The sequence below is a fragment of the Myotis yumanensis genome, unplaced genomic scaffold (genome assembly GCF_028538775.1).
Source record: "Myotis yumanensis isolate MYYU_CA2020_CCGP unplaced genomic scaffold, mMyoYum1.0.hap1 SCAF_12, whole genome shotgun sequence".
Lineage (NCBI taxonomy): Eukaryota > Metazoa > Chordata > Mammalia > Chiroptera > Vespertilionidae > Myotis > Myotis yumanensis.
Genome location: NW_027223763.1, coordinates 53,098,281 through 53,170,369, shown reverse-complemented (window position 1 = coordinate 53,170,369; position 72,089 = coordinate 53,098,281).

Sequence of the window (72,089 nt, the reverse complement as noted above, 5' to 3'; positions counted from 1 at the left end):
AGTTCCCTTAGGAAAATTAGTACCAAAATATATGTCTTAAATCTTTCACCCAATGGATCTTGTTTGTTCTGTGCAATGTAGTTAGTCATTTACATAAATCTGGGTCACAACTAAACAATCAATTTTATTTACCAAATCAGATGAAGGTGATAATGAAAGAACACACAAGAAGCCTTATTACAAATTTTTAAGTGACATTTAGAGGTGGCACAAATGAATGGCTCTGATTGCGCTAGAAATGACTCATTTCTTAATAAGCCAAAGTTATATTATTAGAAATAAGTTGTTTATATGGCAAGCCTTATTAAATATTTTAGTTAGAAGGAAGAGTCTCATGTCATTGAAAAGATACTTTATGCTTAGTTATAGTTAGACTAGTGATGTTGCTATGTTGTTTTAATATTAAACTAAGTATACATTAAAAAGGCCATGAAGTAATCACAGGCCAACAAATTAAAAATATTTATCAGTAACAAATAAGTTGGAGAAATTCTTCTAAATATCTATTCACCACTTAGAAATATTGCAGAAGCAAACTAAGAAAAAAAATGCAGCTCTGGCCCTAGCCGGTTTGGCTCAGTGGATGGAGCGTCAAAAGGTTCCAGGTTCAATCCTAGTCAAGAGCACATGCCCAGGTTGTGGGCATGATCCCCAGTGGGGGACTTGCAGGAGGCAGCCGATCCATGATTCTCTCTCATCATTGATGTTTCTATCTCTCTCTCCCTCTTCCTTCCTCTCTGAAATCAACAAAAATATATTTTTAAAAAATGCAGCTCTGGCAAAAAAGTGTTAATAAACGTAGAGATTTAGGAGAAGTGAAAATTGTTTTGTTTCCAAGCAAGATAATGTATTCCATCCCCTGGCCTGTGTTCTCAGTGGTTAGAGTGTTAGCCCTCCCACTGAAGGGTCAGGGGTTCGATTTCTGATCAAGGGCATGTACCTGGGTTGCAGGTTTGATTCACGGTCCCAGTTGCAGCCAGTACAGGAGGCAACAAATCCATGTGTCTCTCTCACATTTGTTTCTCTCTCTTTCTCTCCCTCTCTCCCTCCCACCCTCCATTTCACTCTCTCTAAAAAGCAATGGAAAAAATATCCTCAGTAGAGGATTTGTTTTAAAGATAATTAATTCCACTATTTACCAAATACCAATTGAACACCTGAAATGGAGTAAATGTTCTGTCCCTTTTTATTTTATACCCTGTCAAAATCCTAATGGTAGTTTTTTCAGAAATAGAAAAAAAAATACAAAATATTTATGGAACCACAAAAGATGCTGAAGAACTAAATTAATCATTAACAATAAGAACAAAATTGGAGGTATCACATTTCCTGATTTCTAATTATATTGCAAAGTTGTATAACATAAAAACAAAAACATGAACCAATGGAACAGATAGAAGAGCCCCCAAATAAACCCATATCTGTATAATTGTGTCTTAGGACAATTTGGGGGGAATAAAGTTTGTGTGTGTGTATTTTTTGGTTTTTCATTTTTAAGTTTGCACTTGAGAAATATTTTACTTCATTCCAGAGAGTTGGTCCATTATTCAAAAATATTTATTGAGCATATGCTATTTCCAGGCACTGTGATAAATACTCCAATTTTTTAAAATGATGCTTTGCTTTTGCCTTCATAGTGTTTAAATTCTAGTGTAGGAAAAGTGAAATGAGATTAGGTACATAATGTAGACAGGGTCAAGAAAACTATGTCTAAACTAATTCACAAAAGAAAATTTAGTTTTAACCAGAACAGAAACAAAAAAAAAAGGTGGAGAATGTATCCCAGGTGAGGAAAAGAAAATGTTCAATAGGAGATAAGAGAGAACATATTACATTAAGAAACAGAAATGATTCATTAGGTCTAAGCCTTTTGGTTTAAGAAGCGAATCATTTAAGGGTAGTAAAAAATTTGGGGGGTAAGGAAACAGTTATGGATATCTGTTGTTTTCTCTGCCTACATACATTCATTCTTCTTTTATTAACATGATCTTAATTTTCTTTGCATAAATACCCCTTCAGAAATCTCAGTTCATATGGTTCTATTGGACTTTATCTCTCAGTACAACTCCAAAAGTAAGCATAAGACCTAAACCTGACCAATGAAGCCCAATGAAACATCATTCTGGGTTGTTCATTTGCGTGTGTGTCTGTGTGTGTGTGTGTCTGTGTGTGTGTGTGTGTGTGTGTGTGTGTGTGTGTGTGTGTTTGCATTATTAGAACTTATTTGCACTTGGAATTTCTGGAAGAATTGAATGCAGCCTGTGATTTCTAGGGAACATATTTTCCCAGGAATGGAAAACTTAGCTGAAAATAGAACAAACAGAAACACATGGCCAAAAGGAGAAAGACTGAGTCCTGATGACACTATTTGAGCTCTTTTACCTACTCATGTCGAAAATCATACCTTAATTGAACTTTTAAGTTATTCGAGCCAAAATTGCTATGATTCACTTTGTATATATATTTATTTATGTTTTTTTTAATTAAGCCATTTTGACTTTATGTTATCACTGTTATCTAAGAGTCCAGACTAATAAACATCTCAACCAATATTATTTTTTAAAATATATTTTATTGATATTTTACAGAGAGGAAGGGAGAGGGATAGAGAGTTAGAAACATCAATGAGAGAGAAACATCGATCCAGCTGCCTCCTGCACACCCCCCACCAGGGACGTGCCGGCAACCAAGGTACATGCCCTTGACCGGAATCGTACCTGGGACCCTTCAGTCCGCAGGCCGACGCTCCATCCACTGAGCCAAACCGGTTAGGGCTCAACCAATATTATTTATACAATTTTTAAATTTTGATTTAATGGGAATATAGTTGCACGGTTTATATGCGTAAATACCATAAATTGCTTTCTTAGTGATCAAAATAAGAAAAAAAAAGGTGGGATTTCATGAGCCAAATCACTTATGTAGAAAAAGATAACTAAATATTTTCTACCTGTTGTTTATTTCTAGAGTTATATCTGACTGACTTCAGTTTTAGTCTACACTCAGAGGGCTAGCATCATAAATGGTACAAGGACATATAGATAGAGAGGCAATTTCCCCCCATTTCCTACCTTTATATTCTGTAAGAGAGTAATATATAAATGTATGAAGCCAGGCCTACTAAAGAGTCTTGTGTTGAAATAGGAGTTGACCGGCACCATAATTACAATGAGCATCACTAGTGTTTTCATTTACCTCCTAGATCAGGACCTTGGTCAGCCCTCTGTCCCCTGAATTGTACTTTAGCAGAGAAACAGTAGTAACCTGAAAATTAAGGAATTGGAAAGTATTGAAAGGTTTTAATGAGCATGTTGAGGTGTTGGAACTTAATTTGAATACAGGTTTGAGATAATCATAGACTGTGATATGGTAATAACAATGAAGATGAGCAAGTGTTTGGTGTAAGTGAAAAACACCTTGAAGGAAACGGTGTGATTGATTTAGTCTGTGAATTAAATGAGATCCATGTAAAATTCCACTGCAACTGGAGGCCCCGAAATTCACTATCAAGATCTTTGAGACTAAGTAATAACAGAAGCTCAATTTCTACATGAATCACATGTAAGATCTAAACTACTCTGTTTGAAGTCTTTTAAACATCCTACATTATTAGGATGAGACATGCAGAACTGGAATGTGGGGGCTTAGATATTTTTAATCATCTATTATTTCCTATTTTATTTTTCCTCTGTGGTCAGAATTTATGTACAGCAAATATGGACCGAATGAATAGTATGAAGTGCCTAAACATCTATGGGAAGATATGTAAGATGGTCTAGCATTAAGACAGACAATAACAATGTCAACAAATAGAACTTAGGGCACCATTGTTAAGTAATCTCTGAAATAAGTGCAAAATATCTCTGCAGTTGTGTGAAACAATGCCATTATTTTTTTTTTTTTAAAAAAAAGGCCCTAACCGGTTTGGCTCAGTGGATGGAGTGTTGGCCTGCAGACTGAATGGTCCCAGGTTCTATTCCAGCCAAGGGCATGTACCTTGGTTGCGGGCACATCCCCAGTAGGGGGTGTGCAGGAGGCAGCTGATTGATATTTCTCTCTCATCGATGTTTCTCTCTATCCCTCTCCCTTCCACTCTGTAAAAAATCAATAAAATATATTTTTTTTAAAAGAAGAGAAAATAGACATTGTAATGAGAATATGCACAGCACCAAGTTCCATTATATTTGGTCTTTTATAAATATTCTTTAGAACAAGTGCTAGACTACAAGATATTTGAAATTCCTAAAGTTGTAAGCAATATTTTTTTCTGGGGTAAAGCTCCATAGTTTTCATAGATTTTCAAAAGAGTCTGTCACCCAAAAATCACTGAAAACAAGTTCTATAGAAATTATTTTTTAGCTGTGAATGTCTTATGATTGTATCCAAATCTGTTATGTGCCTTGGGATAATGTGAGATTGAATTGGGGTATGCAAAACAAAACAGCTCTCTAGGTAGACTGTGTAGCATAGGTCAAGCTTGGCTTTGATTATTTGTTTTGTTCATTGTTGAAGACACTCTAGACGACAAAAGGGATTTACCTGTTTCTTTTTAAGCTGCATTTTACTTGCTGTTGATTATGTGATAAATGTTTATCTTTGGGGTTTTTTTACTTTATTTTTTTGACTTGAAGCACAAGAAATACAAAAACAAACACTGAGAAGATGCCCTTCTTAAGTGTTCTATTTTCAGCCTGCATGACCAAGCTGAACTCCTACCTGTCTGTGCCTGAATATGGCTTTGATGTTGTCAGAGGACCCTGGATATCACTTTTACTTCTAGAGTCCCTTATGTGTTATTATTGCTTTTTTATTGTTGTTGATTTTTTTATCCTCTATAAAAGTGGCAGTTCTCTCTCTCTCTCTCTCTCTCTCTCTTTCTCCTCCCTCCCCCCCCCCCCCAACACTCTTTCTCACAGGAATATTCTGGATGGGACAAGGGGGTGGGAAGAGGTTGGGTGAAAAAGGTGAAGGGAACAAGAGCTACAGATTGGTAGTACAAAATTGTCATGGGGATGTAAAGTACAACATAGGGAATATAGACAATAATATTCTAACTATGTATGCTGCCAGGTGGGTACTTGAATTATCAAAGGGATTACTTCATAAGTTATATACTTGTCTAACCACTGTGCGGTACAACTGAAATTAATCTTATCTAATAACAGAGAAATATGTAAATTGACTGTCACTTTGCAGTGCCCACAGCCAATCAGAAGTATGTAAATTAACCCAACAAAGATGGCGGCAGCCCTACCCCCCCGACCACTCCAGGTCTCTGGGCAGCACGCCTCCTCAGGGCCTCCTTGCCGCATGCCACACCTGTCAACTATCCTTGAAGCCTCCCTGTGGCCCAGCCCCCGGCCTCAGAGGCAAACCTCTGGTGCCTGAGCTCGTAGCTCCCGGTATCTGGCATCTCCCTCTACCCCACCCCTGCCCCGCTGCTCTGGAAAACAAAACTGTAGCATTGGAGCAGCCCCAAGGGTGCAGATGCGCACACAGGAGCTCGCTTGATGCACAGTTAGTGTGCCCCAGGAGGCCTGAGCCAGCCAAGGGGCAATGGTGGTAGCCATGGCACCAGCGGCAAGCAGCTCAGCTTTGTTTTGAATAGATGAAAGTGGCTGCCTACACAGTAACTCTAATTATCAAATCTCCTTCCTCCCTATCTCACCAAATAAAGAGGGGAGGGGCAGTGGGTGTGGAGGGAGGGCAGGCAGGCAGGAGGTAGAGGGCGGAGAAGGAAGAGGATGAGGAAGGGGGTCAGTTGCATCCCACTTTCACAATAGGAAAATGAAACGCGCTAGCGCACCCAACACCCAACCTCTCCAGTCCTCCCCACCTGCCTCGCTCCCCCCACCTCTTCCCCTCCATGCCTCCCCAGGAGCACCAGCCATGCACAGAGGAACTCTCCGGAGAAGGAGTGCGAGGAGGAAGTGGCGCCAGAGCACACAGGGCTTGCCACCGCCTCTGCTGCACAAACTGCTGGAGCGAGCCTTCCACGTGCTGGCAGCCAGGAGAAGGAAGGCCTATTCTTGCACAAATCTTCGTGCATTGGGCTTCTAGTATAAAATAATATTGAATGTGAACTGTAATTAAAAAATTAAAATTTAGAATGCAATATATAGATATATTATAAAGAGGTAATATGCAAATTGACCATAACTCCAACACACAAGATGGCCGCCCCATTTGGACACAAGATGGCCGGGAGGGGAGGGCAGTTTTGGGCGATCAGGCCTGCAAGGGAGAGCAGTTGGGGTCGATCAGGCCTGCAGTGGAGAGCAGTTAGGAGTGACCGGGCCGGCAGAGGAGGGCAGTTGGGGGGGACCCAGGCCTGCAGGGGAGGATAGTTGCGGGGGACTCAGGCCTGCAGGGGAGGAGAGTTGGGGAGGACCCATGCTTGCAGGGGAAAGAAGTTGGGGGGGACCCAGGCCTGCAAGGGAGGGCAGTTGGGGGCGACCAAGTTGGCAAGGGAGGGCAGTTAGGGGTGACCGGGCCAGCAGGGGAGGGCAGTTACGGTTGACCAGGCTGGCAGGGAAGGGCAGTTAGGGGCAATCGGGCTGGCAGGGGAGCAGGTAGGCGTTGATGAGGCTGGCAGGGGAGTGGTTAGGGGGTGATCAGGCTGGCAGGCAGAAGCGGTCAGGAGCAATCAAGCAGGCAGGCAGGCAAGCGGTTGGGAGCCACCAGTCCTGGATTGTGAGAGGGATGTCTGACTGCTGGGATCGGGCCTAAACAGGCAGTCGGACATCCCTCAGGGGGTCCCAGATTGGAGAGGGTGCAGCCTGGGTTAAGGGACACACCCCATGCACGAATTTTGTGCACTGGGCCTCTAGTAGAATTATACACTTGAAACTTATATAATTTTATTAACCAATGTCACCTAATAAATTTACTTTAAAATATATTAACATATATAAATTTAAAAAATCTGCTGACTTCTGTGAAGATGAAAACCTAAGGATGTATTATCCTCCTGCTTACTCCAATAGTCTCATTAAAATTAACATATTTTTTGAAATATATTTTATTGATTTTTTTACAGTGAGGAAGGGAGAGGGATAGAGAGTTAAAAACATCGATGAGAGATAAACGTTGATCAGCTGCCTCCTGCACACCTCCCACTGGGGATGTGCCCACAACGAAGGTACATGCCCTTGACCGGAATCGAACCTGGGACCCCTCAGTCCCCAGGCCAATGCTCTATCCACTGATCCAAACCGGTTAGGGCTATCAACATATTTTTAAAATTAAATTGAAAAAATACAGCATTAGAAACTAGGAAATTGTAATATCCATCACCAATTTGTTCCCTTAATACCTAAAATATGAAGGAATTGTTCATAGGAAAGTAGGTAAAAGAGGAATCTTAATTCACCTTTGTCAGGAGAAAGGTAGACTTTGGGCCCTAGGCAAACAGAAATATATCAGTTTCTACATCCACCATAAGAATCAAGACTTCCATTTACTCCCAGTTTGGATTTGGTCATGTTAGAGCAGAGCAGGGTTACTCTGTGAGTCCTCATCACAGCCTAGAAAAGATTGATACTGTTGTGAGTCCCAGGGTAAACTGAATGAGGAAAATAGTCTCTTGGTAAAAAGCTAAAGATGCTCGCCATGGCTGTTTCTAAGTTTTATCCCATTTTTGTTTCCATACTTCACCCATTACTTGATATCAGATATAAAAATAACAAAATAGATCTAAATTGTTTTATTTTAACACTGTCTTAGTTTCATAGAATCAGAGGAAATTTTTATAATATCTGGAAGAAGCTAGCTTATTTTCTCTATTGGATCCAGTTTCTCTGTAAGCATAATTTACAGAGAAATGTTATCAGCTATAGAAATATATTGCATTTCAAAGAAAACCATCTAAAACATGGGTTGGCATACTTTCTCTATAAAAACTCTTTGTCAGTCAAAAGTTTTCTGCTACAGTTACTCAACTCTGCCTCTGTCACACAGAGAAAACTATAAATGATATGTAAACAAGTGGGTATGACTGTGTTCAAATAAACTTTATTTATAAAAATAGGATAGCAGATTGTAATAAAGATGAAATCATAAAAGACAAATTTAAAATTATAGTGCTCTTGGTGAACAGCCTTTTGTTTATTGACAAATATTGAATAGATATAATTTTTGAATAGATAAAATGAGAACAACAAATGCTGGTAAGGATGAGAAATTAGATTACTCATATTTTTGATGGGAATATAAAATGCTATCACCACCCTAGAAATGTTTTAATAAAGTATTATAAAACTAACATACAATCCAGCAACAGTACTCAGAGCATTTATCCCAAAGTGCTGAAATCTTCATGACAAAACCTGAATGAAAATCTCTATAACAGCATCTATAATAATAAAAATGTAATATGCGAATCAACCGAATGGCCAAACAGTGGAATGACCGTCCAGATGACCATGTTATGACACGCACTGGCACCAGGCCAGCCAAGGCAGGTGTGATGTGATTAGTTGGGGGAGGCCCGCCATTGTTCCACAATCACCCCACAGAGGGGGGCCCAGGCCACCCTCTGCAGGGCAATCAATCAAGGGGCTCTGCAATAAATCACCCCCGCAGAGGGAGGCCCACGCTACCCAGTGGCGGCACTGTGGTGACTGGGCGGGGCCTCTCTATGCAGGGGCAACCAATCACAAAGCCCCGGCCAGGTGGGCAGGGCCAACCTCTTTTGGGGCAATCAATCGTGGAGCCCCACAATCGATCACCCCAAAGAGGGAGGCCTAGGCTACATAATGAGTGATTCCATTTATGCTATAAGTGGCAAAGTTATAGAACTAGTTTAAACCTTAGTATTTGTAAGGTGTTAGAGGAAATGGAGGTGAGTAAGTATATAAGGACAAATGAAGGGAGTTTAGGTTGAACGAATTGTTCTATATTTTAACTGTATCAGTGTCAGCATCTAATTTGATATTATGGTATAATTTTGCAAGATGCAGTCATTGGTGAAAATTAGGTAAAGAGAACATAAAAATTTTCTCTATAATGTCTTACAACTATATACGAATTTGCAATTCTCACACAGTTAAATGTTTAATTAAAAAATAAAAGCAAAATACAGACATCCCTGGAGACAGAGACAAAGAGAGAGAGAGAGAGAGAGAGAGAGAGAGAGAGAAATTGCTTCTATCAAAACTACTTCACAAAATATATTAAAGGGTCTACTTTAGGCTGAAAGTGATTCAAGAAAGTAATTCAACTGCACATGAAAAAATAAAATCACTGGTAAAGGTAATTACAAGGTGATTTGAAAAGACATTATAATTGCATATTTCTTCTCCTTTTTTCTCAACTGATTTAAAAAGTAATTGTATAAAACAATGTGTATATAATTATAGAACAGCACAAAGGAGGTGGGTGGGAACAAAGCTGTATTAGACTAAGGAAATGACACCAGGTAATTAACTCAAATCCACAGAAACATATGAAGAAAACCAGACATGTTAAATAAGAAAGTTAGTATAACCAAATCTGCAAACATTTATTTTACATTTTTTTTCTCTCAGCTTCTTTAAAACATATAACATTACACAAAGTTATAATGATAGCAGTATATTGTTGGGATTATAACATATATAGATGTATTATATGTAACAAAATTAGCACAAAAAGAAAAAGGGGGAAGCTATCTACGCTAATAAAAGAGAAAGATGCAAATTGACCATACCTTCCTGATGCCCAGGAAGGAGTGAGTATGCAAATTAACTCAACAAAGATGGTGGGTTAATTTGCATACACAGGCGCAAGTGGATGGGGGCAGGGCAGGATGCTTGCATCGTCGCCATGGCAATGACGCAGGAGTTCCACACCACTCCAGCTGCTTGGGGCCTCTGGACAGTGTGGGAAGGCAGAAAGGTGGCTCCAGGCTGGAGCAAAGGCAGAAAGGCAGTTCTGGCCAGAGTGAAGGCGATGCTGTCAGCCAGGGGAAGTAAGGCCCATTCTTGCACAAATATTTATGCATCAGGCTTCTAATATATATATATATTATATATATAAAAGCCTAAGCAACTGTTATGACCAGTCGACTGGTCAGCCGGTCGCTATGACATGCACTGACCACCAGGAGTCAGATGCCCTGGTGGTCAGTGCGCTCCCACTGTGGGAGAGCACCACTCAGCCAGAAGCCAGGCTCACAGCTGGCAAGAGCAGCTGTGGCGGTGGGAGCCTCTCCCACCTCTGTGGCAGTGCTACTGAGTGGCAGTGATGGCAGCAGCGGCAGCAGCAGGCATAGTGAGGCCAGGATGAGCAGCAGTGGAGATGCGCCCAGCCCTGGCTGGGGCTCCTCCGCAGCCGCCTGCCACTTCAGCACTGCTACATCCCCCCAAGGGAACCCAGATTGCGAAAGGGTGCAGGCCAGGCTGAGGGACCCCACCCGTGCACAAATCCATGCACCATGCCTCTAGTAGACCTGTAAAAGGGTAATATCTGTATAGCTCACTGGAATTAATTTAGTATAAATTTGATAATTTAAAATAAATATTGTATGTTCTAAGCAATCATTAATAAAATAATGATTTCTCCCAATGCAACAATATTGGGAGAAATCATGAACACTAGGGCCCTAACTGGTTTGGCTCAATGGATAGAGCATCGGCCTGTGGACTCAAGGGTCCCAGGTTCGATTCCGGTTGTGGGCACATACCCAGTAGGGAGTGTGCAGGAGGCAGCTGATTGATGTTTCTCTCTCATTAATGTTTCTAACTCTCTATCCCTCTCCCTTCCTCTCTGTAAAAAATCAATTAAAAAAAAATATATATATATAAATGTTACACTAGGAAATATTGTATCAATACAAAAGAAAAGCACTAAAGCAGGGACTGAGGCACAAAAACAACATAAGATAAAGAAAACAAAAAGTCAAATAGCAGAAATAAATCCAGTGATATTAATGACAGCATGAAATGTAAATGGATTAAACAATGTAATCAAAGGCAGAGACTGCCAGACTGGATAGGAAAGTGATATCCAACTATATGTTGTCTGCAGGAAACATACTTTAGATTCAAAGACACAAGTAAGTTGAAAGTAAAAGAATGGGGAAAAAATTCTCAGGCAAACTGCAAGTATATCAAAGTTGGTGCAGCTTTACTAATACCACACTAAATAGACATTAAAACAAAAAATGTTTTACTAGAGATAAAGAGGGTAATTTTATAATGGTTCTAGAGGCCTAAAGGACGATATTCGTGCAAGAGTAGGCCTTCCTTCCCCCAGCTGCCGCCACCAGCTTCCCTCTGGCACCCAGGAACCGTGCTTCTTCTGGAAGGTCGTCAGAAGGACGTCTGGTCTAATTAGCATATTATGCTTTTATTATTATTATAGATTAAGGTCAATCTACTAGATATGTATAATAGTTTAAGAAGCATACATACAACTAAAAACTGAGCCCCCCGCCCCCCAAATACATGAAGCTAAACTGACATAATAAAGGAAGAAAAGCAACAAGACAATTCTTTAATAACCCACTTTCAATAGTGCATATAGAAACTACATGGGGAAAAAAGAGCAAGTTATAGAAAACTGGCCGCAATAAGAGACATGCATAGAATCCTTCACCGAAAAACAACACAAGACACTGTCTTCTCAATAGTAGGAACATTTGGGCCCTGGCCTGGTCGCTCAGATGGTTGGAGTATTGATCTCTGCACCATTCATAGAAAGTTTGATTCCCTGGTTGGGGCACATGCCTGGGTTTCAGGTTCAATTCCTGGTTGGGGCACCTGTGAGAGGCAGGTGGATCAGTGTTTCTCATACCTGTGTTTATTTCTGTCTCTCTGTCTCTTTCTCGGTCTCTGTCTCTCTCCTCTCTCTCTGTATCTCTCTGTCTCTTTCTCTCTCGCTCTTCCTCCCTCTCTGAAATTAATGATAAAGGGTATCCTTGGGTGAGGGTTAAAAAAAAGATAAGAGTTAAAATATTTTCCAGGAAAGACCATATTGTTAATAATAAAAAAGCCTCCAAAAAGTATGTACTCCAAACGCAAGGAAATTAATGAAACAAGAACATAAGAAACAGTGGAAAACTCACAGAAGAGTTGAAATCTAACAACCAATAGATCAGAAAAAATAAAAGAATTTAGAAAATACTCTGAGGTGATTGAAAACAGACATGTGACAAACCAAAACTTTGAGACACATAAGTAATTAGAGATAAATTTATATCATTTAACATCAATATTTGAAAAGATGAACAATTTCAAGTCAATAACCCATACCTTTTATCTTAAGATATTAAAAATGGAAAGTGAAACTAAAACCAAAGCAAGGAGAAAAAATTTTTTTTTTAAGTGAGACAGAAATACATAAAATAGAGATTAGAAGAACGTTGACTAAATGAACAAAACCAAAATAAAAGGAATCAATATTTGGGAGAAAGGAGTAAAATCTTTATTTGTAGATGATATAATCGTTTACATAAAAATCCTATGGAATCCAATAAAAACTATTAGAATTAATAAACAAGTTCAGAAATCTTTTAGCATCCTATATAATAAAAGCCTAATATGCAAATTGACCAAATGGCGGAACTACCGGCAGAACGACTGGTCATTGTGATGTGCACTGACCACCAGGGGGCAGACGCTCGATGCAGGAGCTTCCCTGAGCCTGCAGGCCCCAGGCCAGCCAAGGCGGGTGCCAGTTGTGGTCCCCCAATTGCCCTGCCGGTAGCCCCACAGATCGGCCCTTATTGTGGGCCAGGCCTAAGGACCCTACCCGTGCACAAATTTCGTGCACCAGGCCTTTAGTATAAGATAATTATGCAAGAAACGATTGTATTTCTTTACACTACCAATGAATAATACTTTATGAAATAGGAAATCAATTGCTTTTACAATAGCATAAAAAATAAAGTATTTACAAATAAATTAAGCTAAAGAAAACAAAATTTGTATGCTGAAAACAGCAAAACATTGATGAAGTTATTAAAAGAAGACTTAACTATAATAAAAGATAATACCTGTTCATTTTCCAGAAGACAATATTATTAAATGGTAATGCTCTCTAAATTCAACTATAGATTTGCGACAATGCTTATCAAATTTATCTGGCTTATTTTGTAGGAAGTGACAATATGATCCTAAATTTTATATGGAACTTAAAAAGACAAAGAACAGTGAAATAAACTTGAAAACAAAGAACAATTCTGAAGTACTCACATTTCATGATTTAAAACTTACTATAAAAGTATTGTAATAAAAAGTGACTGAAAAGAAGATACATTTGACTTTATCGTAATTAAAGACAAATGACACAGTGAAGACAATGAAAACACAGCCTAGTGAATGCTAGAAAACATGCAAATAGTATATATGACATGAAACTTGCAGCCAAAATAAATAAATAACTTTTACAACTCAACTATAAGAAAACAAATAACCCAACAGAAAAATAGGCAAACATAGACATTTCCCCAAAGCAGATAAACAAATGGCAAATAAATACATATAAATATAATTCAACATCATTGGTGAACAGTGTAATGTAAACCAACAAGATAGTACTTCGCCCCCAATAAGGATGATTACAATACATAGTAATAAGTATTGACAAAGTTATGGAGTAATTGGAACTTCCTTCAATGTTGGTGGGAATGTGAAATGGTGCTGTCACTTTTAAATCGATCTGGAGTCACCATATGACCTAGAAATTGTACTCCTTTATGTCCATGGTTAATGAAAACATACATACGTGCACAAACGTATTCACAAATATTCAGGGCAGCATTACTCATAATGGTCAAAAATTTGAAACAACCCAAAAATTAATCGACTGGTAAATGGGTAAATAAAATAAGGTATGTCCATAAAGAAATAAAAAGAAATGAAATTCTGACCTATGCTGCATCCTGCATAAAATTTGAAAATATTATTCTAAATGAAACACCTCACAAAATCCACATATTGTTTGATTCCATTTATATGAAACATTTAGAATAAGCAAGTTCCATAGACAGTAATTGTCTGTCGTGGGGTGGTGGAGAGGGGGAGATTTGAGACACAATTGGGAATGACCACTAGTAGGTACAGAGGTTCTTTCTGAGGTAACACAAATGTTCTAAAATGATTGTAGGGATGGTCGCACATCTTTATGAATATATTAAAAAATGTAGTTGTACATTTTAAATAAGTTTTATGCTATGTGAATTATAACTCATTAAAACTACTTAAAAACTGAGATAACACTTCACACTCATTAGAACGATTAAAATGTTTAAGTCTGAAAAAGACCAAGTGTTAGGATATGAAGCAATTGGAGCTCCCACATATATATTTTTTGGAATTATAAAATGCTACAGCAATCGTTGTGCATTCTGAAGTAGTCTCATATAGAGTTACACACTCAGTCACCATAGAAATGGGTGATTTTACTTCTTACAAATTCAACCAAGAGAAATAAAAATATATGTATCCATACAAGAGTGATATAGTACTAATGTTTATAACAACTTTACTTGTTATACACTTATGTAGAAGAAACACAAATGTCTATCAAAAAGTCAATATATAAGCTTATAAACTAATGCATTATTCACAAATTACCACAACAAATTATTGTGCTATAACAAAATGCCGCAAACTTAGGGTTCTTTTGGAAATATGGCATGTTTGTGCCAACAAAAACCTGGAGCCATTGGTACCACAGAGTGAACACAACACAGAAGCCATATGCCATGTGCCCTGCCCTGGCCCTGGCCTTTCCAGTGCTGGTCATGTCTGAAGTTCATCGTACTGAGGAAGCTCCTGAACTTCCTTTGCTGGTTGAAGAAGTGGAAGGTTACAAGAAGATTATGGAGGCTGTTTTGCTTCTTAAAAAATAAAATTAAATTAAGGCCTGGAATGATATCAAAAAGGTCTATTTCTCGCAGTGAATGAGAGCTGGCAAGGGCAAGATGAAAAGTCATCCTTGCATCCAGCACAGGGGACCTCGCATCATCTATTAGGACAACAGCATCAGCTAAGACTTCAGAAACACCCCCGGAATCACTCGACTTAATGTAAGCAAACTAAACATTTTAAAACTTGCTCCCGGTGGGCATGCAGGCCATTTCCGCATTTGGACTGAATGCTTTCCACAAGCTAGAGGATCTGCATGGCACTTGGTATAAAGCTGCCTCCCTCCAGAGTGACTACAACCTTCCCAGGCACAGGATGCTCAGTACAGACCTTAGCAGAATCGTGAAAGCCAAGATATCCAAAGAGCCCTTCCTCCATTTCCAAGACCAGCATCATTTCAATGCTGCATCCTCTGACTAGTCTTCCATAGTCACATAATTCTGCATTGTTTGGGAGTTTTGCAATAAGTATTTCTAATTCAAAAATAATTAAAATGGGCTTACTCTTTAATCCATAAAGTCCATTTCTAAGAAAATGTTTTCTTATGGTTGGAATCAGAGGTGCATGCAACATTTATATGCAAGAATATTCATTTTATAATGTTGCATAGAGAAATTAGAAATAACAAACTATCCAAGACCAGGGGTAGAATTAGGTTGTTTGGATGTAACTATCGGTTGATATCAATCATTGAAATACTTTTATGCTGGCAGTAGTTTATGATACAGGAAAGATGCAATATAAATTAAAATAATAACTGCATATTTACCAGGATACCATTTTTAAACACATAATACATTTCTAAACCAGAAAAACTTACAAAATTGGCAGTAGTATTTCTGAAATTATTAATGACATTTATTATTTATGCCCTTCTATATTTTACACATCTATAATAATAAAAGCATAAAATGCTAATTAGACCAGACAGTCGAACGACCTTCCAGACGTCATTCTGGACGTCATTCTGGACAAAGCCACGGTGACAGAGGCTGAGGCAGAGGCAGTTAAGGGCAATCAGACAGGCAGGCAAATGGTTATGGGTGATCAGGCAAGCAGGCGAGTGGTTAGGGGCGATCAAAAAGGCAGGTGAGTAGGTAGGGGTGATCAGGCAGACAGGCAGAAGTGGTTAGTGGCGATCAGGAAGGCAGGCGAGTAGTTGGGGGTGACTAGGCAGGGAGGCAGAGGTGGTTAGGGGAAATGAGGCAGGCAGGCAAGCAGTTAGGGGTGAGCAGGCAGGCAGGTGAGTGGGTAGGGGTGATCAGGCTGGCAAGCAAGTGGTTAGGGGCAATGAGGCAGGCAGGCAGGCGAGCGGTTAGGAACCAGTGGTTCAGGATTGGGAGAGGGATGTCCAACTGCCAGTTTAGGCCCAATCCCGCCGTCAGTCGGACATCCCCCAAGGAGTCCCGGATTGTGAGAGGGTGCAGGCTGGGCTGAGGGATGCCCCCCCCCCCCCATGCACCAATTTCATGCACCGGGCCTCTAGTCTAATATAAATGTGTATTACTTTTATGCAATAAAGCAAAAAGTATGTGCCTAGAACATAAAATATGCTAAATTAATAGTGTTAAAATTAAGCAAAATGTTCAAAATAATGTAAGATGACTAGATATGTGTATGTGTTTCTAGTGTATAATGGGAAATAGAGAAAAGGCTTTTAATAATGAATGAGAAGTTGCTTCATGTGAACTTGCCAGTTTTGTAGGTACAAAGTAGTCAAATATTAGCAATTTTCTATTTAAGCCTATTACGCTGAAAAGATATTCTAAGAGATCTATTATGGAGAGAAATATCCATATAGAGCACTTATGGGAAGAAAACATCAATTTCTGCCCCCAAAGCAGCCATTTTCAGATTTGAAGAATTTTCAGGTTTGAAGAATTAAAAGGACTTTACTAGGATATATTTTCCATGTTGATCAATTTTTTTTCAATACTTAACTTAGACTTGGATTTCATTTTTCTATAATAGCAACAGTATATGAGGTGATAATATCCGCAGTGCAGCTCACAAAAGCCTATTTAACCCACAATGTAGCTGAAATATCGTAGTAATTTTTCCACATAAAATCGTGTTCATAGTAATGTTGCTATGGGGAGTTGAATGCAGAGTTTATTTCTAATGGAAACATTAGAAAACATGGCTCCCATGGGACTAGAACCCATGTTCCCTTTGTTGTGCATTCTAGTATGGATAAAACTGCTTTAAAGGCATGTGGCCCACAGGAGCATATTTTGCTTTCAGCATTCATGGATTGCTGGCAATGCATACCATTTCTGCTTTCAGCCTGCTGCCCTGAGAAGATGGGAGGTAGGCCAGGCATCTGCCAACATGGACTGTGTCTTGTTTCAGCCCCCATGTGCCTAGTGCCTCTAGTTAGGTCATTTAAGTTGTGTGACCAAATTTCCATCTCTGAGGAAAATATACCTCCTAACAATGTATTCACTGGGGTTTTTAGTAAATATAATGAAATTGATTAAGTATTATTTGAATAATATGTCTTTTATAATAAAGACTCACATTAGGCAACTGATTGAACCATGTGGATCCAAAGTAAAACTGAATACTGGAAAAAGAAAACAACAAAAGTTGTTCCCTACATGTGCTCTTTTGTTGTCATGTTATATGTATGCCATTTATTTGGTGTGAGTACTTAAAAGAGGGTATGGAGGACAAAGAAGGGCAGACTAACCAGGGGGAAATACATACACAGGAACATAAGTGCACCCTACAGTGAAGGAGATAATGTGACACTTTATAAATGTGGAATGGATACACTATTCCTCTAGTGGTAATCAGAATAATGATTGTGCTTCCCAGGTATTGTTCAATGTAGTAGATTGTTAAATTAATACTGGAGAAGGAATTTTTTACTTAAGACATTATATTTGTTATATACTAGAGGCCTGGTGCACAAAATTTGTGCATGGGGGAGAGGGGCCCCACAGCACAGCCTGTGCCCTCTTGCAGCCCAGGAGCCCTCAGGGGATGTCCGACTGAAGGCTTAGGCCTGTTCCTTGCTGCACTCACCAGCCATGAGCCCAGCTTCTGACTGAGTGGTGCTACCCCTGTGGGAGCGCACTGACCACCAGGAGACAGCTCTTGCATTGAGTGGGATCAGGCTGAAACCGGCTCTACAACATACCCCGAGGGGTTCCAGATTGTGAAAGGGTGCAGGCCAGGCCCAGGGACCCCACTGGTGCACGATCGGTGCCAGGGAGGGATGCGGAAGGTTGGCCAGCCAGGGAGAGACCTCAGGAGGGCTCCAGGGTGTGTCCAGCCCATCTTCCTCAGTCCAGATCAGCCAGACCCCAGTAGCAAGCTAACCTACCGGTTGGAGTGTCTGCCCCCTAGTGGTCAGTGCACGTTATAGTGACTGGTTGACCAATTGACTGTCTGCCCCTGGTGGTCAGTGCACATCATAGCAAACAGTTGAGCAACCTTAGTATATCATTAGCATATTATGTTTTGATTGGTTGAATGGATGACCGGACAACCAGACACTTAGCATATTAGGTTTTTATTATATAGGATTACATTATAAATACATGACATGTAATATATATTATTTATTATAAATATTTAATTTCTTTTTATAGTAAAGCAAAAATAAAACAAGGGAAGTTTAATTGTAGTGACAGAATACATCCCATAGTATGAGAATGCTATACATCTTACTCTACAGATTATTTATTATGAATTAGACACACCCTCATTAATGTACCTCTGATATAGAAAAATTCTAGTAGTTAATTTCTAATGTCTCTTTTATTTTTGTATGTGAAAGCCATGAGCCAAATGTGGTTAAGGGAAATATATGTTTCTTTTTTATTTTTTCACCAATATTTTTCCATTTCTTTTCTATTTGATCTACAAGGCATTTTAATCCACTTGGTTCTATTTAGATGGTTATCTTTGTTATCAAAAGACAATATAGGATATTGGTCAAGGGCCTGCCTCTAACACTAGACTTCTTGGTTTTAAATGCCAGCCCTGTCATTACTACTTGTGTGACCTTGAGCAAGATGCCTCATCTCTCAGAGGCTCAGATTCTTCATCTGTATTATTGGAAATGGAATAGGATTGATGAGAGGATTAAATGAGTTCATGCACTTTGTACAGCTCTTGGAACATTTTATTCCTTGAAAGATGTCAATTTTTTTTTTTTTTTTGTCTTTTGCTAGGTACTCTCTGAATGTTGTCCTTATGTTTGGTTCCACTAGTTTTGGGCAAGCATAATAATAATGTTAATGTTGAAATAACAGAAAGCAATGTTTATTGAGCAATTATGATGTAACATGCATTGTACTAATTGCTTTAAATAAAATGCCCACTGATGCTCACAGTAGCTGTGCAAAGTAGTTTAAGGAACTTGTAAAGATCATGTAGCTAAGAAAAAGGTGTTAAAATTTGATTAAATCCATGCATAACACTTACTTAAACAGATGTCTAAATAATGTCCTTATTACCCACTCTCATGTATGTTACATTCCAAATAAGCCTGACCACACGCAGAGAATCCTATATAATAAAAGCATAGTATGCAAATTGTCCCCTTGACCAGGTGTTGTCTGGGAAATCGACCAGGGGGGCAGGCCAGCCGGGGGAAGGGAGGGAGGCCCTGGCCAGCAGCCAGCAGCCACTATGGACCCTACCAGGGCCAGAATTTTGTGCACTGAGCCTCTAGTCCATTGATAACTTTCCTTATCCTGGGTCTGGACCATAAGGTCCTATGATGCTCTTTCTATCTCACTGTGAAATATTTAGGCTGTAAGTAATTTATGAAAGCAACTTTACAGCTCCAGATTTTGTTCAAGTGCACAAACACTTTTTAAGCTTTCTGACAAATGGCAAGGATAAGATTTTTAACTATATGATAGAATGGAAAATTAACAGAAAATTCTAAATGACTGACTTACCACAATTTAAGGGCATAATATCAAATTAAAACTAGGTGAGTGCATTGTTTAAGGGAGAGACCATTTTACACAAAGTTAAGGTTGAAACTTGGTTATAGCACAGTATTATTTGGCCTACAAAAGATGTGTATGTGGGTGTGTGTATGTGTGTGTGCCTGCACTTGTACATGCATGAGCATTTTATTTTATGCCAATGAGGTCAGGCAAGACATGCACTGTCTAGATCCAAGAGTTTACTTTTCCTTTCCCTCTTTGTAATGAACCAATACGTGGCTAGACTAATTGGCACTTTTATATTACCTTTTAGGCATTTTCAGGCCTTTGAGTTCTAATCCCTACATTTAATTAAAAAATCATTACAAATATGGAACTAAATATTTTCTGTATTGTGGGAGCCTTTTATCTTAGGACTACTTGATCACTTTCTTACACATTCCTTTCCCCCTCCAATTCCAAGTAAGATGTGAGATAGCTATTTGGGATATTTAATTTGTTTAGCCTCCAAAGTTTTTTACTTGATTAGGTTAGATATAAAGGGGAAATCTGAGACACATAAATGAGGCAGAGAATCTGAAAAGCCATCCCATTTTCTATCTGGATCAACACTTTTAAGGAATTTGATGGCATGCCTCTTAATTAGGGGTATAAATGTGTGTGTGTGTGTGTGTGTGTAATAAAGTGTGAGCATATGGGTATTGACAAGATGTTTTTGGAGCACACATCTGCCAATTAGATATAGATTTATTTGTGTTGTTTCTGAGACTAAAATATTCATATATACTTCCCTTTTGCTTTTGTGATGACTTATAACAAAATGGATACGTGGATGTTAAATATCAAGATCAGAAAAAAAAACAGACAAAATAGATTAATATTTAATCGGAAGGGCATTTGCTAGGAGCCATCATTTGTGTTGTAACATGAAGTTTTCCATTAAATCCTGTTGCATCTTCACTTACGAGTAATTCTATGGAAAATATCCCTGAAGGGATTTTCTAAGGGGGATGGGTGATGGGAGGAGGTGCCAGTACAGAACAGGAAAGATTGTGATGAGAGGTAAATTCTTTAAATGTCACTCCCCTGAGTTCCACAGGTATCAGAAGTTAGCTTTCACCTTAATCACTCATCCCATTTTATTAACATAACTAGAGGCCAGGTGCACGGATCCATGCACCAGTGGGGTCCTTCGACTTGGCCGGCGGGGATCAGTGGACCTCCGTGCCACTGCAGCCCGGCCTTACCCACCAGCTCATTGGGCTCCAGCCCGCTGTTCCTGTCTGTCCTGCACAGCACGAAGTAGTGTGCCAAGCAGAAGGCGGGCGGGGAGGAATCTGAGCCTGGGCTGGGCGCTGCACCACTCCTGATCATCCAGGCCCCGCTGCACCTGCCACTGCCATGGCTCAGGCGCGCAGGGGGAGTGTCCATGGCAGAGGCTTGCTCTGCCACAGCTTTGTTAGCCAGGCTTGCTTCGCCACAGCTGCGCTGGCCAGCCATCAGCCCCTCCTCTTGAGCCTGTAGGTCAGCTAAGTGGGTTCTCCTGCTGTGGGATCACACTGACTATCAGGGGGCAGCTCCTGTGTTGAGCATCTGCTCCCTGGTGGTCAGTGCACATCATAACTACCAGCCAGTCGTCTAGTGTCCAGTCGTCAGGTCGCTTAGGCTTTTATATAAATAGATGTAAATCACTTACTTACTGGTTGTGTCTTTCATCTTCCATTCACTTATTGGTTACCTATTTGAAAATATTTATTGCCTACTATATTTCAAGCACTAAGGAGAGAGGTATACAATATACAGACCCAATCTGTGGTGGGTATTGTCTGTGCCTGGTCCATGATGATGAGGCATTATTACTAGGTGCTTTGTGTGACTTTCCCCTGCCCTTCTGCATCTGTGCTGAAGACCACCTGTGCCACTGCAGGGGCCAGCTACCCTCCCCAAGCAGGCAGAAAGTAGTGAGAGATCAACAGCCCTTGGGAGCAATCTTTACCAAGGACTCTCTGGAGTTACTATATAAATACTTCTGTTCACTTTTCTTGTTAGTAGGATAATATTGAAGAACTTATGCTGTCAAATGTCTTAGTTTCCCTATGGGATTAGGCTACAGCTGGCCACTGTCTAATAATACACCTTTTATCAGCTCTTATCTCTGCCCCGTATTGCATTTCCTCTCCTCTTCTGTATTGGCGTAATTTGGATGTCCCACAACAACTGCTCATTTGAATCCTAATCTCAGGTCAGCTTTTGGGAGGACCAAATTATGACACAGTACCTGTGGTCATGTGATTTATACTCTACTACTGTGTAACTCAAAATAAGGTCAGATGTTATCTGCATTTGAAAGTAATCTATGTGCTTGCAAAAGCACAGTATTCTAGACACATTAAACCCAAATCTCTGAAGGAGGAGTTTAGTAATTTGGACTTTTAACCTGCTCTCTGGTTGATTCCTATGCTCCCTCAAGTTTGAGAACCATTGGTCTAATGAACAGCTCAGTGTTTGGAAGTCTTCTTGCCTTAACTTGCAAAGATATTGAGTCATAATGATTTAATATATTTTTGTCAAATATTTAACATTTTAGGAATAAAATATGTTTAATAAAAGTAAAATTTTTAAGAAAAATAATTACTTTTATTTTTGTATTTAAAACATCAAAATGCATTTGAAAAACAGGGGTATCTTTAAATTTCAAATTGTTTGGATTATCAAACTAGAATGAAGGTTTAAGCAAAATTTGCATACACTATATAAAGATACAAATAAATACTGTTGTCAGATTTTTGCTTTGATGAGAGTATTTTGTGTTTTAATTAAGAGCATATTTTAGCATTTATCGATTTGCTTATTCACCCTTTAATCATTCAAAAACTATGTATTTAATAACATAATCAAGTACTAAATTAAAATATAGCAGTGCAAAAGTGAAAAAGCAAGACATGGCTACCACTTTAAAACATAGAGTAATTCTATGAGATCTAGGACATTCTTATTAAAATATAAACTTGAAATAAATTTCAAAAATAAGTATTTGCCCTAAATATCTAATGAGAAGAAAATATATTATTAGTGATTAATATTTGTGGTTTCCTATTCTTAAAAAAAAAAAAGCTCTTCACAACTTTTGGTACACCTTTTGTCATTTCCTAGGAACTGCAGTTAGTGAGAGGGATATATTTACTTCTTGTTCAGAAAAAATGGCATAGTGTGTAGGAAGATGTGAATTTTTCCACCTGTATGTACCTAAAAATTCTTCAACTGAAAATTTATTTTATTGTTGTTGTTCTTTTCATCTTACACATAGCACAGGCAACTTGGAAAATGCTATTATTTCTAATGGCTTCAAAATACAACCTTTTAATCAATAAGATTAGAAAGCTTATTTATCTCTTAGGCATATACGTCCTCATCTATGTCCAGCTTTTCAAGAGGTTACCCCTACATACATATGACAAATAGTCTGTCAAAATACAGAAACCATATTTGCATTCTAGGTTTAGACCTGCCAGTGAAACTACTGTTATACTTGCATCTCATAATATTGACATTTTGGGATTTCATTTCTGGAAATTTAAAAGACATTTGTTAGTGTTTAACAGCACTGCCTGAAACAAAACAGTAAAAAGTAACAATGATATTTTGTACAATATGGTTATTCATTTAACAGCCCATTTCAATAGGCTCAAATGCTCATTTGAAATACTATAATCGTCTATATATTGTATTGTGTGTTCACCACCCCAAGTTAAATCTCCTTCCATCACCATTTATCTCTCCTTTTCACTCTTCTACCTCCTCCCCATCCTCCTTCCCTCTGGTAATTACCACACTGTTGTCTGTCTATGACTTCTTTGTTTGTTTGTTTGCTCAATCCCTTCATCTTACCCACCTCAGCCCTCTAAACTCCCTCCCTTCTGACAGCTGTCAGTCTGTTCTCTATGTCTATGAGTCAGTTTCTATTTTATTTGTTAGTTTACTTTGTTTATCAGATTCCACATATAAATGAAATCATACGGTACTTGTCTTTCTCTGACTGGCTTATTTCACTTAGTATAATACTCTTCAGGTCCATCCATGCTGTTTGTTGCAAAAGATAAGATTGCCTTCTTTTTGTGGCTGAGTAGTATTTCATTATGTAAATGTACCACAGCTTTTTTATCCACTTATTTGGCCCACCAATAAATTCAATAATAAATATATAAATAAATAGATAGGTAGGTAGATAGATAGATAGATAGATAGATATTTCAGTACTGTCAAAGTGATGTTCAGTCATAAGTTCACACGAGAACCACTTTGCAAATATGATGACAAACTGTTCTGTAAAAGAAAATTTTTACCTATCCTCATAAGCCTTGGCTTTCCAGTTTGTGCTGCCTCCACTGAGTAGTCTGATGAAACAGTGTTATACAATATATAATAAAATGGGTATGTAATGAAAATTATTATTTGACTTTAAATAAAATGCTGTCATGACCCTTCCTTCCTGTATCACATTTTTTTTCTCATCTCAAACATGTGCTCATGTGAGTTTTTCATTAGCAAGTCATTTTCCCGACCCCACCTCAAATATCTTGACTGTATTCCTGTGTTCCAAAACGTGTTTCTGCCAGCTTGATTATTATTTCTGTGCCTGTTTTGCTCTCACATTTCTTTCTGCTACCTCTGGTTAATATTGCCCTTTTTTCTGAAAATAATATGCAGGTTTTCACAATTGTTCCCTATTTTCTGATCACTTCATATAAACAACAACATTTATCATTATTCGAGATGATGGTATATTCTACTAGGTATCAAGGAAAAGAGAATTTCACACAAAAAAACACCCGCCACTGCAGTTGAAGATGAGGAAAAATGTTGGCAGTCTTAACATTTTCTGCATCACCAGATTTTCATCTCACCATATTGTAGACAAAATATGGAAAATGATTTTATTGATTAAGTTTATTCTCTACCTCAGTGGTATGCAATATACATTATGCATGCTATAGAAAATCTGCTATTGAAGGAAGAAGGAATTGTTTGCACCTTAGAGTTTTACAGAGGTTAGAGTTACACAGATATCAGAAGCTCAGAGGTAAATTCTTAAAGAAAGGGGATCCACATTATGATCAGGGAAGAGCAACCTTACTGCAATTATATGAAGAAAGGAAGAATACATATTGTAAGGGCAAAGAGAGTCAGAAAGATTTTAAAGTATTTAAAGTGAACTACCCCATATAAACAAATAATGTGTGGATACACAGATGTATTCTAAAGGTGACCTCTGTGGTTGACAGTGTTCTCAAAACATGTGTGGACTGGAAAAGGATGGACATAAAATAAAATGTCAGTAATTTCTTCATGTCTTTTTCTTCTTCAATCTTGTGCACATGTGGATGAGATAGGACTAGCAAAATTTTTATATACATACTACTTTCAGTTTTAAAATTGTTTTTCTTATTTTCAGCCTAACCAAAGTACTTATGGAATGATCAGTTTGTTTCATGATGCTAAAGGAAGAAATATTTACATTTTGGTAACTATTAATAAGACAGTTAATAGGGTGGAACAGGTCAGAATGGTGCTGGCAGTGGCATATCAAGAACAGGAGAAACATGAATTTCAGGGGAAGAACATTAGGGGACATAGTCCATGTGCCTCTCCTCATGAGGACATTCTCCTTCCAGTGATAACTCAGAGGTTTGAGGTTTTATTTTATGAATGAAGACCAACTTCTGGTAATTTTGGCAAATTAAATATATATTACTTCTGTTTGCTCCCCACATCACAGTAAATGTCAGAAAATGATGCAAGTTAATATATACATCCATAAGTTCAAACATGGAAAAAGACACACAGTAATAAATAGTGAAAAGTAGAAAACAGAAGAACATAAGATAACTCATTAGCACCAGAACAGGAGACATTATAACGCTTCAGAGGGAGAGCTCAGCAAAAGCATGTATCACTCACAGAACCACAAAAGTTGGAGGCACTTCTGAGAGTAGGGTGCTTATCCGGCCGATGAAAAGGAGAATTGTTTGGAAATCCTTCTAAAGAACAATCACCTGCATTTAATTAAAGGCTAATTGTATGACGAGGTGGAGCCATGGTTGAGACCTGGCTCTGGACATGCGGGCACCAGCATAGATGAGGATGGAGATACTCGGAGGAAAGCCAGGGATCTGGGAAAGCCCCTATAGAGATTAGTAAAACCACTCCTCCCACTCAGCTCTGAGAACACTAGCTGCTGGGCGTGTAGCCTACAGGCAGGATACTAAATAATTTCCCTCCAGGGAAACTGAGAGATGAAGAGACTTTGATAGTTGTAGTTCCCCCAAGAATCACTTTAGCCTGATCACCATACAAAGAAGCCTGGCAGTCAACTTACATAAAAACGAGAAAAGGTGTGTATTTATAAATCAAGAAAGGGCTACAAACACGAGAGAGAAAATTTTGAAAATGAGGATATCTTAAGAAAAGTTAATAATCAAGGCATTGAAAAATAAAGTTAGCAAAACCTCCCAGAATATAAATGGAAAATAACTGAGAAAAAAATGACATTGGATGATTCACACAAAATATCCAACATCCAAACAACTGAAAGGTTTAACAGTGAAAAATATAAAGGGATACTAGAGAAAAGAAGAAAAGAAGCTAGAATTCTATGTCAATTATTCATTGTGTGTGTTGTTAGAGTAGTAATATTGGGTGGTTGTTTAGCGTAGGGGTTAAGACATGGGCTCAGAAGCCCAACTTTAGGCATATTTATGTTGATCTAGCAACCATCTCCATGACTTAGGGTTTAAATTTAAATTTCTTAAATTTACCTTTGTCCCAAGAAATACGGATCAGCTATCTTACAGGGCTGCTTTGAGGACTAAATATGTAAATAGTATAAAATGCAAAGAGCAGTCTCTGGCATCTAGGAAGTTTTTAGTAAGTGTTAGCTACATTGTTATTTTGTTTATAGGCCTCCAAGCCCTCAAAAATTTACTTGTTTTCAATGACCCAATATAATACATGATCTATTATAATGAAAACCATAAATAAAGAATAAGGAAAAAATTCTCAGCCTCAGTGGCTCAGTGGTTGAGCCTCGATCTATGAACCAAAAGGTCATAGTTTGATTCCCAGTCAGGGCATATGCCTGGGTTGCAGGTTTGATCCCCAGTAGGGGACGTGCAGAAGCAACCAGTCGGTGATTCTCTCTCATCATTGATGTTTCCATATCTCTCTCTCCTTTCCTCTCTGAAATCAATTAAAAATATTTAAAAGAATAGAATAAGGAAAAAAATGGAAATCAGGGAATAGAGATCCAATTCAGGAAGGAGTTGACGGGAACCACTATGATAAGGTTGAATAGAGAGTCCAAGGGGACAAAATAACAATTATCCTGAAAGATTAAAACACAGACTTTAGAATGAGAAAGAAAAAGAGAGAGCTTTAAGAAGTACTTATCTAAGAAAAAAAAAATGTGATGTGTGAATATAATCTTCCTTCTGGAGAGTTTTGGGTTGAATTAATAATAAGCAACACTTATCCACATACAGACAAATAATTTATTAAGTTCAGTTAAAACAAACAGTTGTATGAAAAGAAAATAGTTTAGAAATGTAAAATATAACCTTAGTCATGAATATAATGTATGTAATTGTAACATGTGGGCATTAAATATTGAGCTAGTAAAGTATTTGAGTAATTTTATTGTGATCACTGTGTTTGTGTTTGTGTGTTCATTTGGCGTGGTTGTAGTGGTGTGGTGGGTAGTTGGAAAAAAGAAATTCCCATTTTTCATGGTAGAAATTCAGGGGATAACAACTGAAACTGAAATATTAATATATGGAGAATAAGTAGTTTATTGATAGATGTGGATGTAAATTCCTAAAGAAATTGAAGATGTTGGTATTGGTATCAGAAATTTGGGGTGGGAAGGTTTGAGGCAGGGAGACTGTGGTTATCAGAGAAAAGCATAGGTGGTCTTTCTCCATTGCTGGTGGGAGGGGTGTTCTTGGAGTATCGCTGAAGTAAAGGCCCCCACAGGAGGGTGAGATATGGTAGAAAGCTTTATTTCTGTGGAATTGCATCCCTTCTGTGAAACTAGAAGCAGAGTCAGAATCCAAAGTTTCCATTCCATTTTGGAATTGGGTCTGGTTTAGCATTAGGCTAGTTGCAGTTCATTAGTGGGCCAGGTGGGCAATTGCAAGAGGGCAGGAGCGTGAGAGTCCCGGAGACTGGGAGTCACTGGTAACATGCCAAGAGACTAGAGAGCGAACTTCTTAGCTTAAGAGATAAAATATGACCTGTTTCCAGGTGTGACTGACAGACAAGTACTTTCCCTGATATACCCAGACTTTACTGGGCATGTTTCTATCTTCCCACTTCCAGTCCCTCCCCCCAGCAATCTGCAGGGAACAGACCAGAGGCTTCCAGGAGAGTGTTAAACTGCAAGTTTCTAGCAAAGATGCACAAATGAATGCCTAAATCTGTCCTTCCCTTTGCTCCTTTCCTGTTATTTATAGCTAGGTTAATTACAACGCTATCACTGCTACATTTGGTTGTAAGCCTGATGGGTTATTTGATATTTTATTTTTATTTTTTTAAAAATATATTTTATTGATTTTTTACAGAGAGGAAGGGAGAGGGATAGAAAGTTAGAAATATCGATGAGAGAGAAGCATCGATAAGCTGCCTCCTGCACACCTCCTACTGGGGATGTGCCCGCAACCAAGGTATATGCCCTTGACCGGAATCGAACCTGGGACCCTTCAGTTCACAGGCTGATGCTCTATCCACTGAGCCAAACCAGTCAGGGTGATATTTTAAACTATGCTCTAGTAAAACTATTAATATAAAACTACAGAATCATTGCTACCCATAGATAATTTGAAATTTAACACAAATTTACTCTTGGCAGGCACAAGTGGTTATGGAGTGGGGTGAGTGCTGTGTGGGCTAAATTTCAGGCCCCTATGTATGCTCAGTCAGAGACCCTTGGTCAATGGTAGCCTGCACAACCATAAACCAAAACAACTGAATACATGCAGCTGTTAAAACAGACTTCATGGGACTTCACATTGTGGAGAGATGTTTACCGTATTAAATACAGGAGATAATGGACTATAAAAGATTATTTGAATAATCTCATTTTGGTTAACCTGAACTTTAATAACTATTTCTTTTAAATTGCATCAATATTATATAGTTAGTCTCTCTCAAAAGATAAATCTCATATTTTTACTTACTTCTGAGTAGTAAAAATGTGAATAATTTTTAAACCACTTTATTTTCTCATCCTATATAATAAAACCCTAATATGCAAATCGACCAAACGGCAGAACTACCCGTCACTATGACGCACACTGACCACCAGGGGGCAGACGCTCAATGTAGGAGCTGCCCCCTGTTGGTCAGTGCACTCACACAGGGGGAGCGCTGCTGGTGAGTACAGCGGCAGTGGAGGGACCCTCTCTCGCTTCCGCAGCAGTGCTAAGGACCTCTCAGGGGATGTCCAACAGCTGGCTTAGGCCCACTCCTAAGCCGGCAGTTGGACATCCCTCAAGGGGTCCCAGACTGTGAGAGGGCCCTAGGCCCGCTCCTAAGCTGATAGTCAGACATCCCTCAAGGGGTCCCGGACTGCGAGAGGGCTCAGGCCAGGTTGAGGGACCACCCCCCCCCCCCCATTACATGGATGTCGTGCACTAGGCCTCTAGTTTTATATAATTAAAATACATTATATAAAATAAAATATACATGTGTATTTTTGTTAGCAATATCTACCTTAAATAATGAAAAAAGAAGCATCAATCAGACTGTCAAACCTCAGAGGGAAGGTAGAGGATGGTGAGGGTAAGGGGGAGAGATCAATCAAAGGACTTGTATGCATGCATATAAGCCTAACCAATGGATATAGACAACAGGGTGGTGAGAGCATGAGTGGGGATGTGGGGGGTGGGGGGGCAATGGGGCAATAAGGACACATATGTAATACCTTAATAAAGAAAAGAAAAGAAAAAAATTTTAAATACCTCAGTACTAAAAATAAAATTCTCTTAGATATAGTATCCTTTGTTAGGAAGCCATGAAACAAAATGAAATATATTTGAAAAGGGAAAATTGGAGAAGTCTTTAAAGAAAAACAATCTTGTTGCTGGGAAGACATTGTTCATAAAGGTTATTGATGAGCTATTTCTTTCCAACTCCAGGTGACAGGGTGCCTAGGTAATTGCTATATTTAAGGCAACAGAGAGAGCAGAGAGTTAGAGGATACTGTCAATCATACTGGCTCCTGGAGGAATGGTAATCATTCAGATCAGAGTCACACTCGTCCCTGTGAGGGCATACTCATCCATATGATGTTTTAAACTATAGACCCGGTGGCTGAGAACACAGCAAGTAGAAAATGGTCAATGATGAGGTGGATTAAGTTCTGCCCTTTCAAAATACAGCCTATAGAATTGTATGAAAAGAAGCAGATCCCTATAACTTAAAGGGCAGTTTATCAAAGGAAATAGCATCCGATATAGAGTGATACATTATGCCAAGATTAAAGTGTAGGAGGTAAGTGGAGTCTGTCTAACCCCTAACCACAGAGATATGCAGATAGTTAATGTGACTTGATCATTTTTATCCTCTACTAGAAGAAGGAATTAATTCTTCTGCAAGGATGTAGGAGGTAGTTTAATAGAGGGGACTTCCCTGGGGAGGGAAGTAGAGAAATTTAAGAAGATATTGCAAAAGTCTAGCTACTGATAAATAGCTTTCATGTCATAGTGATTATGAGAATCTCATAACATATTAACCCCAACATCATTCAATGATACTAAATTTGATTACTGTAAATTGTGACTAACATATCTGTGCAAAATGAAATTACAGTTAAATTATTATCAAACTGAAGTTCAAGAAGAATTGGAACAATTAATGAGAAACAGAACCTGACATGAAATTACCAAGAGAGAATTTGTTTTGTTACTTTATCCATACCCACATCAAAAGACAGATTTAATCTATCTTGAACATTAAAGAGCCACAGGCAATTTTAGGCTGCCAGATGAAAATACTTATCTCAGTAACTTCTTCCCATTTAATAATTCTCTCTATTCAAAGAAAAGTCTCATCACAGTTAACCTAACAGCAGTCTGCTGCAGAGAAATATCGTTGACCTCTTTCTTAATCCCCAGTGGAGAAACTGGCAGATGGATCCCTTTCTTTAAAATGTGACTACTTTCTTATTTGGTAACTGTGATCCAATATTCCCTCAGCCACCTTTGATTCAGTTTCAGTAATCCAAGTTAGTCTAACCTATCCGCAGAGACCACATTTTCCAGTAGTTAATTATCTCTGTGGCTCTCAACTGAGCACACTTCAATTTTACCACATCTCTATTTTGCTCCTGAGCTCAGATTTGAACATATTATTCTAATGTGTTTGACCAGTGTTGAGTACAATGGGATGATCATTTTTCAATTATAGTATTTCCTGTACATGGATGCTTTTACTGTACATTTTTCATTCAAATTTTAGTGTTTGCAATTCAGATTTGACTTGTGATATCCTATGATCTCTAGATCATTTTCTATTGTAATTATAGATAATTTTAATGTATCAATCACTGAGCTGTCACAATCTCTTATGAGTAATATTTTTATATCCTTATTTTTTCTTGAACTAATTTTGTTATTTAAGATTTATGCTGAAACCGGTTTGGCTCAGTGGATAGAGCGTCGGCCTGCGGACTGAAAGGTCCCAGGTTCGATTCCAGTCAAGGGCATATACCTGGGTTGCAGGCACATCCCCAGTAGGAGGTGTGCAGGAGGCAGCTGATCGATGTTTCTCTCTCATCGATGTTTCTAACTCTCATCTCTCTCCCTTTCTCTCTGTAAAAAATCAAAAAAATATATTTTAAAAAAAAGATTTATAATACATTTTTACCCTTTAAAATTTATAATTCATACCTTGGTATTAGCAATACATAAGAAATATAATCGCTTGAAAAATAAATGAAATCCTAATTTTCACTCCCAGTTCTGACTTTAATTAAGCATCAGTTTTGGAAAAGACCATTTAACATGTTTTGTCAGTATTCTCTCCATAAAATAAGAATGTTGAAAAATGGAACATCTAAGATTTCTGTGTTTCTAAAATTCTACGATTTACAAAAAATTATCTTCCATATCTAGAATAAATATCAAATGAATATTTATTGAGCCTCTGCTTTTGATGTGTCACACACTATAGTAGACCCTAGAATAAAGCAATAAACAAAACATGCAAAAATGCATTGATTACATTCTATATGGGAATGTAAGTGATAAACAATATAGTAGCACTGATTAGTGCAAAGAAGAAAAAAGTAAAGAAGAAAATTTGGAAGGAGTGAAGGAGTGGATTTATAAATAGAATGTGCAGGGAAAGTTACACTTAGTAGATAATAATATGTAAGAAACAACCTACAGAAAGCCAGCAAAACTATTATCAAGGGGAGAACACTCCAGGAAGAATGAATATCAAGTATGAAAGTCTTGAGGTAGGAACGTGACTGGCATATTTGAAGAGAAGCAAAAAGATGGGTGTGCCTGAAACATAGTGATTGAAAGAAAGAGGAATGAGAAATGAGATCGGGGTAGTGTCTTGTAGTGCACTGTAAAGACTTAGCCTTCACTTTGAGTCAGAGGGGAACCACTGGAATGTTTGGAGGTCAAAACTGATAAGATCTAATGGTATCACTGTGGATGCTCTATGAAACCAAAATACCAAAGCACTAATCAGTTAGGAGGCTGTGGCAGTAATTCGAGTAAGAGATCATGGTAGGAGGCTGCTGCATGGTGATGTTGACCACAGTAATAGTATTAGAGGGGTGAGAAGTGATTTACTTCTGAATAAATATGTTTTAAAGTTGCAGCAGACAAAATGTTCTGATGGGTCAGATACAGGGTATAGGAAAAAAAGTGTACATAGTAATTGTACAGTGATACAAATGTATATCTGTGTGTACATTCTTTTGTAAAAAATACCAGATACATGTAGGATTTATATTTCTTAGTAGTTTTTAAAGCTTTCATCTCTTGTACATTACTAAAGGAGACAAAATTTTAATAATATGTGAAAATATTTTATGTAATTAATTAAAATACTAGAGGCCAGGTGCACAAAATTCGTGCACTGGGAGGGGGGGTCCCCTCAGCCCTGCCTGCACCCTCTCCAATCTGGGACCACCTGGGGGATTTCCAATTGCCAGTTTAGGCCCGATCCCTCTCACAATCAGGGACCGCTGGCTCCTAACTGCTCACCTGCCAGCCTGATCACCCCTAACCACCACTGCCTGTGTGCCTGATCACCCCTAACTGCCTCTACCTGCCTGCCTGATCACCTCTAACTGCCCCCCCTGCCAGCCTTTTCACCCCTAACTGCCTCTGCCTGCCAGCCTGATCGCCCCTAACTGTGCCCCCCCCCGCTGGCCTGGTCACCCCTACTGCCCCCCTGCTGGCCTGGTCACCCCCAACTGCCCCCCACCAGCCTGGTCAACCCCTACTGCCTCCCTCTGCTGGCCTGGTCACCCCCAACTACCCCCTGTGGGCCTGGTCGCCCCCAACTGCCCCACTGCTGGCCTGGTCATCCCCAACTGCCCCCCCACCGCCTGCCTGGTCGCCCCACACAGCCTGCTGTTCAGTCATTTGGTCATCCCTCCCTATCCCCCCTGCTGGCCTTGTTGCCCCATGCAGCCTGCTGTTTCATCATTTGGTTGTCCCTCACTAACTCCCTACCGGCCCTGTTGCCCCACGCAGCCTACTGTTTGGTCATTCGTCCTGTTGTTTCAGTCATGACGGCCCCTGGCTTTTTATATATTAGGATATTATTTACTTGGTAAAATTTGATTCAAATAAACCTGCCTTTATACCCTGTTTCCAGTGGATATATCTCTATATGTGTCTGTCTCTGTCTCTGCATCTAAATACATATCTGTATCCATACAGGTAGCGATGCAGATAAACTTATTCTAATCTCAAAACAATCTTGCATAACTAATAGAATTAGATTATCATCATTATACTTTCTAATCATCACTGTAAAATCTTATGCCAGTCAGAGTTTCTACCCCTAAAAGAAGCTTTTGTCCTTTTTTTAGTGATAAGGATGCAAAAGTGCCCAATGGGTACAAGTTCCATAGCGGAAAATTGTTGTTAAACATCTTGGCTAATGCTATGTTGAATTTTACTAGTAAGTGATTAGATTATTAAAGGGAATCTTCTCATATAATAATCTCCTTTAGATCATTTCATTCATATATTTTTTATGATAAATATGGCTATTTAATGCTTCTAAATAAAACCTAAGAAAGGAAAGACTATTCTCTGAATATAATAGGTGATAAACATACTTTCATTATTTCTTACTAGGAGCCCAGTGCATGAATGTGTGCACCTTGAAAGGAACTGTGGGCTGCGAGGCTGTGGTGGGCATAGGTCCGGTTCTCGGCCCATCCTCTGTGCCCCCGCCCGGCCCTTCCCACTGCGGTTCCTGGTTACCTGTCTGACAGGAGCCCTGCTCCCGCCACCACTGCTCCCATGAGCTGATGGTGCCAGCCCCACTCGCACCCACTGATGGCACCAAGTGATTGGGACCGGCAGCAGGTGCGAGTGGCATCTCTGGCGCCAGTAGCAGGTGCGAGTGGGGCCATCACTGGCAGTGGGTGTGAGTGTCGGCTCTGGCGCCGGCAGCACAGGAGCAAAGAATTTTCGGTAACCACCAGAGGCTCACCCTGATGACAGTGACAGGTGCCCCACCTTGGTCTGGCACCCGCGTTCACCTTCTCCACCATCCCGCCATGTCCGATGACCACCATGGTCCGTACTCTGCCACCTGCTGCCTACACCCACCATGTTCCGCGCATGTTCCCTGGTGGTAAGCACCCATCATAGCAACCAGTTGTTCAGTTGTTGTGCCATTTGGCCTATTTGCATATTAGGGTTTTAAATATATAGATGATATGTTAAGACCAAGAAGATAAAAGAAAAGAAAGAAGAAAAAGGAGTAACAGAGAAAATAATTTCAAATCTTTTGCAAAACAGGCTTCTAAAAATATGTTGATTTTAAAAATGGATAGATAGTTACCTCCAAAACTATTTAGGAAAATGGCATTTGTATTGGAAGCAAAGGTATTCTTGAATTTTTTTCTCATAATAGTGACAATCTTAACGTTAATAGTCTATAATAGTCTATTCTCTATGGGAAAGTTCTTTCAAATATTACTTGCTTTTTAAAAAAATATAGTATGTAGTTCCCATCACTAAGGGAGAAAATATAAGGCTAATATTGCTATCATTATTATTAGATGCAGGAAATTTAAGAAGTAGACTCTCAAAAGGGATAATAAAAACTGGCCTACAGTCATAATCATAGCACTTAAGGTCTGTTCAATTTTTTATTATTGCTTTTACTTTGCACCCACTGTTTCATACTATGCAGCTCTGAGAATTCATTAGCTGAAAACACTAGTACTTCCAACAGTTCAGTTAACACATTTCAGTTACTGAGAGTCATCAGGGCTCACGAGACAGTGTTAACAAAACACAGTTATTGAGCAAGGCTAGAGGATGCACAAAAAAATTCAGATCAACAACTCTGAGATATTCTTTCAGAATTCACAGTTATCCTTTTATATCTATTCTCCTTAGAATGCTGGCCTTCTATTTGAGAGCTTGGTCAGAGTACAAAGAAGGGTTTCTTTTTATTGTAATTATAAAAATATGCATTTATAATGAATGATTTTAATTTTAAACTTTAAAAATGCAGGATGCTCTGTTTTGCTTGGGCAGACAAGCAGAATATTCACTCACACACATACACACACACACACACACACACACACACACACGATCACTGTCATCATGTCCCTAATCATCTTCCCAATTTTCACTATAGTTTTCCCTAAGGATTTACTTTGAGATAATATATAATTTCTTCATTTATTTCTTTATATTTGTTAGTAAGATCCATTAACAGTAATTCAGTACAGCAGAAAGTTGCTTTATATTTCATTTGTGTGTGTGTGTGTTTTGAAACTCTTTGACCTAAATATTTGTCAACCACCAGTGAATACGGTGTGTTTTGCACCATACTTAGAATTGAAATGTGTTCCACCCCTGAACATGTCACCCCTGATTTTACACATTCTTTTGGTTAAATATAATAAAGGAGACACTTGGAAGTATATGCTACCTGGGTGATAGGTAACACATGAAAATATATCAGGTAGTAACAATTCATCTGGAAATATTTTAGTTATTTTAGTTAGCAGGTTTCTAGAAATAAAACACAGGACAAGTTCACTTACCTTTTCTTTTTCATTATTCATTTGTTTTGTTCTTCCTTGTTCCCTATTTTATTTAATTTTATTCAATATCTCCAAAAGATTTCAACCATGGAACACTATTTTGTTAATCCTATCACTATTTTAAGGAACTAGTAATTTTTTTAGTACACACTTTGAGCTAACACTGTGCTGTAGTATATATTTTGATGGGTGACCTCTGAACTAAAGTCATTGGGTTGCTGGGAAAGCTATTATTTGACCACTATATTTAGCTATTGCACTGGTTGGAACCATATACTTTTCTTGGTTATTTGTGTTTTCTTTTTTCTTCATATTTTCTTATTTAAAGTTGAGAGTATTATAGATGTCCCCCCTCCTCCTCCTATTGCCCCTCTTCACCTGGTTTCCACACCACTCCAGGCCTTCACCACCCTATTGTTTGCATCCATAGTAATACATATCTAATCTAATAATAGAGGAATATGCAAATGTGTCTTTTACAGTGTCACGGGTCACGACCGGATCAGCAGGCTGCATCCCTGCCCTCTGCTCAGGCAGCTTCAAGGCCCGGGGTAGGACAGGATACAATGGAGGGAGTGTGGGAGCAGTGGTTGCGGAAGCAGGGCTGCCCACAGATAGGGAACCAGGGACCGCAGTGGGAAGGGCCGGGCAGGGGCAAAGGATGGGCCGAGACCCAGCCCTGTGCCCACCACAGCCTCACTGCCCACAGTTCCTTTCAAGGTGCACAAAGGAAACTGCATGTGGAAGGAGGTGGTGACCACGGGGGGCAGAGCAGGTGCGCCTGGTGCGGGGCAGGGTGCAGGCTGCGCAGAGCGGGGAGCTCCACCCAGACGCAGGGGGAGGGCAGTGGTGGCTGTTGGCTGGGAGACACCAGGGGTCCGATTTGGAGTGGAGGACAATCCGAGGCCTTCTGGGCAGAGAAGCTCCTGCTTCGCAGCAGCAGCACCCGGGCCATGTGGGCCTCAGCCCCGCTCACTGGGCCGGGCATCCTGGGCAGGGAATGGGAGCAGGACAGTGGCAGGGAGGCTGGGGATGGGGGGGCGGCGAACACCTGGCCAGGGCTGAGCCCTGGGTTTGGGGTTTAACGCCCCCCTTCCCCCCCCCCCCCCTCCGCCGTCCCCTAATGGAAGCTTTAAGAAGGGAAGGAGGGAGGGAAGAACTTTATAAAGGAGTCAGTAGAGAGCAGAGTTAAAGAAGGAAAGAGGATGTGTGAGTGAACTGTAGGAGCTATAATGAAAATCAAGTATAGTTGTGTACTGGGGACAGATTTTAAAAGTAGGAGTCAGAAAAGAAAAAAAGATAAATGATAGTGAATAATAGGCAAGTAGATAGATATTAAAACAGTGGAAGTAAGTAGAGAAGAATGTGGATGAGAGAGAAAGAGGGAGGGAAGAAAAGTTGTAAAGGGGAGCTGGTAGAGCTTAAGGAGAATGGGAAGAAGGAAGAAATGGGGCAGGGAGCAAAGCAGGTCCAAGGGAGGAAGTGAAGAAAAACATTAAGGTGGGAAGGAAGGAAAAGGGAAGGGGGGGGGGCGGTAAAGATAAAGGAAAGAAGGAATGTGGGGAGGGAAGAAGGGAGGGTAAGATAAAGATGGGAGGAAGGATGATGGAAGAGAAGTAGGAAATAAGGAGGAAAGAAAAATTTATAAATGATCAGTCAATAGGAAAAAGCGTTAAATAAAGGAGAGAGAAAAATTGTGTGACAGGGAGAAGCCAATAAGGAAGTCAAATACAATTGTGTGTGAAGGGGATAAGATTAAAAAAAAAGTTAATAGGGGAGACCAGGCTGGCAGGGGAGGGCAGTTAGGGGGATCAGGCAGGCAGAGAGTGGTTAGGGCAGGCAGGCAGGTGAATGGTTAGGAGCCAGAGGTCCTGAATTGTGAGAGGGATGTCCAAATAGCAGTTGAACATCCTCCGAGGGCTCCCAGATTGGAGAGGGTGCAGGTCAGGCTGAGGGACCCCCCCATGCATGAATTTGTGCACTGGGCCCCTCTAGTATACATATAAGATCTTGGATTAATCTCTTTCCATCCCACTCCCACCTTCCCTCTGAGATTCGCTAGTCTGTTCCGTGTTTCCATGCCTCTGGCTCTAATTTATTCATCTGTTTCTTTTGCTCAGTAGATTCTTTGTTCATTTATTTTTATTTTTATATTTAGTTGTTAATCGATAGTTATTTATTGCCATTTTGTTGTTTATATTTTTACCTTTTTTTTTTCTTCTTCTTCTTCCTAAAGAATACCCTTCAACATTTCATGTAATACTGGTTTGGTGGTGAAGAACTCGTTTAGCTTTTTCTTGTCTGTGAAGCTCATTATCTGATCGTCACTTCTAAATGATAGCTTTGCTGGGTAGAGAAATCTTGGTTGTAGGTCCTTGCTATTTATCACTTTGAATATGTCTTTCTACTCTCTTTAGGCCTGCAAAGTTTTTGTTGAGAAATCAGCTGACAGTCATATGGGTGTTGTAGGTAACTAACTGCTTTTCTCTTGTTGCTTTTAAGATTCTCTCCTTGTCTTTAGCCTTTGACATTTTTAATTATAATGTGTCCTGGTGTGGGCATGTTTGAGTTCCTCTTGTTTGGGAGTTTCTGCACTTTCTAGACTTGTAAATCTATTTCTTTCACCAGGGAGGGGAAGTTTTCTGTCATTAATTCTTCAAATAGCTTTTCAATATCTTGCTCTTTCTCTACTCCTCTGGCACCCACATGTTGTGAATATTGGTACACTTGAAGTTGTCCCAGAGACTCCTTACACTATCTGCATATTTTTAGATTCTTTTTTCTTTTTGCTCTTCTGATTGGGTGTTTTTTGCTTCCTCATATTTCAAATTATTGATTAGATTACCAGAATCCTCTAATGTTCATTCCCTGTAAATTATTCTTTATTTCAGTTAGTGTATCCTTCATTTACGATGGGTCCTTTTTCATGTCATTGATATTCTCATTAATTTCCTTGAAATTCTCATTAAATTCCTTGAAGCTCTCATTAAGATCCTTGAGCATCCTTATATCCAATGTTTTGAACTCTGTATCTAGTAAATTGTTTGGCTTCCATTTCATTTAGTTCTTTTTCTGTAGATTTCTTCTGTTCTTTCATTTATGACATGATTCTTTGTCTGCATTTTGGCTGCTTTCCTGTGTTTGTTTCTATGTATTCAGTAGAGCTGCTATGTCTCCTGGAATTGGTAGAGTGACCTTGTGGTATTAGGTATCCTATAGGGCCCAGTGGCTGTCTCCCCAGTCACCTGAGCTGGGCACTCCCCTGTGTGGACTGTCTTGTTGTAGTTGAGCCTTGATTGCTGTTGGCGTCACTGGGAGGAATTGACCCCCCAGGCCAATTGGCTGTGAGGACTAGCTGCAACTACAGTGGAATAGCTGTTGTGCAGGAGACACCCCTATGGAGCAGGAAGACTTGCTTCAATGGGCTTTGTTGCTCACTGAGTCTGTCCCTTGAATGTATCACCTGTTAATGTGCAGAGTTGTAATTAAGTGTGGTCTGAAGCTGTTCCCTGGATGTACTGGCTCTGGGACCTTCTGGGAGTTGCAAAGTCAGCCACTGCCTACCCTTTGCCTGGGGCCACTCAGCAGGTGCTACCGAGTGATCTACAGATGGCTGCTAGTTGTATTAGGTTTGGAAGTGCCCAGGAAAGGCCAAGTTATGAAGCAAGGCAGGCTTCTGCTAGTTCCAGGCCTGGGCTTTTTATTGATATGTAGGGGGCACACTGAAGCCAGCTGCTGCATGTTTGAGACATTTTAGGAAAGTCTGAAGCCTGAACCAAGACATGTCATTCATATGGAAAGCCATGGCAGCCAGCTTAGGTGGAACTGCAAATTGTGTGGGGTGGGGTCTCAGGGAATAACCAGGCAGAGTGGACAGGACAGTGTAAGCCAGGTTGATGGAGACTCAGATATGGCACCTTCCAGTCAGCTCTGTGGCAGGGGAAGTTTCAACAAAGGAATAATCACCTTTGTAAGCACTTTTGTCTGCAAGAAAGATGTCCCAGGTCTTGCTCCAATGCCAGACAATCCAATTCTTCCCTATATGCCCCTAAATCCCCCCAAGCCACTGCCCCAGTGCTGGAGCTCAGAGGGAGCGAGCCCATGTAAGTTCATGTGCCCTCCCTTTAAGCAATTCATGTGCCTGGATCTCCCGCAGCCCCCTTGTCACTCAGCCACAATTCTTCTGGATTTTACAGCCCAGAGCTATGGGGGCTTCTCTTCCCAGCTCTGGGGTCCTGGGCTGGAGGTCTCTTGTGGGGCTGGGACCCCTTGCTCCTCACAGAAGGCCTCCACAGCCTAGATATCTCTCCCAATCTAAAAATGCCACTCGTGAGTGTCGGACCAGCCTATTCTGCACCTCCACCCCTCCTCTAGTCTTCCTTCTTTAATTCTCAATTTGCAGGACTTCCATTCAGCCAGATTTCAGGCAGTTCTGAATAATGGTTGTTCTGTATTTTAGTTGTAATTTGTATGTGGTTGTGGGAGGCAGTGAATACCACGTTTACATATACTGCCACCTTGGTTCTCCAGTAAAAACCTTGCTCTTTTCTTTCATATTTACTGAGTATGTTCTTCTAGACTCTTGGCATATAATAGTGAGCAAATTCAGACTTTACCTTTGTGTTCATAAAGATTAATGTTTAGTTTTAGAATGAAAAAAAATCATTTTTAATATTTTTTCCCCCTTTCTTTCTATTTATTGTTGCAGAATGTTCCATCACACAACAAGGAAACCCTGCACCAAAAGTATTCACTCTCCACTCCTAATGCTTTTGGAAACCATGGATCTGCTTTCTGTCTCTGCTCCTTTACCTATTCTGGAACTTTCCTATAAATGGAATCTTATAATAGGTGCCTTTTTTTCTGGCTGCTCATATATTTTTGTTTCTTTTTATCTGAAATAGCATTTTGTTATTTGAAAGAGAAATCCTAGATAGATTAGAGATCAGATGCAAAAAAGAAGCTGTGAGGAACTCACTCCTCGAACCCGCACATACTTTTGAATCCTGCTTGCTGTACTAACTGTTGGGAACTCAGTTTCTCCTTTATCCAAGTGTGGAAGCACAGGTCCTGATCCTGCCCTACTATGCCAACAGTTGGGTCCAAGCCCCTCTGCCAGGGGCTGGACCTTCTTGGACGCTGGGTAGTTTGCTACGTCCTTGCACCTGCATCTTAGCCTTGAACATTCTGATTAAGATCCCCACACTCAGGTGGCCTTGGACATCTGGTGTACTCTGCATAGGGCCTTTACACTCTAATTGGCTTTGAGCATCCAGCATACTGTAGACAGGGCCCCACAGAAGCCCTTTTAGTAAGTGTGTGTGCATAATCTCAGGGTAGAGACCACTGTGCTAAGTGCTAACCCCCTGGCCAGAAGCCAGTCAAGACCTTTCCAAAAAACTCAAGAGGATGGGAGACACCCCAGTTTATTTTACAAGGCCAGCATCACCCTAATTCTAAGACCAGATAAAGACACTACACAGAATGGAAAATTATAGGCCAATATCCCTAATGAACATAGATGCTAAAATCCTCAACAAATATTAGCAAACTAGATCCAGCAATGTATTAAAAGGGTCATCCATGTTGATCAAGTGGGATTTATTCCAGGGATTCAAGGTTGATACAATATCTGAAAATCAATAAATGTGATACACTGCAAAAAACTCTTGAATCTAAAATGTTGTTTCAGGAGACACCATCTTAGAGATAAGGTATAAACAGTCAGTAGAAAGCCAGAAGTTCTTATTCTTTAAAGGGAAAGTACTACAAGGAAGATGGAAATAAGGACACAGGTAGTGATTTATAAAGTCATCCATATTGATGATGGAGTTTGGGATATCACTCAGCAGCGATTAGCCCTTTTCAATGCTCCTTAATTGTGACTTGTCAAGATTTAAGACCAAAAAAATTAATATTTTTTTATTGATTTCAGTGAGGAAGGAAGAGGGAAAGAGAGATAGAAACATCAATGATGAGAGAGAATCTTTGATTGGCTGCCTCCTGCACACCCCACACTGGGGATTGAGCCTGCAACCTCAGCATGTGCCCTGACAGGGAACCACTTGGTTCATAGATTATTTCTCAACCAATGACTCACGCCAACTGGTCTAAGAAAAAAAAAAAACCAAACAACTTTGATTGATTGAATTACGCAAACTGCTCAGCTATTTATAAGAGATTCATAAGCATCCCAACACATTCCTTCTTACAGCACAGTGCTTGTATCCAACTTCGAGTGTTCCCCTTAGTTGTGGCTTCTGCATTTGAGATTTAAGAGCTTTCAAGGTATCTTTCTTACATCTTTCCTCCTCATTGTAATACTAGCTCAGCTGACTTTACCCCTCCCTCCCACTTGACAGCCCTTTGGGGAATGAGGCCAGAATCAAATGCTTTTACTGGGGGTGTGACACTTCTGAGCTTATTGGGCATATTAACTGGTAGAGTCACGGGCTGATATAAGAGCTGAACTCACCTTGTGTTCTGTGGACTCTGTGCTATTGTAGGCATCACATAATTTAAGGCACTTAGGCAATAGATTTAGTTATGTTCTCTCAAATATATATATATATATATATATATATATATATATATATATATTGAAATTTTCTATTTTTATTATAATTCCAATATTAAGAATATATATGTTTTTCCAAAAATTGTCTTGCAGTAAATAAGGAATTGAAACAATTTGGGCATAAATTAATTTTAATACATTTCCTAGCATCTGCTTTTGCCCAACATCTGCCCAGTTTTCTCTGATAAGTACATGCTAGTTTTGCTTTGGGGAACCAACAAGCAACTACCTCATTGAATCTACTCTTGATGAGACTATTAGAGTTGCTCATCCTGCTCTAGACCAGTGTTTGGGGCACATAACCCCAAATGCATTTTTTTAATTGACAAGCAAAATGATACAAGTTGAGCTATGCTAGCTCTGGGAGATGATTAAAATTTTAAATGAAGTAGTGAATCAAGCTTTCACTGAGAAGCAGATATTTAAAGAAAGACCTGAAGGAGGAGGTAAGGGAAGAAGACACGAGAACATATGGGGAATTGCAATGGCACTGAGTTAGAATGTGCCTGCTGTGTTCCAAAACTAGCAAGTAGGGTTTTTTTGAAAAGAGAGTAGTGGTAAGAAAAATAGGAGATAAGACAGGACATTGTAATGATTTTGTTATATTTTACTTGCAGTAATTTGGTGAGAGGCCCCTGGGAAATTTTAAGGAGAGAGTGTTATAACCTGATTTCTGATTTAATGGGATCATTTGGATACTATTGGAGGAAGGAAAAGAAATCCCACCTGAAACACAAATGTAGATACAGATATATTGTTTTGAAGAAAAGATATAGTATTTGTTCACATGTATTCTATAACCACCTGCTTTTATTACTTATGCCTATAAGTAACATATTTACTTCCCCATTGTATTGACTGTGGACTTGGCAGTAGACCTACTTTGGTCAATGAGAAATGAGCAGATGTGACTTTTGTGACATTTAAGTGGAAACATTAAATGTACCTAAGTATAGTTAGACTTTGTCCAACCAGTCTCCTACTGTGTCCTCAGGCTACTATAGTCTTCCATGAGATAATAGGTGGTCCTTCTTCCTTAATACTAGAATAAAAGGATATGGAGCCCATGCCTAGCTATACCACAACAAGCTGAGTTAGGCTCAGAAAGTTCAGCAAAGCCCAAGAGAGCTACAGTCATCCCTAACCACTCATGGAATATAAGCTAGAATAATATTTGAAGCTGAAAATTACTAAGATTTGTAAGGTTATTTGTTTCTCATCAAACCTGAATAATACCAGTTGGAATTTGGAAGAACTCAGCCAACAGGTGATGGTGGCTTGGGCCAGGATGGTAACAATTAATATGGTGAGATTTTATATATATTTTGAAGGTATAGACAGCAGGATATGTGGCATATTTCTTGAATTAAAGATTATTATAAAAATTTGAACTTCCAGCTGGTCTATGAATTTATAACCACAAAAATATTCAAGTATATTTTAATTTATGTAAAATTGTTCATCAATATTAACAAAAGCTTTTAGGCACAAATTGTATATTTAGTTAGGTTATAATTTGTGGGTGACATATTTAGAAATATCTCTGCTTTCAGAGTATGGCCTGTTCATGATTGAATATATTGACCATCAAATTTTATGATATTTAAATCCTAGTAACTATATTTTAAAGCTGTGGTTCTCAACCTTCTGGCCCTTATATACAGTTTCTCATGTTGTGACCCAACCATAAAATTATTTCTGTTGCTACTTCATAACTGTAATGTTGCTACTGTTATCAATTGTAATGTAAATATCTGATATGCAGGATGCTCTTAGGCAACACCTGTGAAAGGGTTGTTTGACTGCCAAAGGGGTCACGACCCACAGGTTGAGCCTGCTGTTTTAAAGAATAATGTAACAGTTAAAATTTTAAAGTATCTGTGTGTATGCATGTGTGTATATATATATATGGCTAATATGCAAAGTGTCCCCTTGGGAGTTCGACCAGGAGACCAGGAGTTCGATCACTCCCTATGATGTGCGCTGACCACCAGGGGGCAGCGTGGAACATGGTGGGTGACCAGCTGCGGTGGCAGGGTGCTGAGGGAGCAAGGGAAGGAGGAGGTGGGGAGGTGGGGAACCTGATCACCAGCCAGGCCTAGGGACCCTACCCATGCATGAATTTCGTGGAACCGGGCCTCTAGTATATTTATAATATACTTAAATTACATTCTTTGCAGTAAAAATTTCCAATATTTGCCACTCATGAGCAATATAGGCAGTTGTAGGCTTACTGTATCTTTTATAAAATCTTTATAAAACCCCCGTCTGTTTTAGCCTCTAGCCTCTGTTCTATCTCTAGCTAGAAATAGAGGAAATTTAATTCATTTTTATAGCCATGAAACAATATTTCCATGTCACATACACTTAATATTTCACCAGAACAAATGAGAAAATTGTGTTATTTTCTTTCTTCCACTTTTTCACTCTGAATAGTTTCTAAGCAATATGTAAGTAAATGTGGCTTCTTGAGTATATTGTCATAAGTTTAAATAAGAAACATAAAAATAATTCAGGACCTTAACTTATCTCGGTATTCTTACTCTAAGACAAAACTCATTCTTAGAAATCATTACTTCAGTTGTGATTGTAATAATCCTTTCCATTTCCATATTCTACACAGGTCCCTTTACTTAGGGCAAAGGAAAGGGATGAAAATATACTCATATCTTTGGATTTCAGTAAAGAACACTTATTCTTTTTAGAAGCATCTGACAGCAGAGTGAGCCAGTCAGTGTCTTATTAAGAAATCCTGCTTTGTTTACATTGAATTCAATGGTTCAATGTGTTAAGTTCCTAGAGACTGCTTACCACCTGGTCACACTGATCTTTACTAGTGATTTCTAGGCTGAACAGCATCCACTTGGGCTTGACCGGTCAGGAATGTGATTGTAATGGTAGCAGAGCGTTTCCCAAGATCATGGATAATAGTTTGTAGATTGTATTTTTCCCCCTCCCATAAAACACTGCCACTGCCAGGAGCTATTTCTCTCCTATCCAGATTGCTAACCACTTCTAACACTGCTGAGGACAAAATTAACAACTTCATATTGCCCGATTCAATATGTGAATGTATGTGTGTGCATGTATTGTGCACATATGTGTGTGCATGCACTTGATTAACTTTCAATTGACTATCTTAAGAACGATTGTGGATATAGACTAGTTGATTTATGAGGATCAGAGCAAATAACTTCCACACAAAAAGAGATATTGTATTGATAATGATTTTTAAAAAGAAGAGAATGGAAACTTATTTTTAACCACTAAAGCTCAGTTCCACAGTATGTACTGTACTTATACTTACATGTATACTACTTACAGAAATACTATGTGATAGCTATCATGAGCTTGATTTTTCAAATGAGGCAGGTTATTTTATTTTAAAGATATTTAATAATTCTCTAATGTGCACAGCTTGTAATTAGTAGTGCTCAGGTGTGAACAAAGTCTGACGCCAGAGCCTCTGTTTTTTTTAATAAATTGCATTCTAAAGAGATAGCAATGCAAGACGCATTCTCAAATTCCACAGAAACCAGAACCACCCTATTAGCTATTACATTTTTTGCAAGCAAAAATCTATACAGCAAGCAAAAACATCTTCTGTGAGGATGATTTCTTGTTTATGGCTAATGTATATTTTCTAAAGGTCTAAACATGAGAAGACATTTTATTTGTATTAAGTGGTTTAGTTTGGAGACATGGATAACGAGCTAAGGAAAGACTGTCTGTCATTTCTGATTTTTCAGAAGGAACGTTGATAGTGCCTTACCAGCAGTTTGCCCATAGCTAGCAACAGAAAGCAGACAGAATCTCTCTTATAAGGTCAAATCGCAAAAGCAGTGTGAAAGCAAAAATGAGAAAAGCCTGATGGACAGTGTTAGACTAGTTCTTTTTGCATTCTTTATGTGATTTTGTGATATATTTGTTTTCCAGTTTGGCTACATCACAAATAAAAATCATCTTTGCATTTTGCTTTTTTTCAGCTAACAAAGCTAACTCAAATATCACGGTGACATATTATAATTCCCTCCTAGCAAAGTGTGAATTTCAGGGGAATTACTCAGTAATTGTTCCACAGCACTAAATAGACCCCCTTTCTTTTTCCCTTTTCTTTTAGTATATCATAGTATCAAATTCTGTCCAATGTTATTTTCAAGGACATTTTATTTCCCCCAAATATCAGGGAGTATCACTCGTATTCTAATTTACTTTTACTCTTTGTATGTTGACCATTCCAACTAAGCAATTTAGAGGTAAGATAAAAAGTTTAAATTTTTTTTTAAAAAAAAACTTGACTTCTCTCTACTTTCCACTTTAAATATAAATAATAGTATTTATATTATTCAGAAATAATAATATTTCTGAAACCTTCATCTGTTTTGTTCTGTAAGTGTGGGTTAGATGTGGAATTTTGTAGATTTTTAGTTTTGAATTATTTTCTGTAGTTGACTTGTTGGCATTTTGCATTGTTAAAAAAGTGTGGATGTTGGAATGAATGATATTCAATATCATGTTTTTAATTTTGCTGCCTCTGTAGTTCAAATGAAATAGAATATTTATTATATAGTCCATGATTTCCCTAAATGGTTTAATAATTTCTATGAAACATATGTATTCTGAATTAAGAAATAGTAGGTGTCCTGAAAGTTAATGTCTATGGAAATGCTAAATTAAGTTAAATGAATTTCTTTCCTGAAGGATTGTCAGAAGTTTTTAATGTAATGTATGTGTGTTTCTTCTAGAACACCTCTTACCATGATCTGGCACACAATTTAAGAAACACTTTTATTTTCAAATTGATCTATATCAGCCAATTCAGATAATACATCTTATGTAAAAGAATTAGTTGTCTTTAATATTTGAGCAATTATGAGGAATGAGAGGAGAAATCCATAATAATGGTCTATTTCAAAATTGTGGAAGAATGGCTGGCCTTCCCTTAATGTCTTGACATTGTAGTAGTTTACAGATTGTAAGACTTCTGTGTTGTTTTCTAAATCAACTGGGCAACAGTAGAAGCGTTTTTATCTTATTGCCTGGATGTAGCCAGGAATGTTTAGAAGTGAAGCATCTATTAATTCCTGTTTCTGGGACCTGGCATGTGCAAGATATTTGAGCTTTGGGTTTGTAGATTGTATTTTTCCCCCTCCCATAAAACACTGCCACTGCCAGGAGCTATTTCTCTCCTACCACTACAATAAAGTTCCTTAAAGGGAAACACATCATCTTTTTTACAAATGAAAGTAGAAAGATAAATCTAGTAATAATGAGAGGAAAGATTGTAGAGTTTCACTAGTTTACCATGACAGGAAAGTGTGTAGACACTAGACGGGAACATTAAGGGGAAATGAGAGAAGTTATCTTAATAATGTTCTGATTGTTCATTTATATCTTTAAGATGCTAACGCTCCTCTACTGGGAAAAATCGCACATTCAACACAGGTAAAATACACTAACTTTCAGAGTGCTTTCGAATCTCCTGAAGCCCATCCAAGCTTACGGGGTCCATGGACCTCATGTTAAAAGTTACTGATGTAGAAGAAAAAGTGGGGAAAGAAAAGGATATAAGACATAAGGGGGAAGCAGTAGGATATATTCTGGATGAATACAAAGAGAATTGGCTGTAAAGAAATAGTAGTTGTCGGAGGTAAGGGGTGAAGAAAGAAGGATAAAAAAGAGAAAACAAAAATAAGTATGAAGAAAGTATTACCAAGGTTAAAAAAATTACTAGAAACAACAGAAAAAATTGTTGGAAATTCCTTCATTTTCAGTAAGACTATACATTTTCCAGTTCTACATGGAGTAGTGCATATTATAAAATTTAATTTGACAATAGTCAAAACAATAGGATAGTTTAAAAAGCAGAGCAAGAATGAAAATGCTAAATTCTTGAATCACTATAGACTCACGAAAATATACCATTCCTAGAGAGAAATGGGTATTATGGTAAAAATATAGAAAGTTATCTTAGCCTTAAAATTCAACTTTTGAAGTTTTTAGACCATTAATATTTCATATGATTATTACATGTCAGGACTTAACTATTGTTTTATTATTATTATGAATAATTATATCATCTGTCCTCTTTGCATTATGGATTTGTTTCCTTCTCCTGACATTTTTGCATTATTTAAATTATTTTTTATTTTTTCAACTTCCATTCTCTTTATTTAATGGCTTTTTAAATATATATCTGTATTTAATCTCATTTTTTATAGAAAGATCTCTTTTCAGAATCTACCTAACGTTAATATTTTAGACCTTTGTGTAATATCCAGAAAATACTAACACTATAACCTCATTTATGCCTGCTAACCAACCTTCAATTTATAGTTTGTATATGTATTACATACAATATATTGAAAAATATTCAGTGCTATCATTTTTGTTTTAAAGAGTTATACATATTTTATCTAAAAAACACAGGACCAAAAATTATCTTTTATATTTATTACTTGGTTGTTCTTCGTTTATTCCTGAAAATTCAAAGTTCTCTCTTATATTATCTCTTATGAAGTTCCTATTAGAGCACTTCTTCTATGTTATAATCTGTTCATTGGTTTGTCTTAGCAACAGGTTAATTTAACTTTCAGTTGATTATGCACTCACATTCAGAGGTTATTGATTATTGGATAGCCATATGTTCAGAAAGTACTCCTCTGCAGCTATGGGACCCCTATTTTCTTTATCCTCCATACTTCTGCTTCTAGATCTACCTTTGCACCCACCTCTCAAGGAAGCTGCCTCATCTGCTCCCTGTGTACCACCTACTTTATTTGTTTTTGTTTCACTACCTGCCTTTCTTATAGGACCCCAAACCAAGATGGGTTAAGACTGAGAACTAAACTCAATCAGGGAATAAGTGTAATTATTTCCATCACATTGGGAATTAAAATAACCCTTATGATTTAATGTGTAATATAGTTATCACTTAAAAATTGTATCAATAGAAATCTTCAATCCAAATTCTAATACAATTAGTTGCAAATAATATTTTAAAGGGCTGTTCGTGTTTTTAAGTTTGAAATTTGCCAGCATTTTATTTACTAGTTTTATCTTTCTCCCTGAAAGCTTTACTGCACTGAAACATTTTTATACAGATATCTAAAATAAGAATTCTATGAATTGTCTGCCCTGATGGGTGTGGCTAAGTGGCTTGGGCATCATCTGGTGCACGGAGGTTTGCAGGTTGGATTCCTGATCTGGGCACAAGCCTGGGTTGTGGGATCTATCTCCAGTAGGGGACGGGAAGGAGGCAGCCAATCGATGTTACACTCTCACATTTATATTTCTCTTTCTCTTTCCCTTTCCCTTCCCCTCTCTCTAAAAATCAATTTAAAAAATGGCTAAAATTTAATTATATAAATTCTCAGAGAGAGAATTTTCAGAGGTCAAGAACAAATTGTGAATAAAATGTAAAATTATTATTCCATTGACATATAAAAGAAAACAGCCATTGAAACCAAGATATGGAAAGTTTTGTGAATATATGGGGCCTGGTTCTCAGTTGCTTAAACGTGCTTAATTTTTCAATAATTACATTGAATTGTGCTTTTAGTTCTGGATCTCAGAGGTGGTAGTTATTGGATCATGTAAACGTTCCTAATGGCTGAAACATGGTTATGTAGAAAAGGCAGTCACAGATGGGTACTTGAGTGGCTACTTACCGTGAATATTGTAGACATCTAAACCTATACATTCCAACTACACTCCTCCACCTTTTCTCAAATAGTTGTGTACAACCTCTCAGTAAAATGGTTTCTCAGGGAGAATAGAAAGCCCCATGAAGGAATATATATACTTCCACTTCCTTTTTATTTCTTGTGAGGCAAAAGCTATAATTAACTTGAGAATGGAGAATAAGGAAATACGTCTGCATTTGTGTGTACATGTGTGTGTGTGCAGTATATGCTAAGGCACTGTTTTCTTATGAAGGAAACATATCTCTTCAAAGTGGACAACGTTGCTGGATGATATTTCCATTATTGGAAAATGTAAAGCCAAGGACCACATATTTTCTGCAATCAGTTTTATGTTTTCTATGCTTCTTCATATAAATGTACATACTACTTGCATACACACATAAATACATAGAGCACTAGTTAGGTGTGCTTGCTTTCAAGTTCTGACAGACACTGCGTTCATTTTCAATGTGATACTACATAATAATGGCTACTGTTTTTTCATGGATGATTTTTTTTTTTATGTATGATTGTTTCTTCTTCACTTGCAATCTGTCCAAAGACAGCATGCTAAGGCATACTGAGAATCCATCAAGAATAGGCGAAATGTGTCTAGCTCCAGTGGGGTTATGCTTTGGCAATTGTTGTTTTAATGGAGCAAAATTCACAAAAGTCAGTGATGTTACACATTAGATAAAAACAGTTTTTCATGTTCTGTGTTTTGGTATCAAAGTGGAGGAAAGTATATTATGTGAGCATATCTCAAACTGTTAGTTCAAAACCAGTATTCTGAAATTTATTGCATGTAACTAAATTTTAACTAGATTTAGTATTAAATTAGAAAATTGTTTGAACTCCAGACCCTTTCCTTTCTAAATTACATAGTTGTAATGATTATATAACTTTTAATTAAAGGTTTAAGCAATTTATTCTCAATAAGTATAACTATAAAGATTAATCATAACTTGTAATAGCTTTTAAATTAATAGGGCCTTGGTTTAACAAATCTTTGTGCAGTAGGGCAAGAAATAATTACATTTTATTTCTCTTAAATGTGTTAGTAATGAATATTTCTAATTTTGTATGTGAAGTAAGCACTTTGGTTTAAATATAAAAATACATTAACATAGACTGCACATGCCATAATTTAAACTGCAGTCACACAATATACCTATTCATTTGTTAACATTAAACTTTTCTTTAAACATTTGACCATATTTATAATTTTCTGAGGATGAAAGAATTTTTCTGACAAAAATATTCTTTTGATTCTGTTCTAAAAACTGTTGTACAAAACTCTGAAATACAGTAAACTAGGTGGAAAACTATAAATAATGACCAACAAATGTATAGATGTGGACAGGGTCAGAGAGTGTTTCAAGTACAAAGACCTGGAAACAGTGTTATACACTTTAGAAGATAGTTTATTGATCCAAGTGCCTAAACACATTTTAGATAGTAAAACTACAATAAAAATCGTAGGCCACCACTATATTCCATCACTAAAAATGGTACTGAAGTATTTCTAAATGTTATCTTGGGATTTTTTTTAACATAGCTTACTATGGATTGCTAACGAGAAGTTTAGTATGTCAGACCAATATGAACCTAATTTTACTCATATGACAATTGAGTATATTTGCTAAATAAATGAAGACAGATAATTGCTTTTCTAAGCAACCAAACACAATATCTATATACATAAAAGCCAAGTGACTGGAATGACCGGTTGCTATGCTGCAAACTGTGGCTGGCACACCTCCCACAGCCCCCTGACCCAGCTGGCCCGGCCCCAATTGCCCCCCCCCCCCCCCGATTAGGGGTGGGGCCAGCCGGCCAACCTCCAGTGTCCTCTTCCCACAGCTGGCTGACTACGATTGGCCCCAATTGGAGCTGCCGGCCACACCCTACCCGTGCACGATTCATGCACTGGGTCTCTAGTTATAATTAAAGGTATACAATTAAAGTTGTAGGAAATAATTTTTTCTCACAATTATAGTTTAAGTCATATACAAAGTTTTTAGTTTATCTAATATTAAGATGAAAAATATTACCACTTCAGGTGGCATTTCTGATTAAAATATTCAAAGTGATTATATTAATTATCTGGATTATTATTTATATTCTTAATCAAATTAGAATCCATGTTAGGGCAACAAACTAAATATTTTATAAATTGCACTTGAAAACATTCAAAAATATTTTACTTCTAAATATGCACAAAACTGGATTTTTTTTTATTTCTGTGGGTTTAGAATCAGTCATAAATTAAATCACAATGTTTTTCATGGCTTTTGGGAGAAAGCTTTTAAGTAATAAAAATAAAATCTGAGTAAAAATATAATTCTTGTCAACATTTGGCTTATGGGCTTACACTCTGTCTTCTCAACATTTCTGTTTTGTTGACAATAAAAATAAGAGAGTTAAAGTATAAGAGCATGGGGGTCTTATTCTGGATGATTCTAATATAAGTGTTTCAAATGACTACAAATTAAACATTTCTCTAAATGTTTCATTCAAGAACACCCTATAAAACCAACCTATTTAGATAATTCATTAACTCTAGGGATAATATAATCATTTAGATTAGGTTTTGTCTCAAAATAACTGAAATAACTCGTTGCTTAAATTTGTTTTTATTTTACCTTTTGTTATAGCATAACTGAGATAAAAGATAAAATTAAATGTAGAAATCCTTGGATAATATAAAACAGTAAAACATGTTTTTAAGTTTAATAACTTTTTATTTTAAAATAATAAAGTTGTCAAAGAATTGTAACATGAAGTAAATAACTTGGAGTTAAATGTTATATAGTAAGTTATCCAGGCTGGTGTAGCTCTGTGGTCTCGGTTCAATTCCAGTTAGGGGAGGTGCAAGAGGCAGCCAATTAATGATTTTGTCTTTCATCATTGATGTTTCTATCTCTCCCTCTCCCTTCATCTCTGAAATAAATAAAAATATTTAATAAGAAAATAAAGAAAATAAGTTAATATTTTTAGTTATGTAATAGTTAAACAAATTCTTGCCCTGGTATATTATCTTCCACTAGAGTATAAATTAGAACTAAGGGACAATAAAAATACTATTTTCTCTTACTTGTTTTTCCTTTCACTTCAACCTTATAAAGTTTACATGTATTTGCCCTATGAAGTTACTTACATTTGAATATTTTAAAATTTATAATAACGCCCTTGACGGATTTTAATGAATGTGTATGAAGGGATGGGGTGAATATAATGAGAGATTAGAAATAACTGAAATATCTTTGTTACTCCTCCTGTTGGAGTAGCAAATTGGAGTATAGTTCCCTCTCCTAGAATCTGGTATGAATTTAATGACTTTTTAGGTACGTAGAATGGAATGGAGACCAGATAATAGGAAGTCCTGCAACTTCAAAGCAGGGCTCATGGGACACTCTCCCATTGAACAACCATGAGACCCTAATGGAGAAGCCAGAGGGCCATTTCAAGTCTACTGCTGCTTCTGGGTTTTATTCCCTAGGCCTTTCCATTTGATTCTTATAGTTTCCCTGACTCTTCTCTTGTAAGACCCTTAACTCACAGAGGGAGAAATAGCATAGCTGTTCACCCGACAAAGGCAAAAATCAAACAAACGTGTGACCACATGAAGAGTAGAAAAAACAAACTCCTCTCCTCCTGAAGGAGAAGTAACCATCTAGGCTCAAGAAACTATACTGCTACTGATACAGAATTTTTGGACCAGAACCCAGATTCTTTGTCCACCAGAATCGAAGAATGAATCCACGGACAGAAAGTGGTATAGCAAAGGTGGAGATTTATTGAAGAACAAGTACAGACTCCCACATGGGGAGAGGGAAAGAATCCCACGGAATGGACTCCCAGGTAGGGAGGAAGAAAGGGTCTCACTGAGTTCCTTTTCCCTATGGCTTATAAAGACTGAAGATCCTGGTGCCTTGATATCCTCTCTGATTGGTCACTATTCCCTTTGACTGGTTACTATAGTAACTCCTGGGCTTAAAGGAGTTCCCCGCCCCCCTATTGTTTTTCTATTCCCTTTGGGCTTTCTTCTTCTCCTTCTGGATGAAGGGCTTCCTTCTCTTTATTTTGTAAAGATAGACTTTTTGCTGTTCCCAGCTCCTTATTCTATGGAAATGTACCTTCTGCTGCTCTGCAGCCCTGTGCTTCCTTCATGGTCCCCCTAATTTCCAAAATTTCTAATATTCCTAAACCTGTCCTATCTTACCCCTAAAACTCCTGTTTTACTACTATGTATAAGTCTTATTCTACTAAGAAAGGGAAATTTCTGCAAGACCCTCTGTAAATATAAAGTTTGGTTGCCTTTATGATATGAAAAAACACTAGACACTCATCCACATAATCAATTTTATATATAAATTACATATGTATGTATATATATGGACCATTATATATAACTATATATATATTATTTTAGAAAAAATACTACTACACACTTCCTTAGGTTTTCCATTAGGAAAGCCATCATTCTACCATCAACATATATATTCACAGAGAGTGGATTAAGACTGGGATAGAGAAGACTGCATGTAAACTGAATAAACCTTGAATCTAGATACATGTTTTGTTTTCTCTGTGACTTATTTTTCAACAACACATATTTTGAGATTTAATTTTAGACTTGCAAAGAAAGTGAAAACATCTGTTCTTATAAGATTTACAGACAATTCTACTAGCTCAAGTGATGTGAGTAGTTGACACAAGTACTGAACTTCTTCACTTTTTTCTAAAACCTTCCTCTGTCTTCACTAAAATCACCATTATTTTGCTGGTTTTCTTGCTTGTAACTATCATATCTATGGCTCTATTTACTCTTGCTTTCTTGTTAAATACTTTGTCTGTCTTCACCGAAGTAGGAGGCTTTACAATCTGAAAAAAAAAAAATCAAAGGCAGAAGCCCTTTTTTAAAAAAAAAATTATCTTTATTGTTGCAAGCATTTGTTTGTTTATTTTCCCCATTGACCCCCTCCATACCCACCCCACCACTCTGAGGCCTTCACTACTCTATTGTTTGACAATGGAGGCAAGAGCATACAATGGAATAAAGACACAGTCTCTCCGAAAAATGGTGCTGGGAAAATTGGACAGGTACACGCAAAAAAATAAAAGAAAAGAAAAATAAAAAGAAACTAGACCACCAACTTACACTATACACAAGAATAAACTCAAAATGGATAAAAGACTTAACTGTAAGTTGTAAAACAAGAAATCTTAGAAGAAACCATAGGCTGCAAAATCAGAGCAATATGTTTACGGATATATCTCATAGGGCAAAGGAAACTGAGGAGAAAATAAACAAATGGGACTACATCAAAATAAAAAAAAAAAAAAAAGAAACTATCAACAAAATAACAAGAGAGCCCACTGAATGGGAGAACATATTTGCCAATAATACATTCAACAAGGGGTTAATTTCAAAAATATATAAAGAACTCATACAACTTAACAAAATGAAGACAAACAATCCAATTAAAAAATGGGCAAAGGACCTAAATGCACACTTCTCCAAAGTGGACATACAGAAGGTCAAGAGACATATGAAAAAAATGCTCAAAGTCACTGATCATCAGAGAGATGCAAATTAAAATGACAATGAAGTATCACCTCACACCTGTCAGAATGGCTATCATCAACAAATCAACAAATGAGGGCTGGTGAGGAAGTGGAGAAAAGGGAAACCCAGTACACCGCTGGTGGGTATGCATACTGGTGCAGCCACTGTGGAAAACAGTACAGAGTTTCCTCAAAAAATTAAAAGTGGAACTCACATTTGACCCAGTGACCCCACTTCTAGGAATATAACCTAAGAAACCTGAAACACTCATCAGAAAGAAGATATGCACCCCTATGTTCATAGCAGATCAATTTACAATAACTAAAATTTGGATACAGCCCAAGTGCCCATTGACAGATGAATGAATAAAAAAACTGTGGTACATTTACACTATGTAGCTGTAAAAAAGAAAGAACTCTTAACATTTGCAACAGTATGGATGGACCTGGAGAGTATTATGCTAAATTAAATAAGCCAGTCACAGAAAGATAAGTATCACATGACATCACTCATATGTGGAATCTAATGAACAACATAAACTGATGCATATAACAGATCCAGAGACATAGAAGCATAGAACAGACTAACAAATCTCAGAGGGAGGGCAGGGTTGGAGGGGTGGTAGGGGAGCGATTAACTGGGGACCTTATATGCATGTATGTAGAACCCTTTTTTAATTAATGTAACTTCTTTTCTGGATTCCTAATATTTGACTTCCCTCATCTCTAACCTGATCAATCTCTATTTCATTTTCTTTTTTTGGTTAACCTGATCTCAATAGAGTCTTAATTTTTAAAAACCATATCTCAGTGAAATTGGCAATCTCTATCAATAACCTTTATTGAACATCACACCACTTCTTGCAATCTCTTTTGCCCATTTGTACTTTTAAAATATTTTTTCAACATATCTGGTAGAGCTGTTGTGAGGACATTAGTTTGTTGAAAATTATTTTGTACAATACATCATGTCTTTGGGAAAATGTGCTTCATTTGACTCATTTGTGGAGCAGATCAAAGTTATAGTGAAATATTTTGTGTGTGTCCTTGAGCAGTTGAAAATAATGTACATTCAGTTATTGAGTGGAATGTTCTAAAAATATGAATCAGTTTTTTAGTTGATAGTGTTATTCAGGTCATCTATATCCTTTCTGGTTTTCTGCCAATCACTGATAAGGAAGTGTTACAGTTTCCAACTATAATTTGTGGATATATATATATATATATATATATATATATATGTATTCCTTTTAGATCTATCATTTTTCGTCATGTGTTTTAAAGATCTATTGTTAGATACATACACCATTAGGATTGTTGACTTTAAGAATTCACCCGTTTATGAGTGTGTAATGTGTCTCTTTATTCCTGATAATATCTTTATTTTTCCCTTAAAATTTACTTTTTCTGAAATCAATATAAGCAGTCCAGTTCTTTTTTATTAGTATTTGTATGGTAAACCTTTTTACATCCTTTCCTTTTTAACCTATGTTTTTAATTTGGAGTGGGCTTCATTGGAACAAAATCCTAGCTTAATATTTTGATCAGTTTATGTGCCATCCATTAGTACCTTCCCTAAGTAAATATTTTGTTTCTAACAGCAGGTATCTGTTCTGTTCTGAATGTGAGTTAGTTGTTTGCTCAGTGCCCACAATTCTTTGATGGGTTCAAAAAATATCATTAATTTGTAGTGTGTCCTAATTGGTTTCTGGTTGTAAAGGGGAAGTGATTCTTTCTTCAACTCTCTTTATAGCCCTAACCGGTTTGGCTCAGTGGATAGAGCGTTGGCCTGCGGACTGAAGGGTCCCGGGTTCGATTCCGGTCAAGGGCATGTACCTTGGTTGTGGGCACATCCCCAGGAGGGGGTGTGCAAAAGGCAGCTGATCGATGTTTCTCTCTCATCGATGTTTCTAACTTTCTATCCCTCTCCCGCCTCTCTGTAAAAAATCAATAAAAATATATTTAAAAAAAAAAAAAACAACTCTCTTTATATATTGCTGGGCTATTTTATACATTTAAATTATATGTATTGTTTGTGCTGCTTTATTTTTCTAGCTTGGTATTTTAGTAAGATGTTGACATCTATGGTGAGAGTGAACATCTTTATCTTTTTTCAACTTCAAGGTTTAAATTGCTCACTATTAAGTATGTTTCTGTTAGCTTTTTGTAGATTCTCTTTATTAGATTGCAGAAATCCTATGTATTCAATGTTTGCTGTCATTATTCTTAATAAGGATAAATTTTACTATTTCTAAATTATATTTTTATAAACATGTTTAGTAAAAAAACATTCACTACAATTAAATTATTTGCCTCTATCTAGTATATAATGCTGGAGTGAACCCAGGGGTGCATATATATTTTCAGGAGGTTAATATTTTGTATTTTCTTCAGATAAGTACCTACAAGTAGAATTGTTGGATCATATGCTAATTCTCTTTTTAATCCATAATAATGTCATCATTTATATTCCCACTAACAATGCCCTTCCTTCCTTCCTTCCTTCCTTCCTTCCTTCCTTCCTTCCTTCCTTCCTTCCTTCCTTTCTTTCTACCATAGCCATTCTAACAGGTCTGAGGTGATATCTCATTTTGCTTTAATTTGCGTTTCCCCATTGAAATGCAAATGTTGAGCACATTTTTATATGCCTGCTGACCCTTTGTATGTTTTCTTTGGAAAAAATCTATTCATGTCTTTTGCCCATTTTAAAATTGGGTTATTTGGGGGATTTTGCTATTCAGTTGTATGGCTTTCTTGCATATTTTTAATATTGAATGTTTATTGGATATGTAAATTGTAAATACTTTTTCCCATTGCATAAGTTGCCTTTTCATTTTGTTAGTGATGAGATAAGTGGTAATGTTTTTGCTATCGTCAAATGTAATAGGACCATATCATATATTTTCTTCTACAGGGGTAATTAAAGATCTTATACTTTTAAAAATTGGGTAATCATTCTTCATTTGACCATTACTGTACTGACATCATAAAAACACCCCAGAGGTACAACATTATTGTTTTTCTATTGTATCCATAAAAACAATGACCACAAACTCAGTGGTATGAAACAATACAGTTCTGTAGGTCAAAAGTTCAAGTACAGTCTGGCAAAGCTAGTTTCTCTGCAAAGAATGTTCAAGGCAAAAATCAATGTGTTGGCAGGACTTGGTTTCCTTCGGGATATTTTGGAGAGAATCCATTTTCAGGTTCATTCAGGTTGTTGACAGAAATCAGTTCCTCGTGATTATAGTATGAGGTCCCTGTTTCCTGGCTGGCACTTGGCCAGGAGTCATTCTCAGTCTGTAGAGGTCACCCTCATTTCCTAGCTTCTGGGCCCTTTCTACATCCTCAATACCAGCAACTAGGGTCCAATCCTTCCTCTGTGCTTTGAATCTTTCTGACCTCTCTCTCCATTGACATATGTCTTTTGTCTCTTTTTCTGCCACATCTCTCTGATTGGCCAAGCTAGAGAAATGTCTCTGCTTTCAAGAGCTCTAGTAATTACACTGAACACACTCAAATAATCCTTGATTATTTCCTCATCTTAATGTCTATAACCTTAATTCCATCTGCAAAGTCCCTTTTGCTTTGTAAGCAAATGTATCTACAGGCATGACATCAAGGGACAAAGAATATGGAGGTCAAAATGCTGAATATGAGGAGCATCATACTTTAACCTAATGGACATGTTCTTACTGTAAACCAAGTAAATAAAGATCTACAGGAAACTAAGCCAAATCTTGGTGGTCAGATTTATACAAAGAAGGGGATATAATAAAGCATAGCTGATTTTTTAGATTACCTTATTTAGAGGCATATTTCTTAGGTAGATTTTTGGCAGAGGTGTGGTAGCAAAAAGTTAAGGCTAAACTTACCTGCAAAAACCTGGATGCCAACTCTTCTCACAGAGATCCATATGTTTTGTATAGCAGATGTTCAAGTGGAAAGGTTGATATCCCATGGTGGAGAGGAAATGTTGGCCTGTATTCACACAGAGATCATTAAGACAACACACGAAGGAGTGAAGAGCTAATTATCTTTGCAGATATATCCCACATGTTAAATTTTGTCAAATGCCTCAACAAATATTAAACAAAAAAAAAATTGGGGGGAGATATTTGAAAACATTTTCACATTGAATAAGCTAGGTATACAAAATGTTGATGCTATCTCCACAACTGTCATTGCTTCTTTGAATTCGTTGAAAATATGAAATTGTGATAAAATTGTGTCTACCTTTGACTGAATTAGTCACATAATTAAATTTTAGTAAGAACATCAATTTAAATGAAATACTTTCAGATTTCAAAGTTTTCACTTCCTCCTAGAAAACTAAGTGTTTTAATATAATTTTAATAGTTTTCTGTTATTATAATTACTTCCTTTCAAGTTAATAAAAGTATTAGCTTCCAATTATAGATAAAGTATAAAATTATAGATGGTTAACAAAGAAAAAGAAAATTTACATACATATCTGTGAGTACATAAATAGTGTATACCTACCATTGAGAGACATCTACTGCTAATATTTTTATTATTATTTGTATATACGTATATGGTTGTCAAATTCCTAACCAAATTTAAAGAAAGAAGAGGATATAATAAATCATAGCTGATTTTTCAGATTACCTTATTTAGAAGCATGTTTCTTATATATATACTAGAGGCCCAGTGCACAAAAATTTGTGCACTCGTGGGGAAGGGGGGGTCCCTCAGCCCGGCCTGTGCCCTCTCGCAGTCTGGGACCCCTCGGGAGATAACGCCCTGCTGGCTTAGGCCTGCTCCCGGGTGGCAGAGGGCAGGCCCAATCCCTAGGTGCAGCCCCTGGTCGGGCTCAGAGCAGGACCAATTGGGGAGTTGGGGCGCCGCCCCCTGTCACACTCAAGGCAGGGTCGATGGGGAGGTTGCGGCACCACCCCCTGTCACGCACAGAGCAGGGCCAATCAGGGGGTTGGGGCACTGCCCCCTGTCATGCACAGAGCAGGACCCATCAGGGGGGTTGGGGCTCCGTAACCTGTCACGCACAGAGCAGGGTCGATCAGGGGGTTGGGGAGCTCCTCCCTGTCATGCACAGAGCAGGGCCCGTCAGGGGGTTGGGGAGCTCCCCCCTGTCACGCACAGAGCAGGGCCCATCAGGGAGTTGAGGTGCTCTTCCCTGTCACTCACAGAGTAGGGATGATAGGGGAGTTGGGGCACTGCCCCCTGTCATACACAGAGCAGGGCGGATCAGGGTTGGGGTGCCGCCCTCTATCACCCACAGAGCAGGGCCAATCAGGGGGTTGGGGCACCGCCACTCTCACACTCAGGGCAGGGCCGATGGGGAGGTTATGGCTCTACCCCGTCAAACACAGAGCAGGGCCTGTGGGGGGGGGGGGGATTGGGGCACCACACCCTGTCACACACAGAGCTGTAGGGCAATCAGGGGGTTGGGGAGCTCCCCCCTATCAGGCACAGAGCAGGGCTGATCAGGGGGTTGGGGCGCCTTCCCCTGTCACGAACAGAGCCTGGCGGATAGGGAGGTTGTGGCCCCGCCCCCTGTCACACACAGAGCCACAGGGCGATCAGGGGGTTTGGGCACTGGCCCCTGTCATGCTGATCCCGGTGCCGGGAGGCCTCGTGGCTCCGCTGATCCCGGTGCTGGGAGGCATATTACCCTTTTACTATATAGGATAGAGGCCTGGTGCACGGGTGGGGGCTGGCTGGTTTGCCCTGAAGGGTGTCCTGGATCAGGGTAGGGGTCCCCACTGGGGTGCCTGGCCAGCCTGGATTAGGGGATGATGGCTGTTTGCAGCTGGTCACACACCCTTCAGGGTGGGGGTCCCCACTGCGGTCCCTGGCCAGTCTGGGTGAAGGGCTGAGGGCTGTTTTCAGGCTGGTGGGTGACTGAAGCTCCCAACCACTCCTTTTTTTCATTTTTTTAAATTCTGGGCCAGCTTTAGCTCTGGCTCCAGCTCTGAGGCCTCTGCTGCTGAAAGCAGGTATCTGGTTTGTTTGGGTTCTATTATGGGAACACTGTTTCAACTCCAGCTCTGAGATCCCGGCCGGCTAAAAGCAGGTTTCTGGGGTTTTGTTTAGCTTCTATATTTGTTACAATGTTTCAAACTGCAGGCTCAGAAGCCGGCAAGGCAGGCGGGGAACGTTAGAGTCCTCTGTCACTGAAGCAAGCAAGCCTCATGTTCGCTTCCAGCTGCCTGGCTGCCGGCTGCCATCTTGGCTGGCAGGTAATTTGCATATCGCTCTGATTAGCCAATGGGAATGGTAGCGGAGGTACGGCTAATTACCATGTTTCTCTTTTATTAGATAGGATATGCATAGTTAATTTCAAACTGCTCATAAATTTTAGGACACTATTCCGTCTTAGAAGATTACCTATTTATTTCTCCTATTTTTAACATTTTACACAAACAACATTATTTTTTTTAACAGCGATGATATTCATATTCTATGCAAAAGAGAGATAAGAAAGATAGTTTGTCATTTTCATTGTCATGGGCAACCAATATTAAAATTATGTTACAAGCTGGATTGCATTATATAGTAGATACTGAATTGTCTTCATTTTGAAAAGTATTCAAAATTGAATACATGGGACCATACTCTAATAGAGACTCATTTCCCAAAAATCTAGTTCTGATCAAGACTTGTGCTCTATCACGATGATAACGCTTTATCCCGGGGATGTTGTTTTTTTCAATGCCTTTGTCTGTCTCTGGTCAACAGCCTGAGATCAGTAATCATCACCATCCTATTCTCAGGGGCTCCTTCTTAAATAGCCCTTATAGTTCTGTCTTCAGGCTCCCTATCCATTCTTTACACACGTGTCCCTTTTAAGATTAAACCACAGAATAACATCTTGAAATACTTTGGTGCTAATAAGTAATTCCTAAGGTGACATCCTACATATAGTCCACGGTCTTCTATACTTTGCTTGCATGTCACTGCTATTTTTTGAGGTCTATGTTATTTTGGTGCTTGAGTCCTGACCAGAATGCTCTGAGGTGCTCATTTACCTGGAAGCCTTATATGCATATTTCTTTTGCACCTGCTCTAACATGTCTTATTCATCTCATTCCAACTACAGTTGTTTTTCTCCTTAATAGTTAACTTCTACTCATCCTTCACATCTCTCATTTTCTCAGTCTCTATTGACCTTAGAACACTGTTCTAGTTATAATTTTACCTTTATTTGTGTAATTACTTTATTCATAGTTCTTCCCTTTACTTGACTCTTATTTTTATGAGGGTGTGATTTCCTTCTGCTTCTACTTACTGTTTCTTGGCTGCATGTCCTATGACCAGGATATAGAGAGATATTGATTGAAATAAGAAGTAAATGAATATAGACTCTGTTGAGCTAATATAAGCTGATAGTTACTTTTGTAAAAGCAATACATATATTTTTGTAAATAGCATTCTATCCTTGTGCACAATTTGTTAGTACAAAGAAGGTGAGCAAGCCTTATACATACCTACAAGGCACAGACACTGTGATGGGCATTTGCATGCATTTTATTACTTGTAGCACATAGGATCCCTTGTTAAATGATCTTACTACTTTTCATTTGGAAAGTTAATCCTGATAATCTGACTAAAGAGCTTTAGGAGATCATAAATGTAGTAAGTGGTAGATTTGAACCTAATTAGATCCAAAACTAGAGTTCATCTTTTATGCATGTACTATACCATATCTAAAATGGGGAGCAAAACATGTTTAATAAAATGCATACCATCTCCCTGACTGGATAGCTCAGTTGGTTAGAGCATCATCCTGAAATGCCAAGGATATGGTTCAATCTCAGGTCAGGGCACATACAAGAAATAACCAATGAATGCATAAATAAGTGGAAAACAAATCTGTAAATCAATAAATTTTTTAAGTACATACCATAGTATCCTTAGCAAAAGAGAAAATTGATCTGGTCTGGACTTCTGATTACCTCCATTTTGCTTTCTAATTTGCACAATAGAGTTAAATGTAAACATTTTTTAAAAAATCACATTTCACAGAAAATAAAAATCAGCTTTTCATTTGCATACACCAGCAGTTTGCAGAATGCTGACTCACAGTAGTACAGTGACACCCGGATCCAAGGCTGACAGGGGACAGAATGAGCTGAGGGAAATCCCCTTCTCTAAAGCACTCTCAGCCCAAACAGGAAGACTTCTCAGGCTCTTGAAGGAATTGCTCCAAAAATGCCTCACTAACAGGGACCTTTATTCCAACGTGAATTCTATGTTTAAGATTTCCTTTTCTCACAGAACAACTCAAGAGAAGCTGAAAGGCTCTGGTGTTTTTAACGACAGGTGTTGCAATCTAAGACAATTGAATTTTCTGCTCTGCATCCTGGCTTTTGAAAGCATAAAACTGAAAAACCAACTCATGGAATTTAGTAAAGATTAAAGAAGTTAATGGTAAAATGCCTTACATTATCACTGATAAATACTTAACACATGTTAGTAATTCATTAGTAACATTAACAGAAAAAATATTTTAAGCATTTATTTTCAAATGAGGCACTTTGCTAAGTTTGGTGGGAGGTACATAGAAGCCTAAATCACAACCAGGACATCCAGGTTTATGCAACTTACGTAGGAAAAGAACCAAGAAAACAGCCTAGAGACTTAACGGAACCAAACAGAAATGATAATGGGCTGCAGTATTTAATCAATGAGCACAGCATTATCAATCAGGAAAAAAGACCACTTCCTGCTGATAAATGAGAGGAAAACAACTCAACTAGAATCACAAAATGTGACAGAGTAGCTGGTCTGCTCACACATTTGCTTATTTTATATTTAGGCTAAAGCAAATGGCTCCACTTGTGCTCCCTGTTATGTGTATATATTGTTGCTTTTTACACCAATCATAGTATCTCACATTTTATTTTAAACTCTTTCTGGAATTGTTCTTACTGGAACCTCAAAGGGATCTGAGGAAACAGCATGCCACTATGGTTTAGACTAGGGAGCAGAAGCACACAGAGTGATTGTGGTTGTGAAAGACCACACACTACAAGGCAGAACACTAAATTCCAAATATCCAGGCTTTAATCTCAGTGGAACCTGTGGTGTTCCTCCTTCCCATGAGTTGCTCATTAAAACTCCAGGTTTAAACCCCAAAACCTTGTTTTAAATGTCCCATTGACTTCACCAGTCTTACTTGCCCTTAAAATAAAATAATGCCCCCTCTTCAATAATAGCATTTGCTTAATTCACTACTAATATTGTATAACTTGGAAACCATAGGATCTGGGAGACATAAGACATTTTTAACATATTGTTTGACATTCTGTAGTTGTTTAAGAGCTTTACACATAGTTCTATATAATAAAGAGCTAATATGCTAATTAGACCACACAGCAGAACAACCATCTGGACGACCTTCCTGATGAAGCTGGGGCTGGGAGGGCCGAGCCCCTTGCATCGGGCCTCTAGTATCTATATAATTAAGGTTACAGGTTTTAGTAAATTACACAGGGATGCAATTTAATGGCAAAGCTAAAACTTACTTGCAGGACCTGAAGAAAATAGTGGAAATTTTTTTGCTGATCTCCACGCTACCATATTTTGGATAGCCAGGTTCTCAGCTGAAGTTTAATCCCTGGCTGTTCTCCCCTGGGGAGTGAGGGGAACGATAATTGCATCACCTCTGGATGCTTTAAATTGTGCACAGGGCCTGATGTATAGTAGCATGGAGGTGACTGAGAATTTAAATATAAATGGAAAGGCTAGAATGATCTGCAAGAGAGATACTTGGATATTTAGATTGCTACACCAGATAAGAATTCAAAAGGGGACAAAGTTCATTGGTCAGTGCATTATTCCCTCATTGATTTTCCCTGCCAGTTCCTTCCAGCTCATTGATTTCCATTGCTGATTGAGTCATGTTCATGGGCGGCTAGGAGGTCACTTCATTTCCCTTTTGCTCATTTTTTTCTGCCGACTCCGCACTCCTCCACATGTGCCTGTCACTTCCACTAATCTCAATTGTCTGCTGTCAACAAGGTGATATTCTCTTTGTACAACGTGCCATGCGATGCATAATGCTTAACCAGGGCCTACTCCCAGGTTCCATGTAGTCTCCCGTCACTTGGGAGTTTTTAGTTCCTCTGTATTAAAGTTAAAGGTGTGCAGTATGCATGGTCCCCAGTGGTCATAGGCAATACACCCTAAGCTGGCAGGAGGAAATAATGTCCTGATCTCTCTGAAAACAGCTGATACCACAGTGTGGAGAGACACAGAACAAACACACCTAATGGTCACAACTTTCTTTTTAGTGCACACTCTCCAGAAGTCCTTTCATTCAGCAGCAATATGAGGTTGTCTGCCCACTAAGAACTGTTCAACAGGTGAAGGAAATAGGTATATTTTCAGTGATAGCATTTTGTATAATCTGTGTCAGCAATTTGGATTTTATTTACAAGCAAACGCATTTCAAAATACAGTTAAATGTTTCTGTCAAAGTATCAAAAGAATATGAGTATGCACATCAGGTGTGTACATAGAAGACATATACATTTCTTTTTTTATTGCACATATAGTTCTAGATCCTGCTGACCTACACATTTCAATTCATAGTGTACTTTAATCACAGATACAGACCTTAGGAAAATAAAACCAGTTGGAGAGCTGTACAGTTTTATGTTATGCAAATTATAAATGCATTAGGGACAAAGCAGGCTGTTCATGTCCAGGCAAAAATCACAAACATATTCACAGGGATGACAACAAAAGCTTCTTTAAGACCACAGAGTTACTGCCCTTAATGAGATATTTTTCAGGTCTGTTTAAACATTGAAGATTATGCCTTTAAATTTTTTATACCACTTGAAGATGTCATTTACTTTGTATTTATATTTAGTAATTGGCCATGCAAGTTTTGGTTTTAAAATTTATTATGCAACATTCAACAAGACAAACAATATTAAATACTAATCAACTTTTAATAAGAATTATAAATGCTATCTCCTTGCTCAAGACAAGAAAAGCAATCATTGCAATCAATCAGGTAGTCTAATCAATTTTCAAAATGAAATTAACCATGCATCATGTAGAAAAAAAAAATCCTTGAATAGAATAGTGTACTATGTCTTTGCTACAAGAGATAAGCTCAGTTTTATAAAATGTTAAAAAGATATTTAGTTTCTGCATGATCTAGTCATGCTGATGCGTTTTCAAGGATCTCATGTCTTTTCAGTGACTTGATGGGGAATTACAAAGAGTCAATAGATATATGTTATGAGAATGTCATTTGATACCTGCAATTTTTCTCCACTTTAGTTTTTATACCAATTATATCATGGAATTAATTTCAGTTGCTCCAGCATTCACCAACGTTCAAATATGGTATAAACAATAAGTAATTTATCACAGAGGTATATTTTATGAAAATAAGTGTTCTTACTAATTAGAAAATGATTTAAATTGCTTCCTAAGTAAGTTTTGTCAAAGAGTTTTTAAATAAGTTCTCTTCAGAAATATTATGTTATATAAAGATGAGTCATCCAGTTTAGTTAACAAACTAGAGGCCCGATGCACAAAGATTTGTGCAAGAATGGGCCTTCCTTCCCCTGGCTGCCGGCACAGCTTTCGCTCTGGCCAGAGCCGCCTTTCCACCTTCCCACACTGCACAGAGACCCAGAGTGGCTGGGGCAGTGTGGAATGCCTGCGACCATGATGATGATGCAAGCGTTCTGCCCCGCCCCTGGCCGCTAGGCACCTGCATATGCAAATTAACCAGCCACCTTTGTTGAGTTAATTTGCATACTCACTCCTGATTGGCTGGTGGGCATCTCAAAGGTACGGTCAATTTGCATCTTTCTCTTTTATTATTGTAGATAAGGAATTGAGGACTGTAGTGTACCAAACGATATGCTGGGCACTGGGAATACCAATATGAAAGAAATTTGCAGACTTTAAAGAACTTTAAGGCCAGTGAAGGAGACAGCCAGGTAAACAGAATGAAAAATAAAGTTGTGAAGTACAATGACCTTTCTAAAGAATTGTACATACCTGACTGTTAAAGAGAGTTGGTTTTTATAAATATTTCATAGAGAAGTCTGAGTTGTTAATAAAATAATAATTATAATAATAAAAACTTCTATTGTATAATATTAAATGTTCTACAATTTATATATACTATGTTCTTTTATTCTCACATAATATAAGTGGGCTTAGTGTTATAATTACACTCATATTCATTTTAAACAATGTGAAAGCTGCCCAGCTGGCGTGACTCAATGGTTGAGCATTGACCTATGAACCAGGAGGTCACAGTTTAATTGCTAGTCAGGGCACATGCCTGGGTTGTGGGCTCGATCCCCAGTGTGGGACATCTAGAATGCAGCTGATCAATGATTCACTTTAATCACTGTGTTTCTATTTCTCTTTTTCCTCTCTCTTCCTTTCTTAAATCATTAAAAATATGTATTTTTAAAAATGGGGATATCTGAGTCTCGTAAAGTTTGAATAACCTGTCCAAAGTCACAAGGCACTAATTGGTGAACCTGGTGTAGTAACCATGAATTTGACTACAAGTCACCTAGGTGCTTTACTGTTTTGTTGAGATATATTTAAATTCAAAGTTCAAAAGCTCTCATTTAATTTCTCTTTTCTTTGAGTCAGAAACCCATGAGCATTATCCGGAGATACCATTTACCATCATTTTCAAGTAATTAAACTGGTATCTAACAGTGTGCTACACATTATAAATGAGTTATTTTATTATTAAAAATACAAAGACATTTGAAAGAACCATTTGACATTAATGTTGCTGACTATCTGCATAACAAATAGGCTCTGCTGATGCTATCTGCTTTATGTGTAGAATTCTGCAAAAAAAGGAGTTTTGAATAAGAGAGCAAGCATACTTGACAGCCTATCCAATATTATCTATTAAGGATATACACTTGTATGGCAATACTTGACCAAGAACAAACAATAATCACTATTATATTGACATAAAAGCCCCTTTTACAAATGGCATCTAGCTTGTTACTCAAAAGATTTCACAAAGTCAGAGGCATGAGTAACTCAAAAATCCTTTAAAATTATTTTCAGTTGTTTTCTGATGCTATCATTTCATAAACAGAGAGTCATTTTAATATTATTATTTAGAGCATGTAGCTATACCCTAAGGAATAATGCATTCTATAGCATTGGTAAGGAGGGCAGGGAGAATATGTGTGCTTATTATCTCAATCAATCCCAGAATCCACCTTGACATCATTTTCCCCACTTACCCAGATAGGACATTTTGAATGAGGGAGGTTAATGAATAAGCCAGAGCCTTCCTTGTAATACAGCCAGTATCAGGGAAGCCAGGACCCATATTTACTAGTAAGACTTATGACTCTAAACTCCATACATTGTTTTTCACAACATATTGCTTCTAAACCTTCTTTGACATTAACAAGAAAATATAAGGTTACTTACAAAACAAAATTGAGCCTTAAATGTTCTATAATATCCAGACTCTAAAGATCTTATGTCAGAACAAGTGCATGATTTAGTGCCAAATATACCAAATAAAATATAATTTCTAGCAGGCATGTTCATGTGTATGTGGGACATCCATGCCCGCCAATCACACAGGAGGTACCTGCAGCTTCAGTGAGTAGTTTTATACATAACAGGAATCATTCCCTCCTAGGTACGTAATTTCATTTTCTCCCTCCTGATTTCTTGCCCTTAACTATGACACATACTCACATCTTTCCTGTCCTTGTTACTTTCCATCTATCTTTACACATGTAGCCTCTGTTTATCATAGTGGTTTTGTATAACCCCTTATCAATACTTACTTATCCAGGCAATGAGTGCTGCAGTACTCTAACAAATCCCTCACCACCATAATATTTAAGTTGTGGATGTAGAAAATAAATAAGTAAACCTGAAGTAATTTAACTTCAATTGATGAAAAATGTTATGAAAAACATAAAGTTGCTAAGCATCTTTGGGGAACCTTTTTTCTGTCAACGATCCATTTAGATATTTATAACATTATTCGCCGGCCACACAAAATTGTCAACTTAAAAATTAGCCTCCTATATTTGGTCAAAAATTTCATTAAGTCACCCCTAATGCCTTGGCAGGGCCAGACGGAATGGCCCATTTCAAGTATACCTATCATGGAAGAGCTCACTGAGAAAGTAATATCTAAAGAGACTCACAGAATGAGAAATACTGAGACACAAGGAGTTTGTTTCAAACAGTGTTCTAGAAATTAAAACACTACACGCAAAATCCCTGAAGCAATAAAAAACTTGGTTTGCAGGAATGACACCAGTCAAGAAAACCTTTGAATATTTTGATACAAGAAAAAATCCTATATAATAAAAGGGTAATATGCAAATTGACCCTAAGAGCAGAACTACTGGGAATGACTGGTCACAATGACACACACTAACCACCAGGGGACAGACCCTCAATGCAGGAGATGCTCCCTGGTGGTCAGTGAGCTCCCACAGGGGGAGCTCTGCTCAGCCACAAGCCAGACTGACAGTTGCCAGCACAGCAGTGGTGGCGGGAGACTCTCCCGCCTCCTCAGCAGCGCTAAGGATATCCGACTGCAGCTTAGGCCTGCTCCCACTGGCAAGTGGACATCCCCCGAGGGCTCCCCGGCAGCCAGAGAGATGTCTGACTGCCAGCTTAGGCCCGCTCCCCGGGGGATGGACATCCCCCGAGGTGTCCCAGACTGCGAGAGGGCACAGGCTGGGCTGAGAGACTCCTCCCCCCCCCCCCCCCCCCCCCCAGTGCACAAATCTTTGTGCACTGGGCCTCTAGTATATTAATAAAATTACTGCTAATGGAGGTGCAAGATTAAGAATAGTAGGACCAGTTTGGCATTGGTAGGAGTTGGATAAACATTTCTGGCTTGGCCCTATTAGGTTAGAAATAGCTATTCAATATGCAAGTAGAAATATCAAATGAGCTATGTATATGATTCTGGTATTCAGTGGAAAGGTCAAACCTTGAGATATAAACTTAGGAATTATTAGTCTATAGATAGAGTGTGAAGCCATGGGGTCACAGTGGACATAATATAAATAAACATATGTGGGTTAAGGAAAATTATTAGGGTTACTTCAATCTTTAGAGGCCAAGCACAGGAGGAAGAACTATACATGGAGACTCAGAAGGAAAACTGTGGTGTATGAATACAATTAGGTGAGAGTAACGTGCTAGAAACAAAACAAAACAAAGTGACTCAAGAAAGTGGGCATGAGAAATTGTGTCATATGAAATTAAGAAGTTAAATCAGTATGAATATTGACTATTGGATTTCACAAGAAGGTAACTGTTAGTGATGCTGACAAGAATAGTTTCACTGAGAAAAGTCAGAGAGAAAAAGGCAGTTACTGTATGATTTCTCTTATATGTGAAATCTAAAGAACAAAATAGACTCATAGATACAGAGAGCAAACTGACAGTTGAAAGAGGGGAGGGGTTTTTGAGGGCTTGGTGAAAAAGGTAAAGGGGAACTACAAATTGGTAGTTTCAGAATAGTCACAGACATGTAAATTACAGCATAGGGAATAGAATCAATAATCCTGTATAATAAAAGCCTAATATGCAAATTGACTGAACGATGGAACCACCAATCGCTATGATGTGCACTGACCACCAGGGGGCAGATGCTTAACCCAGGAGCTGCCCCCAGCCTGCAGGCCCCAGGCCAGCCAAGGTGGGTGCCACTGGGGGCCCCCGAAGGCCCTGCCAGTCACCCTGCAGAGGGAGGCAACTGGCAGTGTTGGGGGGCAGGGCTGGCGAGTGGGCAGCACCAGGTAGGCCAAGGCGAGTGACACTGGGGGCCCCCCAGTTCCCCACCGGTTGCCTCACAATTGGCCCTGATCACCAGCCAGGCTTACGGACCCTACCCATGCACGAATTTCATGCATCAGACCTCTAGTATAGTAGTAACTATGTAAGAGGCTAGGTGGTTTGTTGAAACATAGCGGGGTGACCGGCAGGGCTTTCGGGGGCATTTTTCTAATAGCTACTGAGGTTGAATATATTTTCATATGTCTGTTGGCAATGTGTATGTATTCTTGGGAAAAGTGTCTGTTCAGATCTCTGCCCATTTTTTAATTGGATTATTTGGGATTTTTTATTGTTGTTGCATTGTATGTGTTTTTTTATATATATTTGGATATTAACCCTTTTTTTGAA